At 47.4% G+C, this 71,409-nt stretch overlaps 1 protein-coding gene across 1 annotated transcript; it reads left to right on the plus strand.

The window, feature by feature from the left end:
- Positions 1–10,127: 10,127 nt before the first annotated feature.
- On the plus strand, positions 10,128–55,279 carry KCNK1 (potassium two pore domain channel subfamily K member 1). Its single transcript, XM_046027854.1, has 3 exons — positions 10,128–10,572; positions 50,380–50,775; positions 54,036–55,279. Exons 1-3 carry the CDS (start codon positions 10,218–10,220, stop codon positions 54,293–54,295), a joined length of 1,011 nt encoding a protein of 336 aa, XP_045883810.1. The 5' UTR covers positions 10,128–10,217; the 3' UTR covers positions 54,296–55,279.
- Positions 55,280–71,409: the final 16,130 nt, after the last annotated feature.

The raw sequence follows: 71,409 nt of genomic DNA on the forward strand, positions 1-71,409 counted from the left end.
ACTCGACACCCAAAGAACAAACAATACAATTAAGAAATGGGCAGAAGACATGAACAGATATTTCTGCAAAGAAGACATCCAGATGGCCAACAGACACATGAAAAAGTGCTCCACATCACTCAGCATCAGGGAAATACAAATCAAAACCACAGTGAGATACCACCTCACACCAGTCAGAATGGCTAAAATTAACCAGTCAGAAAATGATAGATGTTGGTGAGAATGCGGAGAAAGGGGAACCCTTCTACACTGTTGGTGGGAATGCAAGCTGGTACAGCCACTCTGGAAAACAGCATGGAGGTCCCCCAAAAAGTTGAAAATAGAGCTACCCTATGACCCAGCAATCACACTACTGGGTATTTACCCTAATGATACAAATGTAGTGATCCAAAGGGGCACGTGTGTCTGAATGTTTATAGCAGCAATGTCCACAATAGCCAAACTATGGAAAGAACCTAGATGTCCATCAACAGATGAATGGATAAGGAAGATGTCTCTCTCTTTCTCACACATACACACACACAGAGAGAGAGGGAGAGAGAGGAATACTATGCAGCCATCAAAAATGAAATTTTGCCACTTGCAACAACTTTGTCCTTAGTGGTAACCAGCACCTCGACACCAGTTCTTGGTTTACAAAGTACTTTCATGTTATCTTACATAAGTCTTGCAGAACAAAACCATCCCCTCATACATATGCTTCCCACCCCATGAGGTCACATGAACTCTGCCCTTGTTTCAATCTGAGGAAATGGACTCAGGGAGTCACACAACGTCTTAAACCTTACACAGCTAGCTGCTCAGGACCTGGGTCAGCCTCCTGTGCTAGTCTCATATGGCTCCACTAAAGTTGTCACCAGGGCTGTGCTCAGGAGGCGCTCAGGAAGAATGTGGGCAGAACTCATGTCTTGGTTGACTGAGGTACCCTTTTCCAGACTGGCTGTCAGGTGAGGATTGCTCTCAGCTTCTAGAAGCATCCATGGTTCCTGGCTGGTGAGTCCCTCCCATGCTTCGAATCTCCCAGCCCTTTCCTTTGCCTCACCACCTCTCTCTCTGATGGACTCTCTGACCTTCCTCTTCTGATTTTCAGGGCTCCCGTGATGACATGGGGCCCCACTGTACAATCCAGGTTAATTTCCTCGTTTTCAGGTCACGTGATTAGTAACCTCAATGCCATCTGCAAAGTCCCTTTATAGCAGTGCCTAGATTAGTGTTTGATGGAATAGCCTATGGTCACAAAACTCTCAGGGTCTGTTCTTAGGGTCCTGGTGTGTCACTGCAGGTGGCCACCGGTCAGCAGGGCATGGCCACTGAGACAGCAGCTTTGCCTTAAAAGCAAGTATGGGGCAAGCACACAAAATACCAGAGCAAAACTGAATTCTTGCAGAATGAAAATGTACCACAATAGTGTTACTAATTTCAAATTCTGTGGGAATAACTCAGGTATCACAAGGAAGAAACACAAAGCCTTTTTATTTGGGTGTCCCAGTGCATTCAGAGAGCCAGATATGGGATTTGGGTTTCACCGAAATCCAATGAGGCTGACTGGGAGGCGAGCTCTGGGCAAGGGGCTGGTCCAGGCACCGCTCAGCTCTGATGTTAGCTCTGGATACGATGATCTATCCGCTGAGTGTGCTATACCCACGCATGTGTTGCACAGTCTCTTCCTATTACTTTGACATCCTGATGTTTCCATTTATGTTCTCTTTTCCGGAATAAAATAGATGCTGATACCGCTTCATACTAAAAAGAATAGACAAAAATGTTCTGTAGAGAATAAAACCACGTTTGATCATTTAAAAAAAGAAAACAGTGGCCAGTCCATATACCTTTTATTTCTACTTTGTTTATTTACTTACAGTCTGCCTTCAACTAAATGTTTATTTTCAGGTTAATCTGTGGCTTGCTAATTCTTGTCTCAGATATTTTCTTTTTCTTTCTTTCTTTCTTAGTTTATATTTCTTTCTTTCTTATGCTCTTTTCTTTCTTTCTTCCTTTTTTAAAATATGGGTCTGTATCTACCACCTGTATTTGAATTCTTAGCTGAAGAATGACTTCCCTCAAGAAGACACTTTGAGTAAACCAAGATAGTTCACAATGTGTCTTTCATCTTATGACCATTTGGGGCTTTTAACATAGCTCATCTGTGAAAACTCATTGCAGCCATATCTTACTTTTCCATAGTGCTCAATTATATATGTATGTGAAAATTATTTTCCTTGATTCTCATTGTAGGTGGAGACAGGCAAGGAGTAATTATCACTGCTCTTTGTTCTTTTTGTTGTTGTTAAGCCCTTGAAGGAAAAGACATCCATGTGTCCCATTCAGCACGCAACATCTATATGTTCTTGACCTTCTTTATGCCAATAATCTTATACCTTTACTAAACTTCAGTCACTTGCTTCCATTGTAAAGACAGAATGGTCATTCTCTAGAAATGTTCCATTTCTAGATGAATGTTACGTTGGATAATCCACAATTTTGACTTCCTTCTCCACCAGAATTCCAATCATCTTTCAGCATCTCAAATAGCACAGATTCAGGGAAGCCTTTCTGATCCCCATATGCAGACAGACCTCCCTGTTACCCACCTTATAGTTTCCTGCACCGTGCTCTTTTTGTTTAGTTAATGTTTGACTCTCTCATCTGAGTATGTCTAAGACAAGGAACAAAATCCTGTTGCTCCCCGTTCCCTGCTCTGAGCCTTGTGCCAGTCCTGCTACACAGCGGGTTTTCATTCTCTGTTTGTTAAAGGAAGCAGTAAGTAAATGAATGAACAGCCCACCACTTGCTTTCTCTTTTTCATTGTCTACTTCCATGCTGTGGATTGCGGACGTGCCGACTTCCTCTGGAACTATTCTTTATCAGATGTTTCTTCTTTCTTCTCTTGCTTTAAACCCCACTTCTCCATTGGCTCCTTTCCCCTAGTACACAATCTTGCTCAAGTCTCTCCGGTCTGAAGCACACGAGTCCACACAACAACCATCCCCACCCCCCGCAGTGGCTCCCTTTCCGCCCACAGACTTGCCGGAGCTAATGTTCTGGGCTTATGCTGTCCACTTCTCCACCTCACTCTCCACTACTGCTACTGCTCCCAGGGCCTCTAGAAGTACGCAGGATAGAGTTCCCAACAGCTCCATGGTGGGCACAGCTCACTCTTCCCTTTGTGTGCCCTCCTGCAGCATCCAACCCTTCTGAGCATTTTCTGCGTTAATCTCTCTCCTCCCTTGTCTTACAGATCACCGTCCTCCCTGGTTTTCTTCCTGCTCCACTTCAGAGCACCTTTCTTGATTGTTTCCAATGGCTTTGTACTAAAATCTCTCTCACCTTAAAACAACAGATAACATTCTGCTTGTTCCTCTAACTCTGTTCTTGCCCATCCCTTTGCACAGTTGAGCATTTGGGGGGCATTTTCCTAACTGCCTTCCTCACTCCCTACTTACTGCTCAATCTACACTCTCTTCCTGTGGCTCTCTCATTTCACGAAAGCTTGCTCTTCTGTCTTTTTCTTCCTTATTTTTCATGCTGGCAGTTTTCTTCCCTTGCCCCTGATCCCTTTCAGCCGCAGCACCCACCACGGCCTGAGAATCTCCACTGGGTTTTCTGTTGACCAGCTTTGGTTCAATCTCTATCCCAATCCAATCAATCATGTTAGGGGTATGGTCATGGCCACAGTCCTGCTCCTTCTAGAATCTGTACGAGTGTGTTGTGTTTTATTGCGTCTTCTTTCAAAGGTGATACGAAGGATAAACATTCAAAATTAAAGTTTAATAGACAACCTTTGCCTTCAATTGAAGTAAAAAGAACCTGGAAAGTCTTCTTTATATATGGAAAATCCTAGAATCCAATAGAACAAAATTACCCCCAAAATAAATCAGTTCCCTGTCTAGGGTCCCTCACGCAGGTCCTTGTGCTAAGAACCAGCTTCCTCACATTGAAAGCAATGACAAATACTTACTGGGCGATGCTCGTAATGTCCCTGCTCTCATCTCTGTCTCTTAACCATGCCTCCAATCCCGCTTTACCTGTGAGGGTCAAAACAGAATGGATCCCCGCTCACCTCTTCAACATGCCTTCTGTGGGTGCAAGAAATAAGGAAGGAAGGGGAAGGAAGATGAGGGTTCTCCTGGAAGCAAGAGATCAAATAGAAGGGGGAGAAGTTGAAACTCAAAAAGCACAGGGTGGTTGACCATGGTTCTAAATATATTTCTCACTAAACAAAGTTTTCTTGCCTGGGGAAAGTTTAATCATTGTGATTATTTATTAATCAAACAATAAAAAGGACTTATGGTACATACATCAGGTGAAAAAATTGTACCAACTGCTATCAAGGTTACAAAGAACTGAGAGACACAGGGATCCTTCCTAAGAGTACACACTCTCAAAGAGAGACAAAGCGTCTATAGTTGACAGTTGAACAATGCTGGGGTTAGGGGCACCAATCCCCCGTGCAATTCCAAATCCACAAATAACTTCTGACTCTCCTGAAACTTAACCACTAATAGCCAACTACTAATTAGAAGTTTTATCAATAATGTAAATAGTCAGTTAAAACCTATATGTCCTATGTATCATACGCTCTATGCTTACAATAAAGTAAGCTAGAGAAAAGAAATTGTCATTAAGAAAATCATAAGGAAGAGAAAATACATTTACAGAGTTGCATTGTAGAGAAGAAAATCCATACATAAGTGGACCTACAAAGTTTGAACAGTGTTCAAGGGTTAAGTGTATTCACAAAAATAATGACACCTGGGAGGGGTATGTTAGGGACCTGGAGACTCAAACAGATCATGTGTGTAGCATGTATTCAGGAGGGAGAATGAGAGGGGAGGGGGATTTTGTGTGTTTAGATAAGGGGTTTTTAAAAAGATTTATTTATTTATTTGGAAGGGGCACGGCAGAGGGAGAAGGGATAGAGAACCTTAAACAGACTGTGTTGATACTCAGAGTCCAATGCGGGGCTCGATCTCACAGTTCTGAGATCATATCCTGAGCCGAAACCAAGAGCCTGATGCTTAACAGACTATGCCACCCAGGAGCCCCTATTTAGATAGTTTGAAAAGGTGCCCTAAACGGCAGATCTGGATGGGGTCTTGCGATACAGGAAATTTTAAGTGGAAGTGGCATGTCATATGGGAGGAATTAAACCATTCCAGGATGGAAGGGAGAGACTAACGCAGCAAACTCAGAAGCTGTGGAGTGAACGTTTACAGACTCATCTGGAGTCCTGGCCCAGGAGTTCAGGGGCATTCGTTGGGGAATCTCCATGTCCCCGGATCTGAAGATTTTCTGAGTAGGTAGGCTCCTGAAAAGCTAAGCCACTAACCTTCGCCATAAAGCCACTCTCTGCTGGAAAGCTTCCTGGAAGACACTCAGTGCCCCGTGTGCAAACACAACAGGTTATGAAGCGCATCGTGCCAAGCCTTCAAAAAGCTGAACCAGGTGCTGGGCCAGGTGCTGTCACGTGGGGTGGGGAGAGGTGGGTCTGGTGATAACCAGCGCCCAGGCCGGACCATTCCAGATGGCAAAAAAAGATACCGCCCAAATCTTCTTTCTCTCTCTTCTCCGGTGTTAGCGCCATAAACGCCCCCAATGTAATAGTCTGAGATCATGGAAGAACTAAGCCTGGGGGAGTCCATTCCACGCTGCTGAGACACATGACCCAGTTTTGGACAATGCTGAAGTGTTGGGTGGGCACAGCTCAGGTCAGCAGGACTTCAGGGGCAAGGGACACTGGGGGGACCGTGGGGGAGGTAAGTCCTGCTGGGGCTGGGAAACACCCTCCCAGTGTGCATGGCAGGGTAGAGCAGAGGATGTCAATAGAACATTCACTAAAACAGCTTTTCTTTTAACTAAAAAAAAAAATTTTTTTTTTTGAGTTTCAACTTCTCCCCCTTCTATTTGATCTCTTGCTTCCAGGAGAACCCCCATCTTCCTTCCCCTTCCTTCCTTATTTCTTGCACCCACAGAAGGCATGTTGAAGAGGTGAGCGGGGATCCATTCTGTTTCGACCCTCACAGGTAAAGCGGGATCGGAGGCATGGTTAAGAGACAGAGATGAGAGCAGGGACATTATGAGCATCACCCAGGCCGGGACAGACCGTGTGTCACAGGCCTGCGTGGGCAGGAGGACCTGAAGAGGAGTCATCTGGTGCTTGCTGCTCTACCACCGGACCCTCCCTACAGGCTGCACCTGGTCTGCATTTCTCACAGGATGGACACCTCCCACCACAGTAAAGGGACATCGTGACACTCTTTGCCAAAGATGACAGAGAAGCTGGGGTTTGCGCTCTTGGGGTCTCCTGACACACGGTCATGGTACGACCAGGAGGTAGGGGCTCAAGGTTTGGAGCATGTTGGGATTCCTGGTGAGGCGTCCGCAACTGTCAGAGGGCCAAGTTTGTATGTCACCTGCTTCACGCCTCTCCTCCCCACACACTTGACCTTGTAAATGCTGCACCTGTGAAATCTCAGACCTGGAAAGAGCCTTAATAGGCCAAATGCTCTCCATTGTGTCTTTCTAATTTGTGATGGCTTGCCTTCCTCTTGGACACTCATGGCTGGAGCTCACCATTTCTAGAGGCAGCTCATTCCGTTGGTAGTCAAGTCATAATTAGAACGTTCTCTCTTACAGTGATTTCTAAGCCCTATACCCGTATCTTCTGCCCATTAGTCTTAGCTTTGCCCTTTGAAGACAAAATTCACATATTTTTTTTTCTCTACATGCAGCTATCCGATCATCCTAAATTTTCTTTCCTCCGGGCAAATGCCTGAATACTCCTGCCATTTCACCAAGCTGAGCTTCCAGACCCGTCATCAGACAGGCATATCTCATGGGTGTATGGGCCATACCTTGTACTGAGCACCCCCAGCCCCCAGACTGTCCCAACACTCTCTGGAAGTGAAGGATGTCTACTTCAAAGACCCACATCAGAGATACAGCCCGAAGCTCGCTGGCTGGTGGGATAGCTTTAGTCCATTCTCAAAGACTGCCCTCCTCCTTTCAACCCAAATGCTAACATTTTTTTAAATTACGGTGAAAGACACATAACATGAAATTTATTGTCTTGGCCATGTTTCAGCCTGCGGTTTGGTGCCTTAAGCACATTCATCAACCATCCTCAGGACTGTTTATCTCGCGGAACTGAAACTCCGCCTTATTAAACACTAACTCCCCATTCCCCTTTCTTCCCAGCCCCTGGCAAACACAATTCACTCTACGTCCTGTCTCTGTCAATTTGACTACTCTAGATTTCTCATGGAAGTGGAATCATACAGTTTTCATCCTTCTGCGATCGGCTTATGTCACCTGACGAAGTGTCCACAAGTTCAATTTACATCGTAGCATGCTTCAAAATTTCATTCTCTTTTAAGGCTGAAAAATAGTCCATTGTAAGTTCATACTACGTTTTGCTAATCCATTCATCTGTTGATGGACACTTGGGTGCCTCCTCACCTTGACTATTGTGGAGATCGCTGTGAACATGGATGCAAAATGCCTCTTCAAGTTCTACCTCCAACTCTCTCGGGTATAGACCCAGGAAAGGAACCATGAACGCTAATCTTTTGTACTTGCTGCTGATGGGCTGGGTTTCCCTAATACTGTGTTTGTGAATTTCACTTTTTGGAAAGTGAAAGACTTTCCTATGGAGCTATCATTTCTACAAATTGTTCTCGTCGTCTTACCCTGTTGAGAGAATTAAACCTATTCACAGAAACTGCTTGCCATTTATGGCTAATTATCATCGGCACAATAGTGATCATTTACATCATTATCTCTATGTCTGATTAACTTGCAAGGCTCTGTGCCAAGCACAAGATTTGTTTCTCACAAAGCTTGGTCACTTGTCTCCAAATTATGTCAATTAATGTGAACGCCAAAGCAGAAAGCAGTCCCAGCCTCTCGCACCCAACACACCCCCTCCCAGCCATCCTTGATACCCTCTTGCGAATCCTCACCTTTCCCCTGCGTTTTCGTCCATATTCCGAATTTTTTCTGAGAAATGCGTGGGCTGACCTCTGCCATGCTCAAGTGGGGGTGGGGTGTCAGAGACGTCAGCCCCCGCTCACGTGGTCACCGGAGGGAAGTAGCCAGTCGACAGAAGGCCTAGGCTGGACATTGCCGAGATTGCTATTTTCTCTGACAGGTGAACAACGTGCCCAGAGCAGTGGGCCGAGAAGAGGAAGGGAGGCAGCTGACCTCAGTCCTCAAGATTCAGGTCCACTCTGAAAGCCAAAACTACAGAAATACTTGCACTCCTCAGCCCACCCCCACCTCCAGACTCCACTCTACAGTAACATATGATTTAAAAGTATTTGGGTTTTGGAGGGGCGAGGAGTGGAAGGTTGGGTGAGCCTGGTGGTGGGTATTAAGGAGGGCACGGATTGCATGGAGCACTGGGTGTGGTGCATAAACAATGAATTCTGGAACACTGAAAAGAAATTAAATAAATAAATAAAAACTAAAAAAAAAAAAGGTATTTGGGATTCCTGGCCCAGTTGTAATATGGACCCGAGGCAGAGTCTAAGTCAGAGAAGTGAAATACAGGAGACAATGACAAAGTCATCTGAAGAACCCTTCTAATGATTTGTCAGGCTCAGCATAATCCAGATGCCTACTGTTCCAGGCTGTCTGTCAGTAAACAGCTACCTCAGAACTTAATGGCTGAAAATAGCAACTGTGTTATTATAACTCATGAGTTAGGTCAGCTTTAGCTGGAAGAATCTCAAATATCTAAAATATTTGTATTTTGTACTGTAAAATATAATAGTATTTGACAAATAAATCGACTGCATGGGAAAAAAACATTTTTGCAGAATATTTGAAAACTCTAAAAATGTACACGAAATAAAAGTCACCTATGTACTCCACTATCACTCAAAGATGACTGTTGGGAGCCAGCTGATGTATTTGAGATTCTGTACATGAGACTGTGTATCTTCAATACATAAGATCCCGTAGGCTTCAATAGTTTTCAGATCCATCTTTCACAGCTGTATGATATCTATGCTGTAGAGATACCATAATTTATTTAACCATTCCCGTGCTTGAAACATTTTGATTGTTCCCGATTCTTACTCATTTCATATATACACATGCATATGTATTGCATGTATAATAATATCCATGCATCATTTATGAATAGCCTTGTCTATAAATCTTTACCCGATTATTTTTTCTTAGGACACATCATGGAATCACCTTGAAGCACAAACACTTCAAGGCTCCGGGAATGTATTGCCATAATGCCTTCCCAGAAGAGTGCCCTGGTTTTCACTCTCCTCCATGGTCAGGTGGCTCACTGACCCCGTCACCTTAAAAGAAACACTTGGGAAAGCTGAACTTCTTGTTAGTTGGTACACTGGGAACTTGCTTCCCTCTTCACGTTTTAAACAGCGAGAGTTCAGAAAGGTGACTTTCCCAAGCTCTACTCTCAGATTCTTTTGGGGGTGGGGGGTGGATCTCTGTGACCCAAGGTGCCTTTCAACCCCGGGGTTTTGATATTTTCACCATCATTGGCACCACACTGCTCGAGCCTTGGGTCAATACGGCCGACGAAGGAGGGGTTCCACAGCTCGCTATTTGGTAGTACAGGCCCCGATTAAGACCAAATAGGTGGGAGGTGTGGGTGGGAGCAGAGGCTGGGACAGCCAGCGCGCTGCCACGCAGACGGTCACACCGCGCCCGCGGTCCGCCGGGCTTTGGTTTCAGAACCCAGGAGGGAGCAGGAGGTGCCTGGGGCGGCGGCGGGACGGGGGTCTGCGCGCCAGCGACCCGCGCCCACTCCGCGGGACCACGCGATGGGCGGGGACGCCCGGGCCGCGCGCCCAGTCCCGGCGGTCCGGCCAAGTTTGCCACGCGGTCTCAGCCGGCTCTCGGGTTACCTGAGCCGGCAACCACGTCAGCGCCACATCATCGAGGCCTTTTATATTGCGAGGAAGCAGGAAAATTAGGAGGAAAAACCTCTCCGGGGCGAGCCAATCGCAGGCAGACGCCGCCGCCGGGGACCGCGGAGGGCGCGCGTGGGGAGTGGGCGCGGGCCGGGGGCGGGGCCGGGACCGTCCGGGGCGAGGCCGAGCGGCGGCGGGGCGGGCTCAGGGCGGGGCCGGGGCGGGGCCGGGGCGGGGCCGAGAGGCGGTGGGGCTGCAGGCCGAGCGCGGGCCGGTCTGCGGCGTGGGCCTCGGCTGTGGCGGCGGCGGCGGCGGTGGGGGAAGATGCTGCAGTCCCTGGCCGGGAGCTCGTGCGTGCGCCTGGTGGAGCGGCACCGCTCGGCCTGGTGCTTCGGCTTCCTGGTGCTCGGCTACCTGCTCTACCTGGTCTTCGGCGCCGTGGTCTTCTCGTCGGTCGAGCTGCCCTACGAGGACCTGCTGCGCCAGGAGCTGCGCAAGCTGAAGCGGCGCTTCCTGGAGGAGCACGAGTGCCTGTCGGAGCAGCAGCTCGAGCAGTTCCTGGGCCGCGTGCTGGAGGCCAGCAACTACGGCGTGTCGGTGCTCAGCAACGCCTCGGGCAACTGGAACTGGGACTTCACCTCCGCGCTTTTCTTCGCCAGCACCGTGCTCTCCACCACAGGTAGACAGAGGCCCGCGGCGCGGGCGGCCGCGGCCCCCTGCCCCCGCGCCCCGGCCCCCAGCCCGCCGCCCCGCCGCCCCGGCCCCTCCCCCGGCCCCCCCGCGGCGTGCACAGCGGGCTCTGGAGCCGGAAACCGGTGCGGTGGCCACAGGATGCGCCTTGGGTGTCGCCGCGCGTAACTCCGGGGAGTGGTCCCTAAAGCCTTGGGCCGGGGTGTCTAGGGGGGCTTCAGGGCCCGCGTCCCGGTTTCCGCGGTTCCTGCACCTGCCTGTCCGGTGGGGATCCGGAGCATCCCGGCCGCTGCGCGGCGGGGCGAGGGGATCCTGGAACCCGTCCACAGCTCCGAGCGCGCGCACCTTCCTCCGCCCCCACCCCGCAGGGCCGTGGCTGCGCCCAGGGGTCACCTTCCGGAGGGTGCCCCGTCCCCGTGATGCATAGATTTCTCGCCTCTCCGCTCTTTGGGGAGCGGTTGTAGGGGTAGCCGGATGACATCACCCTGCTCCTCGCGGGTGACCTCTGAACGGACTGGCGGATCCGGTTTCTTTTCGGCGTCGGAGGAGGGGTGAGGGAAGGGAGAATCCGATCACCTCGGGTCTGGCGAAATGGGGGCACCCTGATTCAGCAGTTTTTTCAACTTCAGGTGTGCGAGGCCGCCCTTAAACTTCGCAGTGACACTTCCCCGCCCTTCTCACCCGGCAGGACGCTGAGGAGTGGAGGAGCGTCCTGGGGTGAGGGCGCGGCCGGTGCGTGCCCCGGGGCGCCCTTACTGTGCGGGATTAGATGAATGAAGGCTGAATTTTCCCGGCGGCTAAGCGAGGCACACACACCTGGTTGGAGATATTTACAAACCGATATTTGAACCCCGCGAAGTATCTCAAAGAACGTTCAGCGAGGTCCCCTTTTTATCCAGGAGATGGAATCTTCAGCAGTCGGTCTTGGCTTGAACAAGGTCACGCACTTCCTAGTTACCAGGGCAGTCCTGGAATCCGGGCCCCGGGTGACCCCTGCTAGGAACACCGGGCCCGCGGGTCCACCCCCACCTCCGGAGCAGGTGAATCAACTTTGTGTGGCAACAATTCTTCCTTCACTCCACCCGCTCGGCGCCTCCCAGGGTTTATTTGTAATGCCCTTTGGGCTAAACCCAGTTGAGTGTTTTGGTAATAAGTGGTACTAATAGTACACTTTCCATATAAATCCTGTAAAACAAAGATTGTGAGTGAAGTCTGGGGTGTATTACCAAGCTGCCGTGAACAATTCTAGCTTGCTCTGTGATATTCTAGAGACTGTGTTAAGCTCCGTGCTAAACAAGAGTGCTATCTTTCCCACTTTGCCAACATCAGTCTTTTTATTTTGACAAGGGCTGCCTCCATTGTCTTTGTCGGGCTCCCATCCTCCCAACATTTAAGTCACCATGCTTTTCCTTTGAAGTACATTTGTTCTCAGTCGAAAATCATTCATTCTCTGCAGCACTGTTTCCACCTGCTACAGAAGGTCTAGAACTGGGTCACAATGTCGAGTAAACGCTATCACTTTCAGTGTTAGAATTCTAAGTATTGGTATTTTAAAGACAGAACCAGGATAAGAACAATATTAATGTGTTTGCTTTTACTGGGTGGGATTTTTCCATGGCTGACACAGCTCATGCCTAATCTCATCACATTAAATTTAGTACAATTAAAGCCATTTAAATCTCAAAAAAAGGAGTTTGTATCTTGAATAAAGAGTTACTTCCCAGGGTCCCTCTCCTCCCTTTTTGAAAATTAGGAAAACTGCAGTTCCTCTTTTTTTTTTTTTTTTTTAAAGGTGGGGATAGATGTCTTATTATTGGTATTCAGATTACATTGTAGTTCCCAGGAAAGTCTGTTTTCATGCAAAACAAGAGTTCACTTAGGAAATCGGTGCAAGGGGCACTTAAGGATACACTAGATGAAAGATGTGCCTCTTGGTTTGTAAAGTCAGCAAATCAATGAATTTTTGTCATTGGTAGAATTGACTTGATTAATTCAAATGGAGTTCCGGTAAGCTTCAGAATTTTCTACATTTTTGTGTTGACCCAGGATCTGGCACATTTTGATGTCCCAGGTGGTAGCAGCCCACTGGTGTGGTGGCGGGGGGTCAGAAAGTTTGTCGAATGAAGCCCGTCTGCTTCATTACTAGAAGAATGTTTTCTGGAAAAATACCAGACAACTTGAGCGGAATTGTGGTCCATGCTTCTCTTTCAGGGAGCTCTAAGTCATGTCGTGGTTCTGTTTGTTTGTTTAACTCTTCCAGCGCTGTTGAGGGCAAATCCCTGAGCTCATTGTCCCTCAGTCTCTCAGCACAGTCAGCCCTGGCTTGCCCAGAGCCTTAACAGTGGGCATCACAGAGTTACTGTTCTTGGTAGAAATCGCTGTAATACAGGATCGCGAATGGGCTTAGGGCAGAATGTTCTCATCTCAGAGAGTACCAGCTCCCATTCCTGTGAGGAACTGGTCGAGTCTCGTGGTCTCTTTGGAAGAAGACTTAGGTTGGTGATTCAGGGATGTTGACTTCAATCTCTGCTCCGCCAAGGACCCTGTGAGTGATTCAAACAACCAAATGTGTCTTTACTTCTCTTGGATTAAAAAAAGATACAGCAACATGGACATGGGGTCTGTCTGGAGATGGGAAGGGAAAGTGCGATACCCTTTTACCTTTCCAGAGGGAAGAGCCGTATAAAAACAAAAGGGGGCGTTATAGACTGAGGTATTTCCCATATCACTTTGCTACTGTGGTTTTGTTTTTTGCTTTTTGTTTTGTTTTGTCTTGTTTTTTTTCCAGGATGAAGGGACATATAGGCGACGCTTGGGAAGTAAGAAATAATGAGGAACAATTTGTCATGTCTGTGTACTGTACGTTGTTTGCTTCTTTATTCATCCCCTTAAGCGGGGTTCTGTCATGCTGATGTTTGGTAAAAATAGAGTTTTGTGGGTGGGTGACTCTCGGGTGGCTCTTCCTTTTGCTGTGCTGTAAGTAGGGGTCCAAGATAGCTTGGTCCCGGTTGTCCGCTGTCAGCGTGGTGCCTTGTATCGGGTCGCTGCCTTATCCCTTTTTACCAAGAGAGGTTTCAGAACTCTTCAGCGCTCAGAGGGTTGCCTGGGTGGCTTAGCTGGTTAAGTGTCCAACTCTTGATGAACTCAGCTCCGGTCTTGATCTCAAGGTGGTGAGTTTAAGCCCCGCGTTCCCTGCACTGGGCTCTGTGCTGGGTGTAGAGCCTACTTAAAAATAAATAAATAAAAATAAAGCGCTGAGGAAAGGAACTCAGTCTGGCTTGTTTTGCGGTGGCCTTTGGTTCAGTCAGGCAGGGAGCTGCTACAGCATTGGCTGTTTTCAGGAAAGAGAAGGTGGGAGAAAGAAATGGGGGTGCCAGGTTGACCGTGAGTTTTCAAACTGTTTTCAGTAGGAGAAATGGGTTACTGTTCGCAGCAATCCATATGGAACTTTTGGAAGCTAACAGAGGTGGGCAGATGATGGTTTCTGGGCCACATCTTTACAGGGGCAGAGTTGAGTCTTTGTATCAGAAACCACGTGTGGGGGCACCTGGGTGGCTCAGTGGGTTAAGCCTCTGCCTTCCGCTCAGGTCATGATCTCAGGTCCTGGGATCGAGCCCCACATCAGGCGCTCTGCTCAGCAGGGAGCCTGCTTCCTCCTCTCTCTCTGCCTGCCTCTCTGCCTACTTATGATCTCTCTGTCAAATAAATAAATAAAATCTTTAAAAAAAAAAAAAAAGAAACCACGTGTGTCCACAAAACCTAAACGTTTCACTGCTTGGCCCCTTGCAGAAAAAGTTTGCCGAACCCCGCTTTTAGAATGAGACTTGGAAGGAGCTCTGAGTCAGGGGTGCTCAGTGCTCCGCTTCGTTTTGGAAGACTTTCTAGAAGACGGTTTAGCATCTGAGACTTCCTTGTGCTGTTTTTTTCAGGGGTATGACTTTTTTTTTTTTTCCCATTTTATTTATTTTTTCAGCGTAACAGTATTCATTCTTTTTGGACAACACCCAGTGCTCCATGCAAAACGTGCCCTCCCCATTACCCACCACCTGTTCCCCCAACCTCCCACCCCTGACCCTTCAAAACCCTCAGGTTGTTTTTCAGAGTCCATAGTCTCTTATGGTTCGCCTCCCCTTCCAAATTTTTTTTTTTTTAATAAACATATAATGTATTTTTAGGGGTATGACGTTTTTAAATTAGTTGCTACCATCCCAACCACTTCCTAAGCAAAAATGATTATCATAGGCTGACACTGCCCCTCCCCCTTTTATAAATGCTGACAAAGCCACACCTCACGTTAGAATTGCCTCATCGAAAGTGGGTGGCAGATGTTGCGTTGTATATGGAACAGAAATGCCAAGAAACAGACAAGATACTACCAGCTGGACGAGATCTGAAATCCCACGTGCTCAACTTTGCGTTCTTTATTCACAGGAAAGCCTTGGGGCTTGGTTTTGAGCCTTTATGTCTAATTCTAACAAATTTAGTCATCTGGTTTTGAAGCCCCCAACAGATTCGAGAAGGAAAGGCACAGCTATGGGCAGGCCTAAGGGAAAGGTCGCAAAAAGACAAATACTTCAAAAATCAGAAAAATGAAGTGATATTTTGAAAAACCAACTTGCATTGAACACTTTATGTAAACACCTGTCTCCAGGTATAGGTGTCGTTATCATCGCTTCAGGGGCTGCAGCTAAAACTTAGATTGAGCGACCTTACCTAGGTCACGGAACTAGAAGCGGGGTAGCCTTGATTTGAATCCCGATGTATCTGGGTTAAGAGCTTGAAATTTGCATGGTGTCTAGCAATAGGAGGTTGTTATGGGCTGAGTGTGTCTCCAGAACTCGTATGATGAAGTCCTCACCCCCGTACTTCCAAATGGGACTGTGGCAGCGCCTGGGTGGCTCAGTCGTTCGGCATCTGCCTTCGGCTCAGGTCATGATCTCAGGGTCCTGGGATGGAGTCCCGCATGGGGTGGGGGGTCCTTGCTCAGCAGGGAGCTGCTTCTCTCTCTGCCTTTCTCCCTGCTTGTGCGCTCTCTCTCAAATTAAAAAAAAAAAAAAAAAATGTGACTGTATTTTTGGAGATAGGACCTTTAAAGAATGATTAAGCTAAAATGAGGGCACAATGAGAAGGCTTCATCTGCAAGTCAAAGACAGGTCTCAGAAGACACCAGGCCTGCAAACACCTTCCAGGCTCCAGAATCTTGAGAAAATAAATTTCTGTTATTCAGGCCCCCTAGTCTGTGGTACTTTTTTATGGAAGCCCCAGTAAATGAACACAGAAGTACTGTTTTGTGTGGGATTTTTTGTTGGTTGAACTGAAACAGACAAAACCAAATATAGGAGCACAAGAAACAGCATTTTTTATTTTTAAAAATTTTTTTAGATTTTATTTATTTGAGACAGAGAGGGAGAGACAGAGAGCAGGAGTGCTGGGGAGGAGCAGGGGGAGAGGGAGAAGCAGACTCCCTGCTGAGCAGAGAGCCTGATGCGGGGCTCTATCCCAGGACCCTGAGATCATGACCTGAGCCAAAGGCAGACGCTTAACCGACTGAGCTGCCAAGGTGCCCCAAGAAACAGAATTTTTATGTCTTTGCCATTGCAACCAACAACTTCATATGCACGAACAAGACATCATTATTTGAGAACACAGCAGAATAATTGATAACCCTGAATTATCAAGAATAATATTTCAGTATGTCTCCATTTAAGAAGGCAGAGAAATATGTAATAAATCCTAGAAACATTTCCATCTAGTGATAGACCGTGTCCTGGTGCTCACTGTATAAGCCCATCCTTGTCTATAAAACATCAGTTCTTTAGCATTTTGAAGGGTTTTTTTTTTTCAAACTATAAATTTACTGTTATCTATGCCTATTTTATGACCTTTGGAACGTACTGTTGCCATTATAAATGACAATAATATGAAAGAAATTACGCATTTGCTTTTATGACTTAACTGTAAATCTTGTCAAGAATGTAATTTTCTATGGTCCCAGTAACCTAGTGAGAAATCTGGTGCCTTTCAGAATGAGCTGTTTTATGACGCTGCTCCTTGGACTGCTGTTGGCGGGGAGAGCATCTGCCCTCCCAGCACAGAAGAGGACACTAAGTTTGGAGCGTGTGAAATTGTCAGTGCTAGATTGTTTTGACCCATAGAGCGATTCCATGTGGTTCAACTACCTACAAGTCGGGTTTGGAGACAGAGAGACTATCTATATCCTACCCTCTCTTTGACTAGAATCACACTGTGCTAGATTTTGTTCTCAGGATACATCATTCCATCCCAGCTGGAGCCAAATGCATGGGGTACTGAGATGTCTGACTTCTCTGCTGACTGTGCCGCGATCACGTTGTCTGTTACCAGTGGGAGGTGAGGGATGTCCTCTAGTCTCCCAGACTCCGTTCGTGCTCTGACATCTTTATTCATTCTTGGCAGATCCTTGTCCTCAGAGTTGGTGGGCACTCTCTGTGGGTGCAGGGCCATGCCCCGACCCAAGGTTAGAATGAAGACTGGGGTGAAGATGGGTGCCTGGGTGGCTCAGTGGGCTAAGCCTCTGCCTTCGGCTCAGGTCATGATCCCAGGGTCCTGGGATTGAGCCCCGCATCAGGCTCTCTGCTCAGCAGGGAGCCTGCTTCCCTTCCTCTCTCTCTGCCTGCCTCTCTGCCTACTTGTGATTTCTCTGTCAAATAAATAAATAAATACTGGGGAAAAAAAAAAAAGACTGGGGTGAAGGGTGATTTGGAAGCATAGAGGAGGTACAGCTGGAAAGACTGTGATTCTGTCCCTGGGCATGAGTCAGACCAGCAGTCGCGTATTTTCTAGTTGTATTCGTGTTCCATTCTTTAATCTGTGAAACAGAATCACTTCTTATACCAAAGAGATTAATTGGGCTGTGTTTGACATGTGCAGTGTTTCCTCACTAGCTACTGTCTGCCTGCTTCTGGGGTCAGAGTCTAACTGTCTGCATGGGGTACTCTGGCCAAAGTGGACTTGCTTTGTGAAATGAAAGCGTGTGTTCGGAAGCCTGGGTGCCCTTTGTTGTTGGAACCTGGTGATGAGCTTCAGACAGAAAGCTGCCCAGGGACTCAGTGACCAGGTAATGTAGAGTCGATCTGAACCTGGCTGTGGGGGTGGAGCTGAGAAGACCAAAACATGCAATTAAAAAAATGCTTTGATTTTGGAATGTGGTCAGTGGGTTGCACACTAGAAATAAGAACTGAAGAACAGACTTGTCGAATCGCTGTGTTGTGCACCTTAGTAATGTAATGCTGTGAATGCTGTGTGTCAGCTGTACCTCCACTAAAAGGAAGGCAAGAAGGAAGGGAAAGGGAAGGAGGAAAAAGAAGGGCGGGAGGCCGAATTAGAAGGCTTGTGCCTTGTTAATGCTTAGGTGGCTCGGGGACCCAAGTTAAGCTGTTTACTCAAGGTGACACCTGTCGTCCAAGTGTACACTGAGGAGGGGAGTGGAGGGTGGTGCTGGGGGGGTGGCGCTCGTATCCCAGGGAAGAGCCCTGCCCTCGGGAAGGCTGAACTGGGCACCCACAGGGCTAGGGGCTGTGCAGAGGTGGGCTCTGCTTCCTGTCTTCCCAGGGAGGGGAAGACCCTGCTCTTTCTCTTCTGCCTGCTGGTCCCCATGACATCCGGGACACCACCTCATATTGGAATATTCCATTCTTCCTGTTAGAGCACTTAAGAAGGACCTTGGACGGAAATGGTTCGTCTTCATGCCTGTCTCCCCAAAAGAGAGGTTTCGCGAGTGAGCGCTGTCTTGGCCTCGTGTTGCACTCCTGGCACTCAGTAGGATGTCAGTAAGCGCAGAGGAAGGCGCATTTCTTCCCGTGCCTGAATCTATTTCCTCTTCTGTAAAAGGAGGACATTTCTAAAGCTCTTACTGGTTTTCAGGAGACCTTAGATCCTATTTCATTGTCTTGATAAGGAAACAGGCTCACGTTGCTCCAGGGGCTACTGTAGGTATTTCTGTAAAGACAGTCCTATCTGAGGGCCTTGTGTACACACGTACACTGTGGAAGGCCCTGAGAAATCCGCAAAAAGGAGAGAAGCATGCATTCTTGAACAAATATTTATTGAGCACTTGGGCTCAGGAGGAAGGACGTTCGGTAAATAAGATGACTAGTTGGGAGATAATCGAAGACACATCTTGGTCTCTGCCCCGTTGTTCCTGGCACAGAGCTCCTAAAACCTTCGTTATGTTCCCGATTGGAGCATCAGGAGAGCTTTCTGTTGTATGAGGCAGCTCTGCCTGTGCTCCGGGAGGGGGGCTGGTCAGCAGACAGACCGAGCCATGAAGAGAAGCTTGGGATTTTCAGCCCCACTCTCATCAGCCTGAGAGGGGACAGGGGCTGGAAACGTGGCTGAGCCTCTGTTGTGTCACTTTTAGGGAGCCTCCGTAAATATCCCAGTATCTCGGGGTTCAGGGAGCTCCTAGGTTGGGGGACAGATCCGCACTAGGAGATGGACACACCCCCAGCTCCACAGGGACAGAAGCTCCTGCCCTTGGGACCCTCCCAGCCTCGCCTTCCGTACCTCTCTCCCTCTGGCTATTCCTGAGCTACGTCCTTTTATGATAAACTGGTGACCGGACTGTTTTCCTGAGCTCTGTGAGCTGCTCTAGCAAATTAACTGATCCCAGCACAGGGATCATGGAAACTCGGATTTGCAGCTGTGAAGTCAGAAGTACAGCTGACCACCCAGACTTGACAGACGTCTGAAGTGGGACGGTCCTGTGGGACAGAGCCCTTCACCTGCGGGATCTGACATCGCCTCCAAGCAGACAGCGTCAGAATGGGGTCGAATTGCCGGGAACCAGCTTACCACTGTCTGGGGAACTGTTCTAGAACAGAGTCCCTGCATTGGAGGTGTGGCTAGAAAGCCATTGTGGCTGGTGCTGAGTAAGACAGCAGGTGACAAGGTCAAGGAGAAGGGAAGGGGGCAGATGGGATAGCATGTCCTCGGCCACAGCAAAACTTTGGGCTTTTCTCTAAGTGAGGTGGAAAGCCCCGGAGAGATTGCGGGAAAGGGTAATGTGATCGGACCCACTGTTCTACCAGGTTCACTCAGGCCGGTGTGGGGGGACAAGGGTGGAAGCTGGGGCCCAAAGCAGGACATTTGTAGTGCCCTAGATGAGGCCCATGGGTGGCTTTTAGAGCAGGTGTTGGAAGTTGGTGGGGAGAGGTGGTCAGATTTCTGGTACACATGGTTGGTGGAACCAACAGGGTTTGCTGATGGACTGGATAGGAGGTGTTGGGAAAAGAATTATCAAGACTGCGGTGCCTGGGTGGCTCAGTGGGTTAAAGCCTCTGCCTTCACCTCGGGTCATGATCCCAGGGTCCTAGGATCGAGCCCCACATCGGGCTCTCTGCTCAGCGGGGATCCTGCTTCCTCCTCTCTCTCTGCCTGCCTCTCTGCCTACTTGTGATCTCTGTCAAATAAATAAATTTTTAAAAATCTTTAAAAAAATATTATTAAAAAAAAAAGAAAAATCAAGACTGAGCGCAGGGTTTTTGGTCTGACTCCTGCCAGGACACAGAGAAGGCCAGGAGAGGAGCAGATTTTCAGTGGAGGATCTGGAGCTCAGCCGTGGGCACGTCAGACTTGAGGTTGCTACTGGGTATTTGGGGTCCACACGAGACTGCACTGACTCTGACGTGGCCTCATGAGGGCCAGGCTCGCCCTGTAACAGCTGAGATGTCAGCTTACATCCCGTGCACCATTTATCCGACTGCCGAGTTTAAGAAAGCTTTTGAGGGGTGATATCTGAACTTGGCCTTGAAATCCCATGTCCATAGGTAGAGATGAAGGGAAAGGCGTTCCAGATGGAGCAGGTGGATTTTCTGAGTCGAGTTGCCATTTGATGAACACTAAATATATAGTAGTTTTATATATATATATATATATATATATATATACATATATATACACACACACACACATACATACATACACACACATGTATATATATACACACACAAAAATATATATATATATTTAAAATATATAGTCATTTAAAACATTTCAACTTCCAGGTGGAGAAAGAGTATCTAAATTTCTAAATGACTATTATATAAGTCTGTATAGAAGACTGGGGAGTGGATGGAAGAGAAGGATTTGCTTCTTTTTTTTGTTAAATTTAACAACGGGATATTTAGTATTTGACATAATAGTTCAGTTAAAAATTTGCCTTATATATAGTCTAAAGAATAACAGTAAATAAGTATCTTCCGTGCATTATTTTAGGAGCAGCTAACATAAATTACCAAGAAATCAGCATAGGTCTTTTCTGTTTTTAGGAAGTAAATAAGAAAAACATAATTTTTTCTCCCATGAAGGATTGATCTAAGCTTCAAAGAGACACATTCATAGTTTGTAACAGATGGTGAAACGATCACGTGACTCTGCAAACCACCTGCGTACTTTTCATCTCTCCGTTTGGCTTTAAGTTTGCTGGATTACGGTTTGAAATGATCCCCTTCCAATGACATGGCTCCCAGGTACTCGATTGAGGATCTGAGGTGTGTGTCTTTCGGGTCCTAAATGCCGTATTTTTGATGTCACCTGAGCCTGTGACCAACAGGAGGGAGAGCCGACCATTTGACGCCAGAACTGGAAGATTAAAACGCTCCTGTAGCGAAAATTCTTTAAATGTTTGAACACTGGTTACCCAGGCGTTCAATTATTTAAGGACTGTGGTTCGGGGGATTAGGTTAATTCAAGGCGCTGGAGAGGCTGTCCTGCTTTGGCCACCCTGGGGAGGAGACCCCGCCTCCTGACCTCCCCCCCCACCCCCCCACAGGAGCCCCGCCCACGGGCAGCCGGCACAGGTGCACCTCTCCGTGGGGGGGGCAGGGAGCGGAGGCGGCCCCTGCGTTCACGAGGGGCAGCAGCAGGGAGGTGCCCTGCTGTGTGGACCAGCAATCTGTCATCCGCTCCATCCCTGAGGCCAGGCCCACGGTGTAACTCTGCAATTCATCCCAGGTTTAAAAATTGAACCAACAAGGGTGGAAAGAACAAAACTAAAATCACAAAAGAAAAGAAAAAGAAGCAAAGTGCTATCGATGGGTAGTTTCTAGAATGTGACCTAAATCTACATTTGTTCTTCCAGCAACTCTGGCCAAACACCTATGATTGGTGAAGGCAATCCCAGTGAGGCTTAAAAGGCACGTTTGCCCCTGAACTTGCTTTCCCTCCTCCACCGTCGCCCAGCTGTGTCCTGGGTGCTGATGTGCGCTGGTGGTCCTCCCCCACCTGGAGAGCCTGTGTCCTGTTCCCCGGGGGCTGGTGGGGCTGTGTGTCTGCAGAAGCTGCTTCCGTCATCCCGCGCTGTCATTCCTCTGTGTCCTAGCACCTGCACACAGCCAGCTGAGGGCAGGAACGGCACAGAGCAGGGTCCCCTCATAACCAGGGGGTGGGGGGGGTGAGGGGTGGAGGTTCCCTCAGGAGCCAGGGAGTGCTGCTGTCAAGTAGGATGGTCATGTTACCAGACTGAACCAATACTGAAAAGTATGGCCTGATTGAATGAAAAGTGAAAGTCCTGACTTCTTTTTTAGGGGGAATGTTACAACCCTGTACAGACTAAGTCAAATGTCGCTTAGAATTGTTTTCTGGGGAATCTGAAGAAATAAGGCCCAGGGACGTAAGTGCAGGCTGGTGCACACCAGAGGTGTAAAAGCATCGGCCTGTGGACTGGGGCAGGGCAGGGGGTGGCTGGGTTCTCTCCCCGCCAGTTGTTAGCAGCACACACTCGCTGGTAAGGTCTGCAGAGTTCAGTCGTTTTGTCTCGATTTGATGAAAGGGCTGAGAACGATCCTCTGCGGGCTCTAAGCTTCTGTGCCTCTAGTGTCTGGAAGGTGGACTTGCCTGCCCTGTGCCCAGCAGGTGAGGACACATACAAAGCGCTGGGAAGAGATAAGCCCTGACCTTGAAAAGCCTGCAGACCGGCAGCTGAGACTAAGCCATGGAACAGCAGGGAGAGCTCATGGCTGAGTTGACTGGGGCCCTGGCAGCAGCTCTAGGATTTTGAGGGGTCGACCCGTGTGGGGTGCTCCCTGCTGGCTGGCGGCAGCCAGGAGGCGTAGAGGTGGAGGCAGAGGGCTGCGACCATGGGAAGCTCTGGACTCAGCAGGTGGTAGGGAGCCATGTAGCTCCGGACCCACACTGTGACAGTGCGGCCCTCCGCCCCCAGGCTGCAAACACGGAAAGCTGGAGTCGGGCAGCCTGGCTCCGAGGCCTTGGCCTCCGTGGCTCACACACAAGCCTCCCGGTCTGCGGAGGAGTGAGCAAGGAGAGGGGCAAGAATGGCTCAGAGGACAGCGGGGCGGGAAGGCAGAGTGGCAGGGGTGGGGTGGGGAGAGCCAAGGGCAGACCTCCCATAGGACGCTTGGGCGGGCACAACCGGGACCTCCTGGGCCTTGAGGTGTGGTGAGATAAGAGAGATGGCCCCGGGCTAGAGCAGGAAGTTCTCAGCCAGGATGCGGAGCCTCACCCTGAGGCCCAGGTGAGAAGCCAAGTTGTTGCTGGAAATAGGACTGTAAGTTCTTTCTAGGTGTGTATGTGGCAGGGAACATGGAAGGGAAGAAGCCCGGTTCTGTCCCCCTTCCCCTCCTCACACAGGCATGGCTGACCAGGTGCCAGGCTTTGGGTGGGCTTCTGGGGGCCCCCGGGGCTGTGGGGAGCTGGGTCCTCTGCCCTGCTTTCTCAGGGACTCCGCCAGAAGATGATGAATCAGCCCTTGAGGCTGTGGCTGTGGACGTGATTTGTAATTAGGATTTCAGTTTGTTACAAATGGGCATTGCTGAGTAGTTGGAGAAAGTTCTAGAAGACTAGCTATGGCCTATATCATGTTCTTGCTGTTCTTCTGCTCTAAGTCAGTTCTTCTTTGACCTGCTAAAATCCCCATCGTAGCCCAGTTCCTGAGGGGCCAGACTGTAACTTAGTGAATATTTTGGGGTTCAAAGAAGCACAGGTATTGTATATATAGTTCTTTGCAGTTTGTAATTGCTCAAGGTAATTTCTTAGTGCATGGGAGCCAGGATAAGGATGTCTGGTTTCTCTTTAATCTCTCAGGATTTTTATTTTTTTGCTTAAGGCTGTCCAGTATTCCAGGTCTGTTCTGACTTCATGGGGAAACTGGGATGATGAAACTACTGTACCACACTCAGAAATGCTTTGAGCAAAGGCACCACTTAGCGCGCACTTTTTTTTTTTTTAATTAGGGGGAGGGGCCAAGGGAGAGGGAGAGAATCTTAAACAGGCTCCATGTCCACTGTGGAGCCCAGTGTGGGGCTCAATCTCATGACCCTGAGATTATGCCCCAAGCTGAAATCAAGAGTTGGACGTTTAACCAACTGAGCCACCCATGCATCCCTAGTGTAAATCCTTAAATTTATAATCTTATTTTCTTTCTCATTAGATGTGGTTTTTGTTGTTGTTGTTGTTTTTTAACTGCACACATGGTCACACCTACAGAGTTTTCTTTCTCTCTTGTCACCTTATTTGAATGGTGTAGACTCAAGAACTAGATCCATATTGAAGCCACATGTGCACAGGTGGTTCTTTTAGCCAAGGTTTTTGCCCAAAGGACCTGAGAGATAGACCAGTACATGGTCTAGTTCATAAGCAAATCTGAGACATAGACCAGTACGGGGCTGTGTTTGAGGAGCAAAGCAAAGTTAATCAGATTTTTTAAAATCTCTTCCAAACCTGCCATCTGAGCTCTGAGCATCGGTTCTAGTAAATCTTGGGGTCATACACGCCCCCCACTCCAAGGCTCCTGGGTCGTGTGCAGTCTCACAGCAATAGAGAACCCCACAGAAGACTGATACAGATGAGCTTTGGTATTTCCAAAAGACTTACTTGAAACAATTAGAGTGGATTGAGTATTATACCCAGAGTAACGTCACTCTTCCTTCTATTCTATCATGCTTTCTTGAAAACGGAGACCTGGCCCTGAGAATTGAGCATCATGCATAGTCTGTCGTATTTTTACGTCTGGTTGGTAACTACTAATTCTAATAGGCGTGATGGTTATTGACGATCAGCGTGCTTCCTGTGTACTGGGGTACAGAGTGAGACCATTTATTTGTTTCCAGTCTTTTCCTCTGTGAGATGAGGCTGGGCTAGAGGCTAGCTGTGTGTTCCTGAAGAAACGTCCTTGATGTTCTCACACGTTGGGCTTTTTCCTACATTTGCTCTCATGAAATGCCCATAGGGTCTACCTTTTCCCCAGCAGGTCGTGCCCCATTTCCCGTTAAATGGAGAGGTAGAGAGAGTTGTGCCTTCTAGAAGCTTTAGCAACAGAGACTGTCTTCTGGTTTGTTGCCCTTTGGTTGGGGCTGGAGGAATGGCTGCCCTGGTCCCTACAGAGCCCCCGGCCCTAAGAGGCCCCTGGGTCCTCCCCTAGACCAAACCAGGCAGCGTCTGCCCAAGACACCATGACAGGAAGTCCCCCTCGTTCTCTACTGCTGCGTGTGTGTGCGGCTGGCTCGTTCCAAAAGGAAAACACTGCTCTGTGTTCTGCTTGGTATGAAAATGACATTTGCCTGAAGAGCTTCTTAGTACGGGTGACTTTGTGCTCTGCCCATTCAGTTCAGGGAATGTTCTCTCCCTTCCTCAAAGGCTGCTGCCCAAAGGAATGATTCCTTTCCTGATGTGAAGACTTCTCGTGGCCAGAGTTGTCCGGTTTTCTCCTTTTCTCCCCCGCACCAAACATACCAACTCTAATTTGAAGCTAATACGTTTTGACGTGCAAACAACCAAATTACCAGGTGATGTCACAGAGGACGTTGTAGTCGTTATTTTGACCAGGTAGGGGGGTAAAGCCGGTTAATGGACAAGAGGCTTGAAGGGTGCCTTTTTTCATAATGCTGCCAGTCCTGGATTTTTATCCTTTTTCCGAGATCAGGGCAGATTCTGCTGCTGGCTCTCCTGGCAGTGCTGCGTCCCCTCCATGCTGCTTGGACTTCACCAGGGGTCTGGTCCGTGATTCCCGTAATTACTACCGCTAGCTGACCACATGCTGCGGGCCAGCCACCGGACATGCTTCGTTTTCCTTCGCTTAACTGGGGGCCTCTGTTGTCCATGTGCCGATCTCAAGGGCACGGCCACGCTTTTCTGATTATCCTGGGTCTGTGCCCCTTTCCAGAAGGCACCCCGGGTGCACTTCCTGGCCGGCCTCTCTGCTTTGCCTCTGGCATTTCTTCCTCATCAGGTTCCCTTGCAAGTCAGCTCTCAGAGCTTCCTTGGGGAGAGCTGCTCGACTCTGAAACAGCCTTTTCCTCTAAGAACAGGAGCCAGGAGACTGTACTTTCTCTTCCCAGAAATGCTAAGAAAGCTGGTTTCCCAGTGTCTCCTGTCCACCTGCTCTGCAGCGGGGCTTCCTGTGGGTCCCTGCAGAGGCTAGGTTAACCGTTGTTAACTTCGGTTTGATCCCCTATGTCATCTCCGTGAAAATGGTACTGATTAATGTGTGAATTGCACGACAGTAGCGGTGAGATCCTTAAGAAGCAGGGCTGAGAGCCTTGTAGCAAATGCTGGTTCATTCCCTGACCCTTAGAAATCTACCCTATAGTAAAGAGAGTTGTCATTTGCATCCTTCTGGCAGGTATGAAACAGTAAAAGTATGTTACAAAAAACCTGACATTTTTAAGAAGAAAACATCATTAGAGTGTAGATTTTAGGGCATTTCCCCAGGGCATTTCCCTGTAGGTCAGTACATTAATAAAGCCAGATTAGCATAATTGTACTTGGGAACCGTTGCTAGCCCATTTAAACCTCATGTTTGTTTTTCTGACGAATTCGAGAAATATTCTTGAATCTAAGAATACTTGACTTTGTACGTTCCTTCCACTGCCAGTTTTGTAAGAGAGAATTTAGAGTCCTGTTTGCTCTTTCTCTATAGAAGATTAAATTGTGCTAATTTGTCCAAAATCTTGACCAACACCCTGTAAAATAGTAAATTAGCGTTTAGAGATGGTCTGAAAAGGAGACGAGTTTTGATAGTTTCCAGGGTGTAAAATCCCATGGTTTGTTTTTGGGGGGATTTTTTGTTTGTTGTTGAGGTTTGGGGAGATAACTGGAAAGGAGGGGTACAAGAGACCCATGACCGAATCGTTAATGGTAGGCGCCGAGGGAGAACCATCGTGACTTTTAGGAGGGGCTGGTGGGGGGACTTGTTAGAATACTCCTCTGTCCACAGCAGAACAGTAGTCCCGTTTGTTTCGCGGACTCTCTTCTGGGTGCGAGAAATCGTGACAACAGGTGTTTGGCCCTGACAATGAATCACAGAAGGAGGGGACAGTAAGAAATAACTCTCCATAAGAATATTTGCATTTCGATACCACTTGGAGACTTTCCAGCTGCTCTCACTACCGTTCCTTTCTTGGATTGTCCAGTGTGGACAGCAGAGCAGACCTCCCTCCACCAGGTTTTACAGCTGTGAAACTGACCAGAGACCGCGAGGGTCTTCTTTGACCGGAAGCAGCTGGGGAGTGACAGAATAGGGACTCAAGTCCAAGTGCTCTGACAGTCCTGGAAGGACTTTGAGGGAGTTGGACAGATTTTGAGTTGAGGAGGTGTGGTGGCGGGGTGTTCAGTAGAAATAGGGCTCATGGGATGGTGATGGCCACAGCTGCCCATGGTGACGTGACTCTGAGGGGCCTCGGGTTCCGATCTGGGAAAAGGGTCACTAGAAAACTCTCCTGGGGCTGATGAACCTGTACTTACGCTTTCTTCAGATCAGTAAATGAAAAGCTGAAGGAAAATCAAGCTCAACATCTGGAAGTAGAGGGACGCCTGTTTCAGCTCACGCATCTGCGTATGAAGTAGTCATTTCATCCAGATGGAACCCTTTAAATAGGAAGAAACAATCGTTTCCTTCCAAAGTGAAACTGACATATTATCACCTTCCCTGCTACTCGAGGCTTCTCCCCGTTGGCCCAACTCCAAAAAGAGAAGGTGTGAATGTAGGTAGTCTTCTGGTCTAACCTGTCCGTTGTATAGGCCAGTGCTTTAAGATGGAATTATCTTGAGGTGTGGGGCGGGAGCGAGCAGTAGGCAGAGCGCGGAGGATTTTTAGGACGGTGAAGTTGCTCCCGATGATAGTGTGATGATGGATGCGTGTGGCTGTGCATTTGTCCAAACCCATTGATCGTACAGCAGCAAGACTGAACCCCAGGAGAAACTGTGGGCTCTCTGTGATGATGCTGTGTCACTGTGGGTCCATCAGTCATAATAGATGCCCCACAGCAGAGGGGGTGGGGATGAGGGGGGAGGCTGTGAAGGAGTGGGGGTAGGAGGTGTACGGGAACTCTCTGTACCTTCTGCTCCATTTTTTTTTTTTATTCGTTTATCTGTTTATTTACAACATAACAGTGTTCATTGTTTTGGCATCACACCCAGTGCTCCATGCAGTACTTGCCCTCCCTATTACCCACCACCTGGTTCCTCAACCTCCCACCCCCCCTCCCCCATCCCTTCAAAACCCTCTGGTTGTTTTTCAGAGCCCATAGTCTCTCATGGTTCATCTCCCCTTCCAGTTTCCCTCAACTCCCTCTCCTCTCCATCTCCCCATGTCCTCCATGTTATTTGTTATGCTCCACAAATAAGTGAGACCATATGATACTTGACTCTCTCTGCTTGACTTATTTCGCTCAGCATAATTTCTTCCAGTCCCGTCCATGTTGCTACAAAAGTTGGGTATTCATCCTTTCTGATGGAGGCATAATACTCCATTGTGTATATGTACCACATCTTCCTTATCCATTCATCTGTTGAAGGGCATCTTGGTTCTTTCCACAGTTTGGCGACCGTAGCCATTGCTGCAATAAACATTGGGGTACAGATGGCCCTTCTTTTCACTACATCTGTATCTTTGGGGTAAATACCCAGCAGTGCAATTGCAGGGTCATAGGGAAGCTCTATTCTTAATTTCTTCAGGAATCTCCACACTGTTCTCCAAAGTGGCTGCACTAACTTGCATTCCCACCAACAGTGCAAGAGGGTTACCCTTTCTCCACATCCTCTCCAACACACGTTGTTTCCTGTCTTGCTAATTCTGGCCATTCTGACTGGTGTCGGGTGGTATCTCAATGTGGTTTTCATTTGAATCTCCCTGATGGCTAGTGATGATGAACATTTTTTCATGTGTCTGATAGCCATTTGTATGTCTTCATTGGAGAAGTGTCTGTTCATATCTTCTGCCCATTTTTTGATATGATTATCTGTTTTGTGTGTGTTGAGTTTGAGAAGTTCTTTATAGATCCTGGATATCAACCTTTTGTCTGTACTGTCATTTGCAAATATCTTCTCCCATTCCGTGGGTTGCCTTTTTGTTTTGTTGACTGTTTCCTTTGCTGTGCAGAAGCTTTTGATCTTGATGAAGTCCCAAAAGTTCATTTTTGCTTTTGTTTCCTTGGCCTTTGGAGACATATCTTGAAAGAAGTTGCTGTGGCTGATATCGAAGAGGTTACTGCCTATGTTCTCCTCTAGGATTCTGATAGATTCCTGTCTCACGTTGAGGTCTTTTACCCATTTCGAGTTTATCTTTGTGTATGGTGTAAGAGAATGGTCGAGTTTCATTCTTCTACATATCGCTGCCCAGTTTTCCCAGCACCATTTATTGAAGAGACTGTCTTTTTTCCATTGTATATTTTTTCCTGTTTTGTCGAAGATTATTTGACCATAGAGTTGCGGGTCCGTATCTGGGCTCTCCACTCTATTCCACTGGTCTATGTGTCTGTTTTTATGCCAGTACCACGCTGTCTTGGTGACCACAGCTTTGTAGTAAAGCTTGAAATCAGGTAACGTGATGCCCCTTCTGCTCCATTTTGCTGTGAATCCAGAACTGCTCTAAAAAAATAAAATCTTTTCCAAAACTGTAGTTCTCATGATAGCTGACAGGGAAATACCCGTTTTTCCCCCCTCTATTTCAGGAGCCACTGTAATATGGTTAATAGCAATTAGCAGCCTTTGAGTGGAAAAAAAAATCTTTTCCATAGAAATGTTTTACAGGTATATGGGCACAGGTGGGAGCAGACCTTTGTACCCCGAGGGTGTGTTCAGCCTAGCATGCTCATAACTAATGACATCTGACCAAAACAAAAGCCACATTTAGTGTTCATTCAAGCCACAAATATTTTTTGAGTTCCCACTGTGAGCCGGCCTCTGCTAGGCTTCAAATACGGGAATAAACGAGCAAATGTGCTCCTTGCCTGAAGGGAACCTGGCTCCAAGACCATCACATTTTTGTTGCTTTTCCTACTTTTAAGTGGTTGAATAAAATAGGAAGTTTGAGCCAGTAGACCATCACAGCTGTGTGTATTTTATTTGAAATTTTGGTACTTCTTCCCATGTGATGTGGTGAATAATATGTCAGTGAGGCACCAACCCTAGTAACTGGGGTTTTTCTTAAAGATTAAGCTATGAATTTGATTCTGCCAAGTGGAATTCATTTACTCTCTCATTAACTCATGCATTCTTTAGTATTTGTATAAAACACTTTTCAGACACCTCTTTTCTGCGGGGCACATTTTTAGGTGCTGAGGAACATCAGGGAACAATGTAGACCACAATTCCCACCGTGGAATCTACTTCCTAAAAGGGAAGAATGACAATATTAGCAATATAAGTAAATAAAATACATGCTAAGGGAAAGAAATAAAGCAGGGAAGGGTAAAGTAAGGTTTGAATGAGGGAATCATTGATATTTTACATAAGGTGGCTTGTGGAGGCTTCTCTGAGTTAGGCAGCTTTTGAATAAAGAGAAGTTTGTGAGTAAGCCAGCCAAATGGATAGTTGAGGAAAGAACATTCCAGGCAGCAGGGACAGCATGTGCAAAGGCCCTGAGTCAGGAGTATTCCTGTCGTGGAGCTCGGAGGCCAGTGTGACTGGAGCTGGGTGAATAGCAGGGTATAGTTGCCAGTGAAGGTCGAGAGATGTGATGTGGGTGTCATATCCTATAGGACCATATGGACCATAATGAGGACTTGGTCTCACTGTGAATGAGAGACTGAGTACCACCCAAGGATTTGAAGCAGAAGAGTAATCCTTGTTTTCTAGGGTCGCTCTGCTGCTATTTGGGGAACAGAGTATAGGAGGCTGGACAGATCAGGGACACCTATTGGTAGACCATTGGTGTGGTCTTCAGAAATATTTCCATGGCTTAGACTGCAAGGGTAGAGCGGGGATGGTGAGAATCAGATAGATTCTGGACATCCTTCAGTGGTAGAACCAACTGGATTTAAGGATGGATTAGACATAGGTGAAAGTGAGGAACCAAGAAGAGAGAGCATGGCTGTAGGGTTTGCAGCGTGAACCACAGTGAGATGGAGGTGCCACAGACTGAAAGGGGACAAACCCAGAGAAGGAGGTCAGGAGGTGGTGAAGGAGACCCAGGAGCTCTCCTAAAGATATGGTAAGTTTAGATGCCTGGGGGGAGTGGGCAGCCAAGTGGAGACACTGAAACAATGGTTGGATGTGTGGGTCTGGGCCGTGCAGCATCACAGGTCCGAAAGAGTAGGGATCGATTGAGAAGCTGGAAAGGCGATTGGTGATGTCATGGGAAAGCCAGGTGACCACCATGGCCCAGAGGCCAAGCAATCAGTAACAGAGACATTGAGACCCGTGGGTGGCTCAGTTGGTTAAGCATCTGCCTTCGACTCAGGTCATGATCCCAGGGTCGTGGGATTGAGCCCCTCTTTGGGCTCCCTGCTCAGTGGGCACCCTGCTTCTCCCTCTGCCTGCTGCTCCCCCTGCTTATGCACGCTCTCTCTTTCTGACAAATAAATAAAACCTTACAAAGAAAATAATGGAGACATTGAGAGGAGGCGTGCATGAGCGGCGTCAGATGCCACCGGTGGGTCAGCAGGTGAAGGCTGAGACCGCCACGAAGATTTAGCGAGGGCAAGGTCCTGGCTTGGCTGGGGTAAAAGCCCAGTCTGAGTGAGATTCCAAAGCAAATGAGAGTGTCCTTTGGGAGGTGGGTTAGTAAATAAGCTGTGGTCCATCCGGAATGAAGTATTACTCACCACTAAAGAGAAACACTCTGCAAAGCCTTGGAGAGACTTGGAGGAACCTTCTGCGCCTGTTGCTAAGGGAAACGAGGCAAGCTGGAGGCTGCGTACTAGATAGGACTGCAACTGTAACGTCCTGGAAAAAAACAAAACTTAAGGGGACAGTAAAAAAAAAAGCAATGGTGTGGGGTGTGGGGGGGCGAGAATGAGCGGAGCACAGGGGAGTTTTAGGCAGTGAAACCGATCTTCGTGACTCTCCCGCGGTGCATACATGTCATTATCCATTTGTCTGAACCCGCAGACCGTAGGGCACCAAGAGTGAAGTCAACTACGGACACTCTGGGCGAGGATCGTGTCCGTGTGGTTTCATCCAATGTTACAGATGTACCCCGGGAGCGCTCCTGGCGGGGGAGGCTGTGCCTGTGTGGGCAGGTGGTATATGGGAACTCTCTGTACCTTCTGCTCAGTTTTGCTGTGAAACGAAAACGGATCTGAAAAATAAAGTCATTTAAAAAAAAATAGAGAGAGGTGATGAACTGAAGGCAGGAGGTCGGTACTGGTTTCTAAGGAACAAAAGAATGGGTGGCATCTGGGAGGGAAGTGGTGGACGGGAGACGGGTCGGTGTGTTTATATGAGACAGGAGAGTTGACAGTGTTGATGGAAATCATGCTGACGTGCTGGCCTGGGTCCTGGGCTGGGTGAGTGGGTCTGGGGCCTCGTGGCCCCAGGGAAAGCCGGCGTCAGAAACCCGAGAGAAAGGCTGGGGTCTTTGTCACAGGTGCAGGGACCGGCCAGCACGTTCTTGTGCGAGCTCTTGTGTGTGGATTTCTTTGTTTTCTCAGTGAGAGGACAACATAAGGAGACGTGGATACAAGAGGAGTTGGAAAACGCACCGATCTACCTCGCCAGTTTTTCTGCCCATCTCTCAGTGTTCACCGTCATTGCTTCCAAGCTGGCCTCTGAGCTCTTTCAAATCAAGGTTTCCGTTTGGCGGCACATGTTCCTCTTTCCTTAAACACAGAATGACCACGCTGTCAAGTGGGATCTTCCTGACGGTGGCGTGTTTCCCAGGGCCTGGCCAGTGATGAGATTTTCATCGGTATGAAACCTACACCATAGGAATTCTTTTTTTATTTTTAGAATGTCATGCCTTTTTTGGGAGCCTCTGGATTAAAAGTAAATGCAATTCAGTCATTTGAGGTGCAAGAATTTCATCTTACGTTTCGGGTGGTTCTATTTATTGGGCAGATTAGACTCAACATTTAAGGCCCTTAAGAGCAGGGGCCGTAGAGTCTCAACAACGTGTGGGGGAGGGGAGAGAGAGGTAGTGTGAGTACGAAGTATGATATTTTATATTTATCATGCAAATTACAGAAATTAGTGCTTGATGGAAGGTTCAGGAAAACAAAATCATAAAGGGTTACCTGCCCTCCCCTAACCAGAGAAGCCAGACTCTCTCCCATGATGGGTTTGCTTTTTCCTTGGGTTGTTTATTGGAAGGGAGTACTGCTTTTCAAAGCTAGTATAGTACTGGCTTGGATATCCACCGCTGTTAGCTGACGTGTCTTATGTAGTAGAACAAATCCCATGGCGTGTCTGACTGACATGCTTGAAGGGTGGGGGGATCCCGTGTGCCTCCACTGCCCCCTGACTCTGCAGCGTGCCTGCCCTAAGCAGGAGAGCTCACAACCGTTGTTTCCTGATGTCACACAAAGCTGTGGGTTAGGAGAAGAGAAAAAGTGACTGTTCTCTCTCTGGCATGTTGATCAACTTCAAAAAACAAGAAAAGAAGGGACCAGCTCTAGAAATAATGGTTCAGCACACGCAAGAATGCTTCCTGCTCCTTAGATGGGACCAAAGCCCTGTGGGATACACTGTCATGCCGCAGCTTTGTGATGATTCCGGAGCCTGCCGGTCCCTGAGCCTCCTCCAGTGAGGGTCTCCTGACGGTCCCTTCTGGCCGGCTGCCCAGTGGCACAGGTGCGCGGCGGGGGGACCCAGCTGGGGCAGCACCCGGTAGGATGCGTACTCCAGCTCTGCAGCCACAGGCTCGATGACTAAGTCGAGCCATGCTCGGTAGCGTTGTATGCCAGAGCTGAATATTTTTAGAAAGGGAGGGATTCACATGACTCCTCCAAGCAGCTTGTGCTGCCTACGTTTGGCTCCATGGGGGTGCGTGTGTGTCCACAGAAGTGGTTTTTCCTGCTACCCCAGGGTAACGGCCCACAGAACAAACGATGCCACTCACTGTGTGGGAAAGGACACCGTAAGCCCAGTGATACTTAGTTTCCTTGGGCCAGAAGGCTTCAGAAGCTTTCTCCCCTCAGTTTTGCACCCATGTGTGTATTGCGCATGGCTGTTGGCTCCACGACTGGGCTCAAGTCTTGAGGCACCAAGAGAAGAGGCGAATATACAGGATTTGAGTCGAATATGCAGGATTTGCGTTTTGCACTCATGGACCCTGAATCTGGACCAGAGCAAAGAGTGGGCTAACCCTCCTCTTCCTCTCTTCTGTAGAGCATTTTTTGCATTTTTTAAGATGCTCTCTTCCTGTTTCCACATCTTTATTTTTCATAAAATAAGAGGAGCGTGGCTCTGGTCCTGTTTCTTTGAAGAACCTGCAGCATGTAAAGAATCCAGAAGCCTTTGGCGCCTCATGGGTGTGGCCTAGAGACCTGAACATCGTAGCCAACACAGTCAAACTCTACTCCTGCTTTTTGGGCTTAGAAACGGTTTTGTGTTGCCTCGTGGGACCACCAAACTGCCTGCTCATTTATCTGCCAAGAATCTTTAAAGTTAGAAGAATCTAACGTCTGACAAAGCACTGAACATTCTCTGTGTGTTTGGGTTGAATACCGGATCTTCCTCTCCAAGGAATCTGGAGAGGGGTTTCCGTGCTTTTTAAGCTGTCCAGTTTTTAAAAAAACAGCAGGCTATCGGTCATCCGGTGAATCTGACACCGTGGTTTGTTCGCATGTTTGCTTGGTTTCAGTTTGGATTTTCACATTGTACTCCTGGATTTTATCCTGAAAACTCCTTTCTGCAAAGTGGTACCGAATGCTGATTCCGTCCTACACGTGGTCCAGGTTGGAATGTACCTGATCAAGGTCCCAGTGGGGCTCTTCCTGCCTCATTCTTGCTTTATGCCATTGCTACCCTGGGATTTTGGGGATGAATGGAAAAGAGATTACAAATTAAGCATATGTTGGGGGTCACCGCTGTTACTTCAATATTCTCATTTTCCCAGTGAGGCTCTGCAAGGGGGACCTTTCACATGTATCCAAAGAGAGAGCTGAGTTGTGAATTCTCTTCTCCAAACAGAAAGACTGTAATCCCCCGAGTGTGTGGGAAGCAGCAGTGAGAGAAAGCCATATGATACTTGTTTGAGGCATTAAACATTTTTGGTAACATTTAAGTAAATTGGAAACTAGTTCTTTGATAAAATATAACTTTTTTTTTTTTTTTTTTTGGCACCACGGGTAGATTCCAAAAGGCCTGGAAACACTTATAAGAAATCACAGTTGCAGGATATCCCTGTGGGCTTAACTCAGACCGATTTATTATAGGCTGCTCAGGTAAAGAATAATGGCGTAATGGGAATTCTTGTTGCTGAACCGCCTTGGGGACTTTTGGGAAGCCCAGTCTTGCTTTTGACCTAGTGATTAGCCTGAATTCAACAGACTCATCATATTGCTAATTTTATCTCCATTGAAAGATAAAACAGACAGGGAAGTCATTAATTATAGCTAGATGTTAGTGGTAAAGCAAATTGGCCTCAACGGTTACGTTCTGTTCACGTGAACTAATTTCCCCCATGCTGGAAATCTGGTTACATTTTACATATGTATTTTTCATCTCTTGGAGAGGTTCCCCTCTACATTGTTCCAAAGGAGGTGGTTTTCTGGGAAAATGTTGAGAATAAAGGTCAGGTCTGTCTCGTGTCTGCTGGTAACAGCCTTTTAGGACTGCTTTCCTTCTGAGCAATGCCCCCAGCCTCTCGTGGCTGTGTGAGCTTGCCACCTGCGAGGCTCTGTGCTGGATTCCAGAGTTAGAGAAATAAGCAAAGAGCACCAGGGGTCAAGCGTATCTTAAAGATACACGTAAACTGATCATGATTATACAAGTCACAGGCCAGTGAAGATTGCTTTCAGCTCTGGTCAACCAAAGTTCCAGTTTGTGGTGGCTTACATTGACGGGGGGTACAGTTTTCCTCTGGCTATAAGTTCTGGCTGGAGTTGGTCTAACCGCTCAGCCTGGCTGGGCCCTTCATCCCAGGGGCCTTTCCCACTCCCGCCGTGCCCCGAGAGTGCCAGGACGGGCGCTCAGCTCCAGAGGTGCTGTCGGAAATAGAGGCAAGAAGAAACAAAGCTCTCCCCAGACCAGCTTCCCTCTAGTGATTCCCACTCATAGCTCCTTAGCCGGGTCTCTGTCAGACGGTCAGCTCCCGGCTTCTGGGGCGGCAAGGAAGAGAAGTGTGCAGCTTCTGGGTCCGGGGTGTCACCTGCTATGGGAGCCCACCCAGAGACCTACACGCCTGAGAGGCAAGAGATGGCAGTGGGGGCGGGGGGGGGGGCAGGATGGGCAGAGCAGGAGGAAAGCGAGCAGGAGCTCTTTGTACAGGGGACATGATAAGGGCCTCATCTAAGAGATCACAGGGGTGATAGAGAAGAAGGAAGAAATTGGGGAAATTCTTCCAAAGTCAGTGGCTCTTGGTGTTCACTCGAATGTTAGGGGGGAGGCCCAAAGAGTGGGGAATTTCTCATAGGCAGCTGGTGGGTGGACAGGGGAGCTGTTCTCTAACCTAGAGAATGCAGGTGCGGCAGCTGCCCCATCCGTCTGGGTGCTGGGTTAGAGGTAGCCGTGGTCCGTCCAGGTGGGCGGGAATGGAGGGCTGGGTTTGATGAGAGAGGTGGGGGCTTGGAGTACGTATGGATCGGGGACTTCGGTTTGGGGGCGGGGGGTGCATGTAAGTATTATTTGAAATTTAATGGCCTGTTGGGAGTTCTGGGGTTGGAGAATGGCCCGCTCGCTGCACACTGACTGGAAATCATGTCTCTATGATTCAGTTCTACTTTTCCTTCCATGGTGCACCATTTTCTCTGATGAGTTCCTATTTTTAGCACTTTTCCCAGAGTGAGTTCCCTTGAACCACTGTCTTTCCTCCCTTGCTGGGCTTCGTTTTCCTGATCCACAGGCCCCAGAGAGCTATGCTGCATTTCACATTTCTTTCCAGTTAAACTCACTGTCTCAGGGGTTTTATGATACTCCCCAAACAGATAACCTCCTGATAAACACAGTCAACAAATTTATAGTAAGGGAACCCTACTGGCAAAGCAGCTCTTCTAGGCACGTAAGCATACAGCAGTAAACAAGACGAACAAGGGCCTTGTCTCCATTTTGGCAGGGGAGGCAGGCAGCACAAAACTGAGTAAGATGATGTTTGGAAACTGCAGTAAGGTGGTGGGCGTCAGTGACTGCGAGGGGTGGAGCTGCTTCAGAGAGAGCGACCTGGGAGCCTGCTCTTGAGGTAGTGATACTGAGTCTGAGACCAGAATGAGGAGGAGGTACCAGTCCTAGAAGTCTGGGGGGAAGAGCATGTGCAAAGGCCCTGGGGTTGGAGGTTGGACTTTCTGAAGAGTACACACAAGGCTGGTGTCTCTACAGGGTAGTAGGGGAGGGAGATAGTAGTGGGAAAATTTGGTCACAGAATTTAGTCAAGAGCCAAATCTTATAGTCTTAGAAAACATAGCAAGGAATTTAAGTTCACATTCTCTTTCTAGCACTTGCAATGAAAAGTTGTTGGAGCAAATTGATCTAATGAGTAATTGGATATAATTTTCATTATTAAAAAATACAGTGTTGTAGTGGATTGATGGCAGCCCCCCAAGTTCGTGGGGATGTCCTAACCCCTGAACCTTACTTGGAAAAGGGTCCCTGCAGATATAATGAAGAATCTTTTTTTTTTCCTAAGATTTTTGTTTATTTATTTGTCAAAGAGAGGGAGCACAAGTAGGGGGAGCGGCAGGCAGAGAGAGCAGCAGACTTTCCGCTGAGCAGGGAGCCCGATGCGGGACTCAATCCCAGGACCCTGGGATCATGACCTGAGCCGAAGGCAGACGCTTCGCTGACTGAGCCACCCAGGCAGTCCTCATTAAGAATCTTGAGAGGAGATCTTCTAAATTATCCAGATGGGCCCGAGATGTGATGATGAGTGTCCTTGAATGAGATAGAAACGGAGAAGGTGCAGAGGGGAGGTCGAGTGGAGCTGGGGGCAGAGAGCAGAGTGATGCCACCACGAGCCAAGGAAGCCACCTTCCTTCAAGCCTGGAGCCACCAGAAGCGAAGAGGCAAGAAAGGATCCTCCCCTGCAGCCTGCCGACACCTTGATTCCAGACTTCTGGCCCCCAGAACTGTGACACACACGTGTCTGTTGTTTCAAGCCATCACACGGGCGGTAGTTGGTTAGGACAGCCACAGGAAACCAGCACAGGTGTCTCCCAGACTCAGCGTAGGGCAGAGGGCGCAGGAGGAGTGCGTTCCTTCCAGTCACGTGGGGAGAAATCATGTGGCTTTGGTTAACGGGCATGGGAATGATTAAAACAAAAGTGCTCTGATTTAGAACATATTTAGAACCAATAGGATTTGTTGATAGACTCGATTCTAGAGACAAGGGAAAGAGGAATTTTTAAAAATCTAGCTGGTATTTGGCCTGAAGAACTAAACAGATAGTAGTACTGAAATGAGGGAAATTAGAGGAGGGGCCGGTCTGGGCTGCAGTTTTCATGGCAAGGGGCGATGGTGAGGGCAGGTGGTCCCTTGCGTGACGTAATCAAGGAATCTTTTGTGGAGCTGGCGATTTTGAGGTGCCCGCAACACATCCCAGATGGGATTTTGAATCGGGTGTCCAGCATGAATTTGGAGCTCGGGAAAGGGGAAGCAAGTACATTTGGGCATCATTAGGGTATAGATCCGTGGTTCCCAGCCCTACCTGGCAACTCTTGGGGAGCCTTGGGGGGGAAAAAGACAGCAGCCTGGCAGGTGCACTGCAAGAATTCTGTCCCACACATGGCAGCCGATAGCTGACTTGCTTCTTTCAACCCCTGGAAACGCTGTGAGGAAACCCCTGACTCTTTCTGCTCAGTCCCTTGCCCAGGAGTGTGCACCCACAGAGAGCAGCTGGAGATTTCAGCTCCTCTGGCTGAGGAGATGGTGGGACTGTTAGAGGTTTAGAAGGCATTACATTTAGAAATCACATTTGGCTGTACCAGAGTGTAAGTGCTATACCTCTGGGTTCTGCTTCGTCTTGTTACACTTTTATTTAGTTGATTTTTTTTTAAGGTTTTACTTATTTATTTGAGAAAGCGAGCAAGCGAGAGAGATCGCCACAGGGTGAACTGCAAAGGGGGAGGGAGAAGCAGGCTCCCCGCTGAGCAGGAAGCCCGATGCGGGGCTCGATCCCAGGACCCAAACCTGAAGGCAGACGCTTCACCGACTGAGCCACCCGGGCACCCTTGTTAGTACTGACTGTAAAAGCAGAAATTTAAGGAATAAAGAAAGTCTAGGACTTCCTCAGAGGTTGTCTAGATGAAAAGCTATTCATGTCCACATTTAAAAGTCTCGATGCTTTTACTTTTTATTATAGTTATTACAAAACCTGTAAAATTAGAGAGTTGTGTAATGAGGACTCCCTCTACCCACAGGCCAGCTGTTCGTATTCAGTTCTGCCGTCCTGTGTCATCTGTCCCACATGTCTCCCCCACCTTTTTATTTTTTCCTAGCGTATTAGTCTATTTTTTAAGGCGGTGCTGGGGTGACATGGCCCCCAAGTCTTGGTGGCTTCCAGTAACAAAGGTCCATGTCCTTGGTGGGTGCGGGTGGCCCTTCCCCCCACCTTTACTCTGGGGCCAAGGCAGAAAGGTGGGCCTCTACCTGCGCAGGTCTGTGCAGAGAAAACGGCTACTTTGAGTCACTCTCTGGGCATTTGACAGGAATTCAACCCTGCTCATGCCAAGTCTGGACATTTAAATAAGAACCTGAGCTTAGGATTCCTGCCCTGGGTTCCCACTTTGCTTTTCCTGGGGCACCTTTGAAAGTAACCACTCAGAGGGGAGCCTGGGTGGCTCAGATGGTTACGCGGCCGACTCTTGATTTCAGCTCAGGTCCTGATGTCGGGGTTGTGAGATCGAGCCCCATGTCAGGCTGGGCGTGGAGCCTGTTTGACATTCTCTCTCCCTCTGCCCCTCTCTCCCCCGCTCGTGCGCATGTGTGCTCTCTCTCTCTCTCTATCTAAAAACTAACTGACCGACTGACTGACCAACCAACCACTTAGAATCTGACCCCATGAAAAAAAATGAAAAATTGGGGGCATCTGCTTCCTACCTTGCTTTACGTCCCTCAGTCCCTCACGACCTGGGATGAAGGACTGCCCTACCCCTGGCTTAGTCCCCCTGCCCGTTTCCGGGATCTGTAGGCAATAAATCTTGTGACTTCACGTCCTTTTGTGTGAGTGTACTGAAACTGTGCCTTCCACCAAAACAACCCCGTGGTGTTCACTTCCCCAGGGAGGAGCTCGGATGCTGAGGGAGCGCCCTGCCAGCCGCGAATGGGTGGCTTGTGGCCCCTCAGTCCGTCAATCACGATCTGTATATATTCTGAATCTAGCACACCAGCTACCGGCCTCCCAGCACAAAGACCCCACTCACGGTGGTTTCTGAAGGGGAGCCTGCCCGATTGGGCCGTAACCCAGAGCCCCGAAGAGCGAGATTCCGTAGAGGGAAAGGTCTGTCTGTCGTCAGACACTCAGAAGGAAGAAAGTGTTGTGTTTCAACACCTGGAGAATGTGGTTAATGCTCTTATGGATGAATCCTCCCTCTAGGGGCTGGGAGGTACCCGGTGAAGTTTCTTTTTTTTTTTTTTTTTTTAATATTTTATTTATTTGACAGAGAGAAATCACAACTAGGCAGAGAGGCAGGCAGAGAGAGAGGAGGAAGCAGGCTCCCCACGGAGCAGACAGCCCGATGCGGGGCTTGATCCCAGGACCCTGAGATCATGACCTGAGCCGAAGGCAGCGGCTTAATCCACTGAGCCACCCAGGCGCCCCCCCCTCCCACCCCGGTGAAGTTTCTAATGGGGAATGGTGGAGGGAAATTGAGTTCATCATTTGAAAGACTAACTAGGGGGGCGCCTGGGTCGCTCAGTGGGTTAAGCCTCTGCCTTTGGCTGGGGTCATGATCTCAGGGTCCTGGGATCGAGCCCTACATCAGGCTCTTTGCTCAGCAGGGAGCCTGCTTCCTCCTCTCTCTCTCTGCCTGCCTCTCTGCCTACTTGTGATCTGTCTGTCAAATAAATAAATAAAATCTAAAAAAAAAAAAAAAAAAAGACTGACTAGGAATCTACTCTTCTCAGTCTGTCTCAGCAAGTACCTGAACAACTAGACCAGAGAGTTCATTTATTAAGCCTAAGGAGTCCTGGGGGTGTCTTGCATGGGTAAGAGTGGGGGAGGTCGAGTTATGTAGACCAGCTAGAGATGTCCAGGTGTCGTTCGTCTGCTCTCGTGTGGAACGGGTAGAAGATCTTTGTGCGCCCAGCAAATGGGTATCCCTCACAACGGTATTTAAGGCCTAGGACTCAGTCTTGTTCTGTGCTCTGCCACTTAAGGAAGGACCTGAGTATTTCGTCACCTGATTTTTCAGCTGCCAGAAGGGAGTTGATGCAGCTTCAGGAACAGTGTTGGCATCTGACTCCGGCAAACCTTTCAACCGATGACTTGCTCAAGGACCTAAAGGAGAGAGGGTTGGAATTGCCCCGAGTTCATAACCTGTTGTGTAACTATTCTGTGCGTCTTTCTGGTGTAATGGGCCACACCCAGTGGAGGAGTCCCCAGTGGGAGGGGACCTGCAGTTTTCCCTACCTTTGGTCATTGGAATCTGCTGGTGTCTCCCCATGAAAATGGGACTGTGGTGAACGGCCACCATATTGGATCAGTTTACACCGGAGGGAATGAGAACCTGAAAGGGAGTCTAGATCTTTCTCTTGGGGTCATTAGTAGACCCCCTAGTTGCGAAGTGGCCACAAAGTTCCTATATCCGATTGTTCCCTAAGCGCTTGTTGTTAGGTCTCCGGTCACTCTCAGGAACTGCTTCAACCGTCGGTGTGGAAGAAGCAGTCTTGAAGGATGTGAGAAGAATTAAAATGTGTGCAGAGAACAGAGGTGAGAGTGCAGTTTCTAACCAGCGTGTCTAGGAAGAGTGTGACCCACCCGAAAGAGCAGACTTACTGTCGAGATGATTCCATTAGCGATGTCTTTTGGCATCAGAAGAGGAGTTTGCCTTCCCCGCACATCGGATGTACCAGCGTCTGTGCTAATTGCTTCATGTGGGTTATTTTATGTAAACCTCGTTGACCCCTCCATGAGGGTAGGAAGTATGACTCATACGTGACAGATGAGGAAAATAAGACACAGAGTTTTCCGGGGCGTCACAGCAAGTAGGGAGCAAAGCCAGGGCTCAGTCTAGGAAATCGGATTCCTCCTGTTCCCCGAAGCTCTGCTGAGTTTACAAGTGTGGCCTTTGTTTGCACCTTCCTCCCTGTGTTCTCAGAGTCTTTATGTTCTGATGGAAAAGGGAAAAAAAAAAATTTGGCTTTATTTCAGGAACCTCTCCCTCTAAAAAGTGTGGAGATTTTCCCATCAAGCCAGGAGGACACCTGTGTTTTCCTCCCAGAGCCCCTAGAACCCTTGGGACATCACTGTTTTGAGACCCTATAAAGAGAGGCATGGAAACATGGTTGGATTCAGCAGATGTCTAGGTGTGCCCCACCCCTTTTCACCAGGTGGCAGTTGGGACCACTGTGGCTTCTTCTAATCTGAAGTCAAGCTTTGGGCCAGGCGAGATCTCCATTGATGATACGCAAGGGTGGGAGGCGGAAATTCAGCGTCAAGTAAATGGTGTGTCTTCTTGTCCGCCGGCATTTTCTCTATTACCTTTTGAACCTGTCTTCCACAGGGCAAGGTGCCCAACGGTTCCCAGGGCAAAAGAAATTGAAATCCTGAGCTGTCTGCCCAGCATCCGTGCCCGGGGAGAAATGCCGAGAGCAGGAAGCTTAAAAGCCTGTTCTGAAAGTGCATCACTGGGAGGCCTTTCCAATAGGATCTCTTTTAAACCTCATGGTTGTCGTGGCTACGGGATGATTATGTCAGACCTGAAGGCAAACCTGAGCGAACTGGCAGGTGGAGGAAAAGCCGCTTCAGTTAATAGATCAGGAAGCCTTGTCTGAAATATTGGGGCGCTAGGAAAAACTCGACCCACTGTTCTGTTGCTTTCTTCAGCTTCGCTTGGTTGTCCTGCTGCCAGAATTCCTAAGAAATGGCCAGGAGTGGGTGGGAGGGGAAATAAAATTAAATAACGAAAAACACAGACTAGAATCTAACGGTGCCTCTTCGGCTGTGCCGTTTTCTGCAGTGATCAGACTTGGAGTCTGTTTTCACTGTCTCTGTAAGTGTCCCAGTGGTGAGACAGTGGGTCTGTGTGTGACAGACAGGCGGGCGCGAGTGTGTACCCGAGCCCGTGTGCCGACCCCTCCGCAGGGGGCGCAGAGGGACTGCTGCCCGGGGCACGCGTGCCCAGTAGCAGCTGGTATGGGAATCCGGGCCCATCCACGGCTTGGTCGCCTCTGCAGCAGGTGCTCGTGTCTGCGGGGGGGGGATGTGGCCTGCAGTCACTGCGAGGATGGATAAGCCCCCTGACTTCTGTAACTGGGACCAGGAGATCAGAAATGATTTCACTTAGACGAAATTTCAAAAGTGGAAAGAAATCTTGGAAGTAACTCAAGGCAGAGGCAACCATGAATCAGAAAACAGGAGTCTTGGGTCCAGCAGTGATCGGGACAAGTCGATGCTCTGTCCCCGTAGCTTGTCCCTGGCCTGGAGCCACTGGGTCACCAGGGCTGGGGAGTTTCTGGAGGTCCCAGCATAAGGTAGCCGAGTGCTGCCGTCGTTGTCCTAGGTCTCATCTGTCTTACAGGAATCCTCTCCTTGGAAGCAACCAAGGATTTCTCCAGCGTTTATTTCCCAGGTAATTGGGGAATCAGCCGCCACCCCCTTTCTGCTCTCCCTTGTTCCTCCTCGCCACAGCCGCTGGGCCCCGACTGAAAAGATTGGTAAACACAGGGTTCAGCTCTGCCTCCTTGCCTGCTTGAACTTTGCTAAACTAATCACAGTCTCCTTTCCTGTAAGAGAGGGACTTGCGTGCCGATCTCTGAGGGCTGCCCCCGCCCACTGCCTGGGGCCTCACCCGCCAACCGCCCTCCTTTTCTCTCTGGAACACTCTGCTCAGGTCTTCAGGCAAAGCCAGAGCTAACAAGTAACGAACACCGGGAGACCGTAAAGGTTCTAGGAGTTCGGAGTATCGAAGGGATAGTTATTCACAGGCCACGTGCCGTGCCTCTTCCTGGAATGCCGTCCGGCACATCTCCCCACGCCTGCATCCGGTTCACCGGACTCTCCCTGGGGTGTTTATTACAACAGGCCCCGGAGGCTCAGTATTGCTGCTGCGCATGCCTGTCCAGAATCAGCCTCCTGCTTTGTTCTCCTGTATTCTGTCTTTTTATTTTGATGCTTTGACCTCTTGGGGCCTTGCTGCTCCTGAAGGAGCCCCCCTTCCCAGGGTCAACCAGTCCTAGAGAAAATGGCTTACCTGTGAGCCCACCTTCCAGATACAACCCGACCAACCCAGAGCCCACACCCCCGAGCTCCTCCTTTCCCTGCCTCTCACCCTCTGAGCTACTGTCCCACTGCCCTGGTGACCCCAAGGCCAGATGCTGGACAACGAGGGACAACATCTCTGCCCCGACGCTGAAACTTCTCACACCAGCCAGCGTACCCTGCCTCGCCTGTTCCTTCCCGTAGAAACCACAAGAAATGTAACTGCTTGGAATTCTGGGAAAGCTGTACTAAAAAATGTGACATAATTTGGTTATAGCCTCATATTGGGTAGTGGGTCATGAGCTCCCTTTTCCTGCCTCTAGGAACCTAATGAAGACCGTAAGTCACAGTGCTTGACAGATGTACAGTTGGACAAGCTGGTGGGGGCAGGTGGGGATAATTACCTGCTTTTTTCCATAGGGAACATGTATCATATGACAATTAGCAAAAAAATGCCCTTGACCAACTATTTCCAGTCTACTACTGTGACATAGAGTATCTTCCCACGAATGTTCCAGATTAAAACTGAACGATGTGGTTAGGCTCACGCAGGAAGGCAAGGTGGGTCGGAAGCCGGGCTGTCCTGCTGGCGCTGGCCTGCTCATCAGGAAGGGCCAAAAGGGGGATGGATAGTTTGAAAATAGTGCACTCCTTTCCCTCCTCATTTCAGTTTTGTGAAGCAGGGCTTCATGGGGGATCTTGGCTTGCAAGAATTACTCAGAGAGGCTAGCGTGAGAGACGACATTGCAGGGATATATGTCCTTAAAAATGATGGGGTGGTGGAGGAGGCTGGGTGGCACAGTCAGTTAAGCATCTAGCTCTTGGTTTTGGCGCAGGTTGTGATCGCAGGGTGGTGAGATCGAGCCTCGTGTTGGGCTCTGTGCTCAATGCAGAGTCTGCTTGTGTTTCTCTCTCCCTCTCCATCTGCCCCTCTCTCCCTCATGCTCACTCTCTCTCCCTCTCAAATAAATCAATCAATAAATAAATTTTAAAAAATAAATGAAAGTAAATTTTAAACGATGGAGAGACAGTATTATTTATTTATTTGGGACACAGAATGAAAAAGTACATGTTTCAGAGTCTCAGAAAATGGATGATGCTTCGGGAAGAAAGCATCCATAATAGGAGTTCCTAAGTTGGCCAGACTCCTCACCTGAAGTTTAAAATGAGAAAAATGAAATATTTTTGGTTGAGTACTTCGGCACAGCCAGCAACAGGTAGAAAACAATGAAAAACTGCCTATTGAGTCAGAATCATCGGAACAAAAGGACTCGTTTATATGTGAGATTCTGTGTCGACTCTAGAAGGCCAAGAGAAAAAATATGATGGTGTTCCCAGCACTATTAGCAAAAACCGTACCCACATAAGAGTGGGCCCGGGTGGTAGGAGGTGGGTAGGGGAGCCGGCAGGACAGAGGGCCAGTCCTCCATGCAAGTCTGCCAACTCCATGCTTGTGCCAGAAAGTGAGCGCCGTTGTGCAAATACCACCCAGAAGCTGGGCGTGCGGACTGCTGGGGATGGCCTCTGCTGGGAGCTGCTGGTTTTCTCACCTTCCTAAACAACTTCCATTATAAGCAAAGTGAGAGAAGCTGGACATTCCCTGTCCGGTCCATGACCCAGATGGCAGGGATGAACAGAGTTTACGCACGTGCGAGTCTTTGAAAAGTATTGCAGTAAAACAAGGAACTACGAAGACCTGTTGTGTGGAGGGTGTCTAGAAGGTAACCGTGTACTGAAACCTTGGAACAAAAATTTATTGCAAACAAAAGACAATGAAAATAGCAAAGTCGGCGTGACCAGAAGACTCTTCATTGCCAGACAGTGCATTTGTGGCCCTCCTGTGTGTTGGATGGCACTGTGGTTGGAGAGCCTCACAGTAGAGGCGGACAGATTTCCTCCCCATCAGGGGTCACAGCTCAGTGGGAGAGGGATAAGGAATAAGTGAAAGCCCAGGATTGCAAATTACACTCTGTTTTACAGGAGAGGAAACATTGTAATTTATTTCAGTATCTCTACTGGCCTTAGACTTCAGAGTTAAGATTCTGTTGTAGACGGTTTTTAAGCAGGTATCAAGCGAACCCAGTGGGAAGTGTATATGTTGTACTAGATCATGCTAAATAATGTAAATAAACGACAGTATGTGTTATATGGGCAGGATCACAACCAGAGTCGCAGCAACCAACTGCCCCTCTCTCAGAAACATGTGTGGGAAGAAGTTGCCCGTCAGTGACTTGCTCTAATGACCTGAGTAGGAGCCCACAAAGGTTTTCTGTCTTGGACTTGGTTCAGGAGGACTTAAATACCAGAAAAACCAGAAGGCCCAGGTTCAGCAAAGAACACCAGCTATGTGAGGTTTACTACTCTTTTGCAACATTCTTCGGGGTTTGTAATGGATTTTAATAGAAGGTTTGGTTTTTTTTTTTAAAGATTTTATTTATTTATTTGACAGACAGAGATCACAAGTAGGCAGAGAGAGGGGGCAAGCAGGCTCCCTGTCGAGCAGAGAGCCCGATGTGGGGCTCAATCCCAGGACCCTGGGATCATGACCTGAGCTGAAGGCAGAGGCTTTAACCACTGAGCCACCCAGGCGCCCCTTAATAGAAGGTTTTAAAATAGGAGCTTTGCTTTGTGATTCGTCTGGGGGTTCAATTGACTGCACTTGAGTAAATTATTCACCACTTCATTAAAATTCAGTAGCACTGAAGGCTTCCATCTGATGCACTCAGGGCTGTCCATTGCAACGAAATGCCCCACGCTCTGTGTAGGGGCTAGTTTTCCCAGTCTGGCCCGCACCGGAAGTGTAGGCAATACCAATGGAATGTAAATTTAACACTTTTATTTTCCATTAACCCAAATTATCTGTGTAACCTGAGGAGAAGAAACAGGCTTTCAGTGAGTCATCTACACATTGGTGATTTTAAATCTCTTAGTGGGAACATATTACTGGCTTTATGCATTTTTATAATGCATTACTGCAAAGAGTAGTTCTTTGCTAGTTTGGATGCCTTTTGTTTCCTTTTGTTGTCTCATTGCTGAGGCTAGGACTTCTAGTACTATGTTGAACAATAGTGGAGAGAGTGGACATCCCTGTTGTGTTCCTGATCTTTTTTTTTTTTTAAATATTTTATTTATTTACTTGATAGACAGAGATCACAAGTAGGCAGAGAGGCAGGCAGAGAGAGGAGGAAGCAGGCTCCCTGCTGAGCAGAGAGCCCGATGTGGGGCTCGATCCCAGGACCCCGGGATCATGACCTGAGCCGAAGGCAGAGGCTTTAACCCACTGAGCCACCCAGGTGCCCCTGTGTTCCTGATCTTAAGGGAAAAGCTCTTAGCCTTTCCCCAAGGAGAACGATACTTGCTGTGGGCTTTTTGTAGATGGTTTTTATGATATTGAGGAATGTTCCCTCTATCCCTATACTCTGAAGAGTTTTAATCAGGACCGGATGTTGTATTTTGTCAAATGTTTTCTGCATCAATTGAGAGGATCATGTGGTTCTTGTCTTTTATTGATGCGCTCTACCGCGTTGATTGACTTGTGAATATTGAACCACCCTTGCATCCCAGGCATAAAACCCACTTAGTCGTGGTGAAAAACCCTTTTAATGTCCTGTTGGATCCTATTAGCTAGGATCTTGTTGAGTATTTTGGCACCCATGTTCATCGGGGGATATGGGTTGGATACCCACCATTTGCGTCGATGTGGATGGAACTGGAGAGGATTATGTTAAGTGATGTAAGTCAAGCAGAGAAAGACAATTATTATGTGGTCTCACTCCTATGTGGAACATAAGCAATAGCACAGAGTACCATAGGGGAAGAGAGGGAAATCCAAAGGGGGAGAAATCAGAGAGGGAGATGAACCATGAGAAACTGTGGACCCTGAGAAACAATCTGGGGGTTTCAGGGAGGGGAGGGTGGGGGGGAGGGGTGGCAGCGTGATGGGTATTGAGGAGGGCATGTGCTGTGATGAGCCCTGGGTGTTACACTTAACTAATGAATCACTGAACACCGCATCAAGGACTAATTATGTACTGTACCGTGGCTACCTGAACATAATTAAAAAATTAAAAAATTTTAAAAAGACATTACTGCAGGGGACAGGTTTAGAGCCTCATCATGATTATCTGCATTGCTCAGAGATAACATTTTAGTCTAATGGAAAGAACTGTTGTCATTTGAGAGTAGAGATTACATCCTAAAGTATTTTAAAACTGGACATTTGTTTACTTTTTTTTCCTAGTAGAACTGAAATCTTGTCACTTATTGGAACAGATGGCACAGAAGAGGTGGGCCGCCAGGAAATTGGTGTGTTCTACTTTTAGAAAAAAAAAAAGATATATATATATATATATATATATATATAAAAAATATTACCAAAAAGCATAATGAAGTTATGGATTTATGGGCTTTTGCCGAATCTGGCCGATTCAACTCCTCTCCAAAATTCCTGCCCCGCTGGAAGGCCTCCCTGGCTTCCCCGCTTCAGTTCTGTGGTCCCCTCGTACTTTGACACCAACTTCGTGATCGCTTTCCAGTGGCTGCGTCACGGTCAAGTGCAATGTCCTTTCCAGAGATCTCTGACCCCGAGAACATCCCTCCTGATGCCTCGCCTCTCCCCTGGCTCCTGCGACGTGGCCGCATTTCCCCTGCTTCCGTCTGCTGTGGGAACAGCATTGGCCCCGCCGTCCCCATCCTGCCTGTTCTCCCAGTGCTCCTCGCCATGCCCACTTCCCCGGCAGCTGTGCCCAGAGCCCAGCACGGTACAGCGGCAGCAGCTGGGTGGGCGTGGCTGCTCAAAACCACTGTACTGAACCCCTTTCCAGAATCTAAGATTCCAGGATCTCATCCCAGAAAGAGGCGTGTTGGGTTGCGCATGCTGCAGACAGTCGCGGCAGGTTTCTGGGACTCTGGAGCGCATTTGTCAGCCGAGGGCCTCCCAGGTCAGCAGACAACCCCCAACTGTTGTGCGGACACCGTGCCTGGGAATCCCTGGGGAGGCTTTCCCTGATCACCCGTCCTTGAGCCCTACCCCACGAACTGCCGTAAAGCCGAGAAAATGATTATCCAAAGTGGAAGTGTTTTCAGAGTTGTTTATTTTTAAGGAGGCTATGCTGGAGAAATCTGGTTTAGAAATCACGTTTTAATCATAATCACATATGTGAGGCCTCTTCAGGATCCAGTTTCTCTCTCACTGTCATACACAGACACACACAGACACACACAGACACACACACACACACACACACACACACACAGGCATTTTGTTGCCTGTTTCCTGAACTGATTTGTTCAGGCGTGTTACGCCTTTTGGGGTGAAGCGCTCGTGAAATTTTAAACATGGCTCTCCGAGCCGCGGCCGCCTGGCTTCTCTCTTGCTGGCTCTTGTTGGATGAAGAGTCTGGGCAATGGCTTAATTTGGGGATGATTCAGACCTGGTGGAAAGTCAGACAGATGTACGTCCGGATCATGGGGGCCTAACGTGTTTTTTAAATGTCTGTTTGGGGGCACTTATGGCATCTTGGAGCCTTTGGAAATGACAAGGGGGGGAAAGTTACAGTTTCTGAATATGCCGTTAGCCAGATAGCTGAGCGAGTACAAGAAAGGCTTGGTCCCGTGGCTTGGTGTGCCTCAATCTTCATTTTCCTTTGGCGACATCTGCGGCTTCCTGGCATCTCCTTCAGATGCCCACAGTCCAGCCACCCCCGTTAGAACATCACATGAGCGGTTTGCTGTGGAGGCAGGTGTAGACTGGTGTTTGGCACTACCGAGGGTCCCCGAGGGGCAGGGCGGCGTGAGGGCAAGGGAGCCTGGGGGAGGAGGCGTGTCCTCTGATGGTTTCAGACAGCACACAGTGTTTCTGTCCCAGCCTGACAGTGGGTTCAAAACCAGGCTCGGATGTGAGGGAAAGAGCCGGTCTGATTTTACCAAGGGCAGTGATCTCCTTTGTGCAGTGTTCCCGTCGAGACTTTAGAGATCAGACCCGACGGGGCGGACAGCAGGCAGCCACATGTTGACAGATGTGCACTCTGCCCCCCCTTCCTCCTCACCTCAGTTTACCTCCTCCCCATGCAGGTTATGGCCACACCGTGCCCCTGTCGGACGGAGGAAAGGCCTTCTGCATCATCTACTCGGTCATCGGCATTCCGTTCACCCTCCTGTTCCTGACGGCGGTGGTCCAGCGTGTCACCATCCACGTCACCCGCAGGCCTGTCCTCTACTTCCATGTCCGCTGGGGTTTCTCCAAGCAGGTGGTGGCCATCGTCCACGCCGTCCTCCTCGGCTTTGTCACCGTGTCCTGCTTCTTCTTCATCCCGGCGGCCGTGTTCTCCATCCTGGAGGACGACTGGAACTTCCTCGAGTCCTTTTATTTTTGTTTCATTTCCCTGAGCACCATCGGCCTAGGGGACTACGTTCCTGGAGAAGGCTACAATCAGAAGTTCAGAGAGCTCTATAAGATTGGGATCACGTGTGAGTATCGGGGACCCCAGACCCCATCCCCTTGGGCCTCTCCTTGCTCCATGCCCCACCTCACCTTCCAATGAATAGTGTCATTCGTAAAAGCCCTGACTGATACATTTTCAAGCTCTTTATGCAAAACTCTTACTGCTGAGTCTTATTTTTTCCAGGTACCTTAGAACTGCTGATCAATTTCCTACTAACGACTAATGCTATAACTGATCAATTTCTTACCAATAACATAATAGGCATTATAAATTACAGTGTAAAAATGCACTGCCTAGAATATACTGGATTGCCAGCTTTTAATTAAAAAAATTTTCCTGCTTTTATTAAATATTTTAAGTTCCAGAAAACTAGGGCTAGGATGTAGCCTGTTCCTATTAATCATGTTCTTTAGTTTGCCAGGAAAATCTTAAAAGGGTTGTGTATCTCATTTGTCCATCTGGTTCTTTCTCAAAGAAGTTAGAATATATGTGAACGATTTTCAGAATTTTGGATGTGGAAAGTAGGCATTCAAATTCAGATGGTCAGTGGTTTGTAATTTTTAAACAATTTTTTTAAATTGGATGTCGATATTGAGAACTTAAAAACCTGTTTTCAAGAAACTCTTTATTTTTGCATAATAATACACAGAGTCTTCATTTCTGCCGTCTCAAGAATTTTTCAACATTCGGCTCATGTCACATTTCCCAGGAGATCACAGGAGGGACTCGGGCAGTCAGATGCTGTGTCCTGGCCCTGTCTTGTCGTCATAATCTGACAATATGCTTAGTTGAATTATGTATATTTTAACACCTACATTAAACCAGGGGCTCACCCAGGACAGAGACCTCAGTCATGAACCCCAGTGCTCTGAAGAGTGCCCGGCTACCACACAAGTTCCAGAAATGCTTACCAAATAGTTACAAGCATGAGCTCCAGTTTCCTGTAGTTACCATAATTCTTCGTACTGTCCCCCGCATATTTGAGCACCGGCGCTACGGTAATCTAACCAGGCCTCTGTTCTGACTGCTTCCAGTTGGGGGACATTATAAACAACACTGTCGTAAATATTTGTATATGTTTATATTTTTTCTATTTGTATATCTATCCAAGAAGTGGGATTGTTGGCCCAAAGTGAATATTCCTTTCTTGGGACGCACAGAACATGCCGACCCTGCCCTTTGCAAACAGCGTTCCGGGCATACGCTCTCAGCATAGTGATCCGAGCACAACGGTTTTGGCCCTCCCAGGTGGTGGGCCAGCAGCCTGCGGGCTGTTTTTGTGGCAGATTTAGTAGCTCCAATTAATGTCTCCCATCCAAGTACTAACCAGGCCCGATCCTGCTTAGCTTCCCAGATCAGACTAGATCGGGCACGTTCGGGGTGGTATGGCCGTAGACAGTAGCTCCGATAAATGTTAGCTCAACTTTTTTTCCATGTGTTAGGTAAACTATTACCTCCTTATTTTAATGTAGGATTTTTAGGACTTTGAGAAGTTGAATGTTTCTGCGATTGCGTTTGCTAGGGCTGCTTGTCTCTTGTGTTCACTGTCGTCTCATAAATTCTGCCCAACTGTTGAACTCCCTCAATTTTTCGTATAATGCTAAATCCTTGCCGATCATCTTAACACTTGTTACTGTGTGAACCAGCTTGTTCTAGGTGGTCTACGTAGCATTTGTGCTGAACTGAGCAAATGAATATTCTAAAAGTGTATTAGATTATGAATAGGATAAAATCCCACCGCTTTTGCCTGAAACCCCCATGGATATTTTTGTCAGCGTTCAAGGGCTTGACTGAACTCTGGATAAAGGAAAAGAAAGGGAATCGTCAACTCGTCCAACAACGTCATTGCTGTATCTTATTTTTAAGATTGATTTATTTATTTTAGCACACACACCCGTGCACAAGCCAGGGTGGGAGAGGAAGAGAGAGAATCCCAAGCAGACCCCCACCGAGCAGGGAGCCGATGTGGGGCTCCATCCCAGGACCCCTGAGATCATGACCTGAGCCGAAATCAAGAGTCAGACGCTTAACTGCCCGAGCCACCCAGCATCCCTGTTATTGCTATTACAGAAATATACCATGTTATCATCAAAACTTAATAGCCAGGCTCTCAGGGTGCTAGAGCCGTGTTTCTCCGCATTCTTGAAACAGTCAGCCTCCTTGTTCCTACTATTGCTGCTCATTCTAGCTGGTTCACTTATTTTCTGAAAATCCTCTGCAAGCGTTTTACCACTGGGCCATGAAATTGGGATATTTGTTATTTTTAGTTTTCATTTTCACTTCCCTGTTCTTTTCCATGATGAATTTTTTTATTTCCTGGAAACTGATTTTAAATGTGTTGGAGCTCACTCAGAGTCACCGGTGTCCCATCACTGAATTCAAGAAACAGCACGTGACCTGAATCCACAGGTTATCTTCTATTTCGGAGTAGGAAGCTGGTGGAGTCAATCAGTGGCTGGTCCACATGCCCCCAAAATGACTGTCCCATCATGGACAGCTTAGTGGGCAGTTGGATCCCGGTCGGGTGCGAATCGCCACACAAAGACCAGTTTCATGTCAGCATCCATTCTCAGAGGGATTCTTACCTAACTTCAGCTATAATTTCTACTGCAATACTTGTTACTCTTTAGTGGAAAAACTGATGAAAGTATTCAATCTTAAGAAGGTGGCAAGCTCTGTTCTGGGCACTCATGACAATCAGAAACCTTTGGGACATGTCACTGGGTTTTTTTTTTTAAAGATATTATTTATTTATTCGAGATAGAGGATATGAGAGATTGAGCATGAAATGGGGAGGCAGACGGAAAGGGAGAAGCAGATGCCCTGTTGAGCAGGGAGCCCGACGCGGAACTCCATCCCAGGATCCTGGGATCATGACCTGAGCCGAAGGCAGACACCTCACAGACTGAGCCACCCAGGTGCCCTTGACATGTCACCGGCTTTTTGAGAGCCGCTGATCATGAAGCAGAGGTGGAGAGCCCTCTCCCTGCAGGTCACCCTTGGGGTGCGGGTGGATACGTATTTCTCCTTACGAGGCCACGTCAGCTCCAGCTTTTTCTTGTTTTCTGAGAAATTACGCCCTGATTCAGAATGATCCCAAGTTTGCAGAACATTAAGTCATTCTTCATTTTTCTCTGGGTAGTACCTCTTGGAGCCATAGACCTCAGAACATTTCTAGCGATTTGGAAAGTGGTGGGGAATTAGTTCAGCGGCACACTCTCTGTGTCACCACTGAAGTTATCTGTGACTCAGTCCCACTGAGACACTGTCTTTCTTCTCACCCAGGTTACCTCCTCCTTGGACTCATTGCCATGTTGGTAGTTCTGGAAACCTTCTGTGAGCTCCACGAGCTGAAAAAATTCAGAAAAATGTTCTACGTGAAGAAAGACAAGGACGAGGATCGGGTCCACATCATAGAGCACGACCAGCTGTCTTTCTCATCCATCGCCGATCAGGCCACCGGCCCGAAGGAGGATCGGAAGCAGAACGAGCCTTTTGTGGGCCCGCAGTCCTCCGCCCACCCCGATGGCTCCGCGGGAAACTAAGGGCTTTGCTGCCTTGTCCCGGGAGCACCAGGACCGGGGCAGGGAGAAAGAGCCTTTGTCTCATTGATTTGTATGAGAATGTAGAGGCCAAGATGATCTTTTAACAAATATCTACTGTTTGAAATATTTACAAAAAACAAAACCAAAACACCACAAAAAAGCAACATAATGGAACAAAGCAAGCTTTTACTCTGGAGGAATGATATCTGAGGAAACAGGATATGTACCTGTAATTCACATGTGACAAAATTACCTAGACTTTACAAATAGGTAAGGATACGTGAAGAAGGGTGCTGCTGTGGGTAGAAGCCGATTTTATACTTTTGATTGGGGACTTCGGGATTTGCGTTTAAATCATTTTAGCTAAAGGCTAAATAGCAACATTTATATTTAAGAGCAAAAAAAAAGTATAGAAATGTGTTTTATAAATAAGTTTATGTGTACCTGTTTGCATGTGCCCATCCCAAATCATTATTTTTGTAGAATCTAACTTAAACCTACTATTTATAATGATTAGGCAACCGTTAACTGTGTACATACAAGTATAAACCTGTTTGTATCTTGTACATACAGTTTAGCCACCGGGTCCCAGCATCCTTCTTAACCCAAGATTGTAGATATTTCTCCTTTTGATTTCTCTTTGTACTCAAGAATCCAGTCACTGCAATAAAATAAGGGAACAATACACTTGAGAGTGAGTTACTCTGGATTCTGCTACAAGAAATGTTTCCACCCTTTGTAAGAGTACGATAACCTGTGTCTCACGTGTTCGTAAGCCTTTCTCCGGAGGGAAACCGCCCACGAAGAATACGGTTTGTAAAAGAAGTTAACTTTGTTTTGAAAGTGCGCTGTGATTTGTAGTCACCTGGTCTGCACAGCCCAGGACATGAACCTAGGCACCCGGAACGAACAGATTCTGTCAAATTAATTGGAGAGTTTTTACATTTACAAGCTGAAATCAATAAAAGTCATAGCTGGTCGCAATCCTATGTTTTACTGTATCAAGAAAAGCCTTCCTCTGTGTACACACGATGTTTGTACTCCTTTACAGAAGCCGTTCAGGCAGCATTTAAATGGTGCACACAGGACACTGTTAAGAGTGTTTGAAGACGAAATGAAAAAGACCCTGTGAGATCACTGAGCCTTGGGGAGCTCGCTCGGAAATACCTCTGTGACATGCACCCTGGGCACACTGTTACCAGCCTGGTCCTGCTGGCTGCTGGCCCGTCTTTATTGTAGGAGAGCCGGTCTGGCCTCCGAGCAACACAGCCTTAGGAAGGAAGTACCTCGGCTCCAGAGCCTCCGTGCTGCCCCAGGACCCCCAGAATGCCATCAGTAGACCCCCCCCCCCCAGTGCTGGAGTCCATACGTGTTCTGTTCCTCTGGAGCTGGGTGACACTGCCCCGGAAACCATTTCTATGTGCGTCCCACGCTGACCGTCTCCACAGTGGGGACTGCTCTTAGGTGGGGGAAGGAATGGACTAGAGACTCTTTAGCAGGAGGGACATGCATCAAGGACACGAAAGGGTCTGGAAAGTTCGAAGTGACCACAGCGCAAGGTTTCACAGGATAAAGACCACAGAAGCCATGGGTTTTACACCGGGAGAGTGTGTCTTTAGGTTCCACGCAGGAACAGAGAATGGATGTGAGTGACTAATCGGAGGGAGGGGCGCAAAACACAGAAGGAGAAAGAGCAGGAAGGGAAGGTTCTGAATCAGGATGTCATCAAGTCGTGCAAGGGTCAAGTTAATTTTCAAAGCGTAATTTTATGAATCTGCAGAGAAGGCACTAACCCTTAATGCCCTTCCAGTTGCCTTAGTGGTTTCGAATGGGAAGGGGGGACACGCAGAAATGGGAGCAACTTTTGCCTCCCACACCCTGGGGGATGCGAAATGTGAGGCCAAGTATCTTCCCTGTGCTCTGCTTTTCGTCCTTGGCCGTTGGGCAGATGCTGCTCTGTGGTCCTGGGGGAGGAGCCAGCTGTCAGTCAGAGAACAGAAGCAGAGAAGCAGGGCCTGCCGGGGGCAGGAGCCCAGGGCAGCAGGGAAACGACCTTGGAACCTTCTAGCTGAAGGTGAGTGAGGATGAAGCTGACCGTGGGGGTGAGACTAGCAGGGAGATTCGGAGTCAGGCGTCAAGGATAGGCGCAAGGAGCCAACTCTTGGGCAAGGGTGTTCTAGATTGAGTTCTTTTTTTAGGATTTTATTTTCCTTTTTAAAGATTTTATTTATTTATTTGACAGAGAGATAGTGCACAAGCAGGCAGAGAGGCAGGCAGAGGGAGAGAGAGAAGCAGGCTCCCTGCTGAGCAGGGACCTCGATGCGGGGCTCCATCCCAGGACCCTGAGATCATGACCTGAGCCAGAGGCAGACACTTAACCATCTGAGCCACCCAGGCGCCCTTCCAGATTGAGTTCTTAAGAACCCTTACCAAATGCCCTCAGAGAAGCAGCAGAAACCTTTGTCTTTCAAGGAGAGGACCCCTGTGTGTGACTTTTTACAGTCACGTGTGTTCAGCTGGCATCTGGATTTGGGAGCAGCAGAGAGACCCAGTGTGAGCAGGGACCAGTGGTCCAAGGCAGTGGAGCGCAAGGGCTGGGAGCATTCTCCAGAAGAAGCTGAAACAGGAAGTAGAGCAGATGAAGTTGGGCCCAGAGGACTCCGTTTATGAGGCTGGTCTCTGCAGGAATCACACCCCCAAGGGATTTAAAAGGTGATTTGTTCAAAAGCCAAAGAGGGTGGTGAGTGGCGGGGAGAAGGGGATGTTTTCTGAACAGATGGTATGGTGTGACTTAAGGCAAAAATGGGAATGACTCGATCAGTAAGACGGGGGGTTGCTTCTCTTGCGGGAAAAACAGTCGTGCCCACACTCTACAGACCAGCCTTTCAGAAGGTCAACAGGGAGATATTTACAACTCTGGCAAAATACTGAAATATTCAATGCAAAGCTTTTTTTTTTTTTTTTTTTTGTTAATGCAAAGCTTTTTTAACCCTTTAAAATGATCAGTCGTGGGGCGCCTGGGTGGCTCAGTGGTTTAAGCCGCTGCCTTCGGCTCGGGTCATGATCTCAGGGTCCTGGGATCGAGTCCCACATCCGGCTCTCTGCTCTGAAGGGAGCCTGCTTCCCTCTCACTCTCTCTGCCTACTTGTGATCTCTCTCTGTCAAATAAATAAATAAAATCTTTAAAAAATAAATAAATAAAATAAAATGATCAGTCGTACCTCTTAAAAGCAGCAGGTATTTGCTTAAGAGTTCATTTTAAGTTGGCGCAGGCGTGGCCTGGAAGGGAACCGAGGATTCTGTCTCTCACTCAGAAGGCAGTGAGCAGAGCTTCCTGACTGACTGAGAGCCGCCTTACAGCGCTGAACCAGAAATCATGCAGAACTTACCATGCATTTGACTTTTCCGGGTACAGTTTTCAATCTGTCTCTTTTCACACATACAGTTTTCCCTGTAGTGGTGTATTATTTTCCGAGAGTTCTACTTGATGGACATTTGGTACATCCAAGCCTTTTTGTGTGAAGGAAAAACAGGAAATTGTTTGCTGACGACAGTTTTCCAAACATCTCACTTACCTAATAGGAGCTGTCGGGCAAACTCGGCTTTTGAAAACACAGTAAGGAGCCCAGAAGTAGGTGAAAACATTTATAAGTATCTTTGCAGCCTGGTGGGGAAGCACATGGAGTAGGAAACAGGCCCCTCCTCGCTTCCCTCGCTCAGCTTTGCACATGGTTCTAGTAAAATGCTCTCGTTTCCACCCCACTGACAAAGGGGAGCACTTCTACCCAGGAGTTCTCAAATTCTGAGTGAGCACCCTTCTCGTAGTTTTCAGGTGGTAGAAGACTGAAAGGCATGGTGCGCCTTGGCAGTAGCCGCTGTGCGATCATCAGGCAGACCCAAGTCAGCACCGGATCTCTGTTCCCCTAAAAGCATCCACGGTTCCCGCACCGTCCACCTTGGCCTCCTGGGCCACTCGGGGTCTGGGGACAGTTTGCTGCCAGACCACCCTTTTGCATACTTTAAAAAAAGAGCCCAACACCCCAAGAACCTGACAACTTTCTCCCTTAACTGCAGGCTTTTCCATTCTGAGTGAAACGGCAGGGTACGCGCAGGCCAGCCATATTGTGAAACTGTGAATACTTAATGGAGAAAATGGATTTTCCACGTTGGTAAAACTTGGCCCAGCTGCCCGTGTGTGGTTTGTGGGTCTTGGGCCCTGTGCCACCTGCTTTGAGAACCACATGCTAACCTAGCAAGTGCGCTGAGAGGAGCTTAACACGAAAGGCGACTCAGACTCAAAAGAAAGGAACTGCCTTCTGCAGCCCCACCCCCCAGGGGCAAACAGCCCCCAGGACAGCACACTGTTTTGTTGTTGTTAAGATTTTATGAGGGCGCTTGTGTGCATGAGTGGGAGGAGGGGCAGAAGTAGAGGGACAAGCAGACTCCCCACTGAGCAGAGAGCCCCACACAGGACTCAATTTCAGGACCCCGGGATCATGACCTGAGCAGGAGGCAGATGCTTAACCGACTGAAGCCACCCAGATGCCTCCAGAACACTCTTTTAAAATGTTATTTCAATATTGTGATTTTTATAACAATGTTTTAATATACTCTGTTTAAGGAGATAGAGTAAATGAAGATGTAGTTCCATACAAAATGATTAAAATTGGGGCGCCTGGGTGGCTCAGTGGTTTAAGTCTCTGCCTTCGGCTCAGGTCATGGTCTCAGGGTCCTGGGATCGAGTCCCGCATCGGGCTCTCTGCTCAGTGGGGAGCCTGTTTCTCCCTCTCTCTCTGCCTACTTGTGACCTCTCTCTCTGTCAAATAAATAAATAAAAGATTTTTAAAAAATTAAAAAAATGATTAAAATGAGGGGGTTTCTTCTAAAGATTTTATTTGAAGTAATCTCTACACCCAGCATGGAACTCGAATTCTCAGCCCGAGATAAGTAGTCACATGCTCCAACGACTGAGCCAGCCAGGCGCCCCATGAAGAGACTTGTTTTTCAAATATAACTTCCATTGTCTGAAAAACTCACTTAGGCTAAATACCTCATTTTCCAACATGAGGTAGCAAGTTCACGAGTGTACAGCCTTGCTATCATTTCCCTGACTGCTAAAATCTCCTGTAAGTAAATTAGACATTATTTATTTTTAGTTGGAGAAATTGAGCTTTGAGGGTCTTTTTTAATCCTCTTCCATTATTTATATGTTGTGACTATATATATATATAAATATATGATCATGCATTTTATTTATTTATTATTATTTATTGTTTATTTCCATTTCCAAGCAATGGCTGGAAAGCCCAAGCCCACTGGCAGGGAGATATTTAACCTACCTACCAATGAGACCGTAAGTGCTCAGAGACATCAGCGTAATTTACCTGAAACTCTTGCATTCCTTTATTCTTGCTCTGTGTAAACATTATTGCTTCAAACTGCCACATTAACGTGGGAAGTTTGCCCTTTTTTATGGACTCCATTGAATAATGAAAGCCTTCCGCTGTGCCCTGGCTACCAACTTGGTACACCATGTGGTGACTGCGGTTTTGGACAATGTGACTGTACACGGGGACCAAGCTTGTTGCCACCCATTGGGCAGTGACCAAGCCAGATTTTAAAGGTCACTGCGTAATCCGTGGCATGTGAACTAGTGGTTGGAACTCCGTAATGAAGGAAAACAGTAGACTTAAAAAAAAAATTAACCAGGATCTTATTTTCCCTGGGCTGCTCCCTCTGAATTTGGGGAGCTGAGAAAGAGACCAGGCTGCCCCAGGCACCCCTATCTTGGGACAGAGAGCAGCAGAGCCCCGGGCCATGCCAGCTGTTGACTCCACATGTCCCTGTTGGTGATGCCTAGGAAAGGGCGCTAGCCAGAGAAGGACAAGCCCCATACATCCGTCTGCAGGAACTTGGCTGTGCCACCGAGGACATATTTCAGATCATTGTGGAGGGACTTTAAGAAAAGAACCAAATAGGGGCGCCTGGGTGGCTCAGACAGTTAAGCGTCTACCTTTGGTTTGGGTCATGATTCTGGGGTCCTGGGATCGAGCCCAGTGTGGGGCCCTCTGCTCAGCGGGGAGCCTGCTTCTCCTTCTCCCTCTGCTCCTTCCCCTTCCCCCTCTCTGTTCCTCTGTTCGTCACCCCTACCCCCTGCTCTCTCTCTCAATTAACTAAATAAAATGTTAAAAAAGGGAAGGAAAGAAGGAGAGACAGAAAGGAAGTAAAGAAAAAAAAAGCCAAATATCTTGCATTTGAAATGGTTTCTTTCTGGCTGTAGAGTTTTCCTCTATAGAGTTTTCTCAAGTTTTCATGACTCTATGTAAGGCAGAAAGAAAAGAGGCATATTATGCATATTGGGCAGAATACAAGTCAAGTGATCACCCTGGTCGTAAAATGGTAAAATCGTGTGTTTATTTCTCTGTGTACAGAGCGTGTGGGAATCCCTGTCAGTAAACCGCACTCGGAGCGTCCACTTGCTGGAAAGAGGTGCGCGTGAGTGTGATCTCCTGACCGCTTGGCCTGGGAGCCAAGGAGACAGAAAGAAGCCATGGAGAGTTGGCGGCATAAGTTACACACTGTTGTTACAGCAAAGAAAAAAAAATCCAATGTCAGCTTCCAAAATCATCTGAGAGCCTAGACTTGTTTCTTGTTTCTTTTTTAATTTATTGTAAGCAGTGACTGGAAATTAGTATGATGACCAAATTATAAATAACTAAATATAACACCTATTTTACTTATAGGCAAATAGATGGGATCTCCGATGAGTGTGAAAAAGTCAAGATAATTTGACATCATTTGCACACTTAAGTTTTGGACTCTCCCTACCAGTTTTTTTGCTCGTGGCTCAACATTCCCCACCCCCCTCCCCAGATCACCCGCGGGGACCCCAGTCCATGTGAAGAGACTGTGAAGGGGGAGCTCTCCCCTAGTCTGGTTCTAAAAAGAACTAGTTCTTGTGGGAGCAGGGGAACCTAAGGGCTGTCTCCAGGTGTGACAGCTCAAGGTTACAAGGGGGTATTTCCAGTGGTGGAAGGAGAGGATAAATGGAAAGGAAGGAACCAGCACCTGGCACTTAGCAGCAAACATTTTCATGACTTTTAGCAGCTACCATGAAAGCCGATTTTAGGGGCACTGGGTGGCTCAGTCAGTTAAGCATCTGACTCTGGGTTTCAGCTCCAGTCAGGATCCCAGGGTCTGGAGATCGAGCCCTGTGTGGGGCTGCACGCTCCAGGGGGAGTCTCCATGAGGATTCTCTCTCCCTCTCCCTCTGCCCCTCTCGCCCCACTCACATGCACTCTCTCTCTCCAAAAATAATAAATCTTTAAACAAAACAATTTTAGGCATTTTCCTAAAAGACAAAATGCTACCTAGTGCTGTGGAAGTCGATATATGGTACAGCTTCTCAAGGAATTCACCTGTTTTTTACATGGAGAATAAGCACACATCAATTAACAATACAGGGTCATGAAATCCCAGTGCTATGTGGGGTCTTACAGGTGGAAAATGATCATGAATGTGGAGGAAATGGTCCCTGGGAGTTGGGGTGGATGGTGTCAAAAATCCAGAAACAGGGAAAATTGAGACCAATATATTAGTCAAATCGAATGTAGTCAGAGTTTACTGTGCCTGTAACAACAGTTTGCAAACTGGCAGCTTTCAGACCCAGAGCGGATATGCAGCTCAGAGGCATGATGTTACAGAAAGGCTTAGAAAGTGGAAAGGAGGGAGTTGTTTAGCCTTGACAATGAGGGGTTATTACAGTGGAGGGCTCCAACTGGCAGGGGGTTGCTTAAAAGCAGTTATCTCATACCAGTTTAGCAAACAAATAAATAAAGAAGAACAATTAAAGTACAGGCTGAGAAGGGAAGATGAGTTTGGTTGGTGATTATGTTGGGCTTGGTGTAATGCAGACCTTCACACAGATTACGTGAGATGATGTGCAAAAAACCAGCATGGTGCTTGACATTTGGAAAGAAGGTGTCGAGACACAAAATGGTCAAAAAAAAAAGGACACTGGATTTAGCTACAAGGTAGACATGTTGGCTTTATGAAAGCAGTAGGACAAAGAGATGAGAAGTTCTCAGGGTGGATACCCAGACTGGCAGGCTGCTGGTCCTAACATCTATTACATCCAACATGAGTTGGATAAACATTTTATTTTATTTTAAAAAAATTTTATTTGTTTATTCACCCAGGGCAGGGGGCAGAGACAGAGGGAGAGGGACAAGCAGACTCCCCACTGAACACAGAGCCCAATGTGGGACTCAGTCCCAGGACCCCGAGATCATGACCTGAGCCGAAGGCAGACGCTTAACCGACTGTTTAAATAGTATACATAAATAATCAGAAACAAAAGACATATGCCTACCTGTATCTTCTGAAATATTTAGCCATAATCTAAATATGGGGCACCTGGGTGGCTCAGTGGGTTAAAGCTTCTGCCTTCAGCTCAGGTCATGATCTCAGGGTCCTGGGATCAAGTCCCGCATCGGGCTCTCTCTGCTCAGCAGGGAGCCTGCTTCCGCCTCTCTCTCTGTTTGCCTCTCTGCCTACTTGTGATCTCTCTCTCTCTCTCTCAATCTGTCAAATAAATAAATAAATAAAATCTTTAAAAATACATTTATATATTTTTGTATCCTGCATAGAATTCAAGTTTTACGTACACGTGATATCTAACGCCAATTTATTTTATTCTGATGTGGCTAGAGTCTTAATTTTAGGAAGCTAATTTGGTAAAAATGATGGCTAATTACAGAACCCATCGCATCTACAGCTGTTTTATAGTAATACATTAGACGACACATTTTATTTTTATCTCACCCCATTCATTGGTGAAGGTTATTTGTCAAATGTTTCCAATTCCAAAATCATGTCTCTGTCCAAGAGACCCCACAGGCTGTGTCGGTGCTGTGACTGCCTGGGTAAACCCAGATTGAGAGGTTGCCCTCCCACCCCCGCCAGGTCCTGACTTCAGAGGCGGCGTGATCCCAGGAAAGATCATTTCCAAATCAGTTACCACGAGAGAGAGAGTGTCCCACATAATTCTGAAACAACATTCTCTTGCGTCTGTTTAAATGTGGCCGTTTATGACCTCCTATGTCCAGGTTATAACAAACAAGCTAGCAACTGGGATTTTTTTTTTTTAACTGGCTCTTGCACAATGATAATCAATGTTTAAACAGTTACGCTGGGACTGTGCAGAGACTTTAGTGCTGTCTGAATCATCAAAGAAAGACGAAACTGTCTGCGCTAGAGTAGTTTTGCAGGAACCTTCCTGCGCACTGATGCTTTGATAATGGCTAGTCTTAATTACTCCATTAAATTTACATACCATTTCCCAACTGCATCTTCATAAAATAGTAGTACAAATATGCACTCCGGCGATCACTCCTTAAAGTTGGTCGGTAGGGTAAAGTTTCTGAGTTTCTTTCTTTTAGTGGATATCTGTGGGTGAACATCCCTGAAAGGAAGACAGTGTATTTCCACGTGTAGATAAGGCAAGACGTCAGGAGGTGTCTTCTTGCTCCTCTCAAAATTGTAAATCTGTGTGTTGTGTGAACTGGACTGGCTACTCATCTCTGTAGCATTTTAATTTATCCCTCCTTAGAATGGAATGAGGACCAGTGGTGTCCACATTCATCAGGAACATCATCAATCTAAATGAATTAAATTCCCATCAGATACATTCATAAGGAGTGAGAATTGATAGAAAAATAAGTTATTTCTTTGGTGAAGTGCAAAGCTAAGGGGGGTATTGAAAGGTGGTGACATTTAGGTCAGAGACCCAGCCTTGAAGTGAGGCGGGGATATTCTTATTTTAATTGTTTTGATCTTTAGTGTGAAAATGAAATGTCCCAGTGGAGCCAAAATATCCTAGTTGCCAAGAAATCCAAGACCTCTGCATTTCAGATTTTATCCTAGGAGCCTGCATTGGGAAGGATTACAGAGATCAGATGTCCTAACTGGGGACCGAACTGGGAGAGAGTCTGATGCTGCTCTTTGCAGTTTTTTTCCAAGAAAATTCCCAAGTTTTTCTTTGTCCCTTCACTTCTCTGAGTGGATCAGACTCAACAGGGCGACACAGACCATGCTGCCCTCTCCGTGGTCTTGGCCTGGATCATTCTTTCCCTGATCCAGGCCAGCCTGTGATTCCCACTGAGCCTGCAGTTTTGAAAGGACTGAGTTGTTCCCTCGCGTAGCAGCCCCTAATGTGAGACAGCATATCACACCAACCCTGAGTTTTCAAATGAATGGAGAGAGAGTGGAATGAGAATGAGGGATGTTCAAGTGACAACAGGTTGAGCTAAACCAGCACATCCTGAGATTAGGAATCTGGACGGACCTGCTGGGTTACAGGAATGGCCAATCCTGTCCAGAAGTAGGTCAGAAACCAGAGGCTTGATGTGAATAAGGGATGGTGGGACCTAAGTCTTATGGGCGAAAAACCTAAAGCAAAGTCAAGGTCTGTCTTCTCATTTAAGAGCAAGCAGAGTAGTGACAGAATTCCAGCCCATCCCTCCCAAACAGACTGTCAGCAAGGTGAGCCCAAAGTTGTGGTCTCTGTATAGGGTCAGTGAAAGTACTCAGGTATATTAGGGGTAGGGTGACCAGTTGCCCCAGTTTTCCTGGGACTGATGGTTTCCCTGAGACGTAGGACTTTCATTGCCAAAACTGGGACAGTCCTGAAGGTTGACAACCTGGAAGGTTGGTCACACAGACGGGACTCATTCGTTCTCTCACAAGCGTTCACCGAGATCCTGGACTGTGCCAAGTGCCACATTAAACACTTGCACAACCAAAGGACGCTATCCTCAGAAGCTTGCACTGTGGGGGCCCAGAGGCATGGACCCAACACCTTGGCTGTAGTGGACACTGTCTTGGGCTACCAGGGCCCCTTCCAGGACCGAGGCCTGCCCCCCCCACCCCGTGCCTGCAGCGTCACAGCTAACGGCCTGCTGCTGAGTCCTTCAACTCTTGTCCTCTGCTGGAAAACGCTGCCTTGCCCAAGGTGGCTTCTCTTTGCTGGATTCTATCCAGTGACAATCAATGCCAGGTTCAAAGGCCCAGCCCTCTGGTGCCATTGGGGACACATTCTAAGGGCCATCCTCACTGTGGCGAGCACCCTGCAAGCACTCACCAGCACAGGGCTCACAAATGGACTCCAGGGTGTCCAAGCCAGTCTCCCAGGGAAGCCGGCCGGGGACCAGCGACCAATGCGGCAACGGGGCAGGGTCATCGGGAACGAAGATGCAGAGGGCTCTGGGAGCCTCTGAGACAGATTTGACCTAGTCAGGGCTCGAGAAGGACCAGGAGTTCAATTACGTGGACGAGGAGGGGCTGACGGTCCAGCCATGGAAGGGACAATAAAGTTGATCCCGGGAGATGAGTGTGGCCCCAGCAGGGACAGTAACGGCAGGGTTAGGGGTGGTGCCGGCTAGGAGCTAAGGCTGGAGGGGCAGACCCAGGGGAGGTGAAGGAGCAGCATCTGCGGCCTATGAGCAGTGACAGGTGACTGAAGGGGACTGACAGGTTCTAGGCTGGCAAATAGTAGGATCCCGTCCGAGCGCAGGATGTCAGACTCGCTTAGCTGAGACCTGGCAGTCGGCTGGGAGCCGGCGAGCATGCAGACGCGGGAGGCTGTTCTCTTTCTAGCTGGCATTGTGCGAAGTACAATAAATGACGTCAGGAAACTGGGTCCAGTTTTCTGATTGACGTCAGAGATCTTCCTCCATGTAGAACGTGGACGGGCCCCTGGCTGATGAAAAAGCACACGCAGAACAAGAACTGTTTGTTGCCCAAATCACAATCGAAAAAGTCGAGTCAGATCATGTGACATAGTAGAGCGCAGTGTTCGCTGTATGAAAAATGACAAGATCTAAGTCTCCTTACGGATGGCGAGCGCGTCCGTGCACTGTATTGCAATTAATGCCTGCAGCATTTCCGTGAGATAGGTCATAGGTCAGTGTCACTGACTCCGTGGAGGTAAAGGTGTTCCAAAAATCCCAAGGTCGCTTTATCTGTAGAAGTAGATGTTGGTGGGGTGTTGGCTGAGCTGACACATTTAGAGTTAAGTGATGTTTTGCCTAAAGGCTTCTTTCCGTTAGTGTTGATGATGACATGGCCATCTCCAGGCTGAAGAAACGGGAATTTACCTTATTACATCTTTAGATCTGATTAGATCTTCCAACTCATCTACTTCCTGGAAACCGAATCAAAGAACTGTTACCTTTTTCTCTTTAAGGGAGGCATTATTCAGTTTTCTCAAAAACTCTCTGATCTCTGTACGCTTCATACTTCTCTTTACAGTAAGTTTCTTTCTAAGAGAAGGCAATAAAACTATCATCAAATACCCTTAGAGTATGTTAATTTACCTATTGAAATGTAAGCCTTGGGGCGCCTGCTTGTCACAGCAGTTGAGCGACTAACTCTTGGTTTTGGCTCAGGTCCTGATCTCAGGGTCGTGGGATCGAGCCCCGGGACGGGCTCCACGCTCAGTGTGGAGTCCGCTTGGATTTCTCTCTTCCTCTCCCTCTGCCGCTCCCCCTCCCAAATAATAAATAAATACATCTTTAAAAATAAATAAATGTAAGCCTTCCTTCAGTAAAGCAAAATACAGGTATCTTTTTTTTTTCCGTGTAACTTGAAGCTCCAAGTATGTTATCAGGTCTACAGATTCATGGCTGTGATGGAGAGGAGTGTGTTGGCTTCCCTGCCACAGCTGCTTCTGTGTGATTCCAGTTTCCTGTCATGGGAGAGGAGGGGTGCCCCTCATCACCACCCCCTGCCTCTCCCCCCAGAATGCTGAGACGTGCTTCTGTGAGGTGTTCGAAGATGGGTCACCACGCTCTATTTCCGAAGAAAACCCCAGCGTGGCAGAACGGAAGGCTGAAATTTCTGTCAGCTCTTCAAACCATGTCATCTCCATTCGAGGCCAAGATTTGGAACGACTGTGGCATCTGCCTCAGGGTGCTTGATAAGGTGAGCTGGTAACCTGTCCTCCTCATTATCCTGGGAACCTGAAAGCCTTAGGAGCTGTGAACTCACTTTGTTGACAACGGTAGAGCCTCCAACACGGTTGGTCACTCCGCAGCCCAGGGAGGCAGAGCTGGGACTGTCACACCCACTTTCCTTAACTCAGTGTCTGACCTGAGCTAAAGGAAGTCGAAAATGGGGGGAGGGGGGATTTCATCGTTATTATCAAAATCTAGAGAGAACTTTTAAGATCAATGTATAGAAAATATCTGGGCAAGAGATACGCTTGTATTGTAGACAAAGGTAAGCCAAAAAGATAAATGTAGGGGAGACACTAAGGACATCTGGAGCCCTGTGAATTGCTGAGGTGTCTCCTCATGACTTCTGCTCACAGTCCTTCAATGCTGACCTCTGCTTAAATTGGCCATAAATTTTATTCAATTATCCCTTCCTTCCTTCCTTTCTTAAGATTTATTTATTTGTTTGAAAAAAGAAAGAGAGCGAGTGTAGGGGTGAGGGGCAGAGGGAGAGTAAGAGTTTGTTACTCCACGTGGAGCACAGAACCTGATGCAGGGCTCGATCTCACAACCTGGAAATCACGACCTGCGCCAAAACCAAGAGCGGGATGCTTAACTGACGGCGCCACCCAGATACCCCCACAAATTTGATTTTTAAACATAGATGAAGCTCACTTCCTCAACATCTCTGACATGACTTTAAACTTTTGACATGACTTTTGACATGACTTTAAACTTTTGACAAGTTTAAGGGGTACAACGTGTTGACATGTTGCCTTTCCCTATTACAATATTATTGCCGTAATAGTTAGCTAGCTCCTCTATCACACCACATAATTATCATGTCTTTTTCTGTGGTTGGAATAATTAAGATCTAATCTCTTAGGAAGTAAAAGTAAACTTAGAATTCTGTATCCAGGAAGACAAGGGGCTCCTGGGTAGCTCATTCAGTTAAGCGTCTGTCTTCGGCTAAGGTCATGATCCCAGGATCCTGGGATGGAGTCCCGTTTCGGGCTTCCTGCTCAGTGGGGAGTCTTCTTGCCTTTCTCCCTCTGTCTCTCCCCTTCCCACTTGTGCTTGCTTTCTCTCTTTCAAATAAATAAAATCTCAAAAAAGAAAAAAAAAAAAAGAATTTGTATCCAGGAAGATTGAATAGAGTATTTTTTCTCCCTATTCTTCTCACTAATTACAACCCTGGACATTACATGTAAATGAAACAGAAGACTGAACAGTGGAGCCAGGATGACATGGCAAGCAAACATCATGGGGAGAAAAGAACTGTGTCCCACATCATCTATGCCAGCAAAGGCAGATTGGGAAGCCTAGACTTCAGTCCTCATAGGCTATTGTGAGGTACCCTCAATGCTGTCACCCAGATAATGCAAGAAAAGGGGCTGGGGATGGCATACCAGGAAGTAATGTGCCTTCTCTCCCACCCTCTTCCTTCCCCTCCGACAGTATCAGTAGAGCCTGACTTCCACCTGACAGGTGCCCCTCCCTCTACTGCTGGGGTGGTGTCAGAGGAGACTTAGGAGAAGTTCAGGACTTTAATCACCACCCATGGTAACAGACCACTCGCACAATGGCATCAGTGGAGACCACGTGGAAAGCTAGAATTCCCACCCCATCTAGAAGTAACTTTGAGCCCTCTTCCTCTCAGGTGTCAGTGAAGCCAAATGGCAAACCTGAACTTGTACCACCTCCTGTAACAGGGCTGCGTCCCTCACCTTCCCCTGCTTAAGCTGTATCAGAGAAAGCCAACTACAACAGAAGGTTTAAATAAAATTCATATTATAGAATACAAAAATGTACAGGTTTTAACTGAAAAACACTCACACCAAGAACTCAGAAGATCTCAAACTGAATGAAAAAAGAATCATCAATGACAACACGATACAGATGTTAGAATTATCTGAAAAAGATGTTACAGCAGCCATCATAAAACTCAATTAGGAACACACTTGAAACAAATGAAAAAAAAAAAAAACAAAAAAAAAAACAGAAAGTCTCATCCAGGAGGAGAACTTCCTCTACTTGATAAAAAAGCATATAGAAAAAAATAAAAAAACCTGCACCTAATGGTATGTTTAATAATGAAAAACAAAATACTTCCCTCCTAAGATCAAGAATAACACCAAGATGTTTGTTATCACCACTTCTTTTCATCATAATTCTGGACAACATACTGGTGTCCAGTGCAATAAGGCAAGAAAAGGAAATAAAATTCATAAGTAACTAAAATGAAAAAAAATATAACTGTCTCTATTTGAAGATGACATGTTCTACATAGAAAATTCTAAAATCTACAAATACTTTCTAGAACTCACAAGCAAAAGAAGGAAGTTGGACCCTTACCTTGACACCATATACTAAAATTAACTCAAAATGGATCAAAGACCTACATGTAAGAAGTAAAACTATACAACTCTTAGAAGAAAACAGGAAAAGTTCATGACATTGGACTTGGCAGTTATTTCTTGGCTATAACAGCAAAAACACAGGCAACAAAAGACTAAATAGGTAAACTGGACTTCTTCAAATTAAAAACTTGGGTGCATCAAAAGACACTATCAAGAGTGAAAAGGCAACACAGAGAATGGAGAAAATATTTGCATATGACATATCTGATAAGGGATAATTATCTAGAATATACAAAGAACTACAAGTCAATCACAAAAAACAACCCAATTTTTAAAAAATGGGTAAAGGTCTTGACTAGATATTCCTCTGAGAAGATATGCCAATGAACAACAAGCACATGCAAAGATGATAACTAGGCATTAGGAAGATGCAGGCAAAACCCAATGACATACCACTTCACACCTATTGGGATGCAGTTATTTAAAAAGCAAAAAACTGATAAGAAACAACATAGTTGGTGAGGATGTGGAGAAATTGTAGCCCTTATAAATTGTAGGTGAGAATGCAAAATGGCATAGTTGATGTAAAATACAGTAGGGTAGTTGCTCAAAAAAATATGCATGGAATTACCATAATATCCAGTGATTTCACTTCTGCGTTTATACCAAAAGAATTGAAAGCAGGGTCTCTGGAGACACTTGTATGTCCACGTTCGTAGCAGTATTGGTCACAATAGCTAAAAGTGGAAACAACCCAAATGTCTATCAACAAAATGTGGTATACACATACAATAAAATATTATTTTGTTTTTGAAAGGAAAGAAATACTTCATTCCAGTAAGATGGTGGTTTTCGTTTTAGCTGCATCTCTACAGTATCTTTTCTACTTTAAGAAAATTGAACTTAAGGGCCACCTGGGTGGCTCAGTCAGTTGAGGGTCTGCCTCTTGATTTTGGCTTAGGTCATGATCTCAGGGTCATGGGATTGAGCCCTGCATTGGTCTCTGTGCTCAGTCCATAATCTGCTTGAGATTCTCTCTCTCCCTCTTCTTCTGTCCCTCCCCTTGCTCAGTTGTGTTCTCTCTCTCTCTCTCTCTCTCAAATAATAAATAAGTAAATAAAATCTTTAAAAAAATAAGAAAAGAAATTGAATTTTTTAAAAAAGCAACCAATGGATTGTCTTCAAAATCCTGGGCAATGATGTAGTTCAATCTAAGGACAGAAGGAAAATGTCCATGTGTTCTGGTATTATAGAGGACTTGTCTTTGTAAAATAAAATGATACAGACAACTAGGTTGCTTAAAGAAGGAAACAGGAGAGAAATTCTAACACATGCTACAACATGGATGAAACTTGAAGATGTGCTAAGTGAAATACTTCAGACACAAAAGGACAAATAGTGTACAATTCCACTTATAGGCTGTACCTACAATGATTGAATTTATAGATATAGAAAGAGGTTGCCCGCAGAGGCAGAGAATGGGGAGTTATTGTTTAATTGCTACAGTTTCAGTTTGGCATGATGAAAAATTCTGGAGATGGATAGTGGTGATGGTGAATGTACTTAATGGCACTGAGCTATACATGTAAATGTGGTTAAAATGATAAATTTTATGTTATGCATATTTTATCACAATAAAAAAATCCTCTAGAACTAATGAGTTCAGGAAAGTCACAGGGTATAAGATGAATACAAATTGTATTTCTATATACTAACAATGAACATATAAACAACAAAATTTAAAATACAATTCCATTTTTAG

The sequence above is a fragment of the Meles meles genome, chromosome 13 (genome assembly GCF_922984935.1).
Source record: "Meles meles chromosome 13, mMelMel3.1 paternal haplotype, whole genome shotgun sequence".
NCBI classification, from domain to species: domain Eukaryota; kingdom Metazoa; phylum Chordata; class Mammalia; order Carnivora; family Mustelidae; genus Meles; species Meles meles.

Excerpts from the sequence above, each read along its gene's own strand:
- KCNK1 (XM_046027854.1), top strand. The coding sequence starts at position 10,218 with ATGCTGCAGTCCCTGGCCGGGAGCTCGTGCGTGCGCCTGGTGGAGCGG. Across the intron at positions 10,573-50,379 it reads CACCGTGCTCTCCACCACAG|GTTATGGCCACACCGTGCCC; the intron begins GTAGACAGAGGC and ends CTCCCCATGCAG. Across the intron at positions 50,776-54,035 it reads CTATAAGATTGGGATCACGT|GTTACCTCCTCCTTGGACTC; the intron begins GTGAGTATCGGG and ends CTTCTCACCCAG.